Genomic DNA, 72,089 nt, shown 5'->3' on the forward strand with positions numbered 1-72,089 from the left:
TGGAGATACCGTGGTCTGACAGAATGTATCCTAAATAAGGAATGGAGGAGGCTGAAAACACACATTTGGCGAGTTTAACAGACAACTGATTTCTCTGTAGCCTTCTGAATACTTCCATGACATGTTCCACATGGTCTTCAGGAGTGCAAGAGTATATCAGAATGTCATCTAAATATACCAATGTGGTTTGGCACAGGAGATTGGAGAATAGTCTGTCCATAAACCGTTGGAATACCGACGGGGCGTTTACCAACCCGAACGGCATTACCTGGTATTCAAAAAGTCCGAAAGGAGTCCGGAATGCTGTCTTCCATTCGTCTCCTTTCTGCACCCGGAGTAGGTGATAAGCATTCCTCAGGTCGAGTTTTGTAAAGAGGGTAGCACCCTGTACAGCTTGTAGGATATCGGTTATCAATGGCATAGGATACCGGTCTTTTATGGTAACCTTGTTTAGACCGCGATAATCTATACACGGCCTCAACTCATTTGAATCCTTTTTAGAGATGAAGAACCAGGATGCCCCTGCAGGGGACTTTGAAGGCCTTATGAGCCAGTTTTCCATGTTGCTGTCCAAGTACGTTCGGAGGTATTGTTTTTCTTCTAATGACAGTGGAAACATCCTACCGAAGGGTACCAATGCACCTGCGGTGAGATCAATGCAACAGTCTTCAGGCCGGTGCGGAGGGAGCTTGACGGGTATCTTTTCAGTTGCCACCTCGTTGAACTCCTTCAGGTAGTGTGGGAGACAGTGTACAGTTCTGACCTCGCAGCTATTTGTGGTCTTGACGGTCTCGAATCTTGGGTCTGGCAAGCATTTCGATTTGCATAGTGAGGACTGAAAAGTAAGTACGTTTCTAGACCAGTCAATACTGGGGTTGTATCTGCGTAGCCAACAGATACCCAGGATAAGGGGAAAGTGAGCAGCCCTGATGATATCAAATGTGATACTTTTGGTGTGTTGTTGGATGGACAAAGTAAGTGCTTCAGTGGTGTGAGTGATCAAACCCGAGCTCAAAGGTTCGCCATCAACCCCTTCCACCTTTTGATCTTCTCGTTTGGCTATCCTTTTCACTCCGTGTCGTTCTGCCCGATGGGTATCCATGAAGTTCCCTGCTGCTCCACAGTCGAGTAGGGCTAAAGTGGTTACTTCGTTGGGGCCCACTCTGAGAGAAACTGTGAGCACCATCAACCGGGAGTCCTCATACGTTTCAGTAGAGGACACAGAAAGAGGCGCGTAGGGACTAAGAGCAGCCCCTCGGTAATGCTTCCCAATGTTTACCGAGGGCGAGCATTTCCCGACCTTCTGGGCGGTACTTCCGGACAATCTCTTTATAAATGTGAGGAAGACCCGCAGTACATACACAGGGAACCCTCCCTGCGCCGTTTCCTTTCTTCAGGTGTGAGCGGGGCTCTGGTGGTTCCGATCTGCATGGGTTCTTCCTAAGCAGTCCGTTGGAAGGGTACAGATATGGGTGAGTGAGTCTCCAAGAGAGGGGGTACACTTAACCTGGTCGTCTTCTTTTCTTGACGTCTTTCCGTCATTCTGAAGTCAATTCGGAGGGTAGCTGTCAGGAGTTCGGCAAAAGACACTGGTCTTTCTATTCGGGCTAATTCGTCCTTCAATTCTTCCCATAAACCGCGCCGAAATATGGCATACTGGCCTGTTCCTGCCAACCTGCCTCAGCTGCCACCTGTTTGAAAGCGGTGATGTATGTCAGTCGATCAGAATTCCCCTGACGGATGTCAAGGAGGTCCTCCAAGGCCAAGTAGGTACTCACTGTTCGCAGAAAGGTTTGTTGAATCAGGGCCTTAAAGGCATTGTAGTCCTGTAAAACCGGGTCTGGCTGGTTTACTAGAGGGGTAGCCCAAGCCAGGGCATTCCTGGTCATGTGGGTGATCATAAACCACACCTTGGCGTGGTCTGAGGCAAAGGTCTGAGGGCGAAAGGAAAAATGAAGATTGCATGCGTCCAGGAACTCCTTAACCTTTTTTGGGGAACCATCGAACTTCCCTGATACTAGGGGAAGTGGAGGTAAATCGGTTAAAGGTCTTTACCTGTCCGTCAGACGCTGTTGAAGGGTGGCGTTAGCTGTCTTAAGGTTCTGCATCTCCAAACTTAGACTTTGTACAGCGGCTACGAGTTCTTGTACCTGCTGTGGGGTGGCCATCTCTTTTTGGCGTCGCAAACTGTCACCGGGGTCGTTGATATCTTGGTCCGACAGTGTAGATTCTGAGATCTCCCCCTCCCCTGACTCCTCACCTTCTTCTTCCTTCCAAGAACCCTTCTTTTCCTTTCTTCGAGATTGCACCTTTTTTTTATGTAGATAGGGACGACCCCGGGAGGAAGCCACTGTGCCCCCCAAGAGGGGAGACCAGGGAGCCCCTCCCCCGGGATCGACCAAGAGGGGAAAAAGCCCTTAGGCACAAAAAACCCCTGTGTTATCGTTGAGTGCCTTGGAGGTGTGGAACCAGGAATCCTTGAAGGGTGAGAGCTGGTGGAAAGTGTCTGGAGGCAACACGTGGAGTGAATTCCCCCAGAACACAGGCAGTCCAGTAAGCGGTCCGAGGATCTGGTACACAAGGCTAGAAGTGGAAGTAACAAAACGGCAAGCAAAGGAAGTCCAGGGGAACAGGCCGGAGTCTGGTACATGGAAGGTCACAGCAAACAATCCTGAAGGTAGGCGAGAGCAAGTCCAAATGGACAAAGCAGGGATCTGGCACACGGAAGGTACGGAGCAGAGCGAGAGGAAGTAGGAAACAGAAGAGCGCAGTAAGCGGAACAGACAAGAGGCGGAAAAGCGGTAAGTGAAGATGGGAAGGAGGGAGGGTAAGCAAGTTGGAAGGAGGGCAGGGGAGGCGGGCGAGTGAAAACAAAGCCAAGGGAGCGAGAGAAAGGCAGATAGAACCAGCGGAAGGACGAAGGAAGAACAGAGGGGGCTGGACTGGGCTTGAGGACCCGACCGGCAGAAAAGCGAGTAACTCAGGAAGATAGCAACAGGTAGCAAGCAACTCAGGGCTAACGGACGAAACCGGAAGCGTTGCGACGCATCCGTGACCCGGAAGTGGCCGGTTAAAACATCGGGGTGCGGAGCGCCCAACCAATAGGAACAGGAGGAAAGTAAAACCAGGAAACAGGGGGCGTGGCCGAAAGCTACCAGCGAACGGGACTAAGTTCCGCGTCGCCAGCGGCTCCATAGACACCAGGAACTCGGCGGCATGACAGTAGTAGTCGCCGGGAGCCAGAATTCGAAGTCAAGGACATCCTAGATTCAAAGTACGTCAGATCCAAATTATACTACTTAGTAGACTGGAAGGGGTATGGTCCACAAGACAGGACATGGGAGCCTTGTGAGTACATCCATGCACCTCGCTTGCTTAGACAATTTCATCAAAACCATCCAACCAAACCAGGAACAGACAGAGGAGCCACTGGAGAGGGGCTTTGGGGGGGAGTGTTGTCATGATTCCTGCCCCTCATGTCCCCAGCCCTCCAAGATGTCAGGCTGGAGCCAGGCCACGATCACCTACATGGCCCTTAAGAGCCTCTCCATCCCTCCAAAGACCCACTTGGAGTCAGACTTGGCACTTGTGGCACCTGACTCACTCACTCCCATAAGATAACATTGGGGATTGGACTTGTAGTGCATTGATGGGGACAAGATGGATGTCCCCACATATTTCGGTTCCCAGAACTGCATGTGCGGTCTAGTCTTTTGGTTGTGGTTCAGCCCAGAGGCACCTGGGATACCCAGAGACTATTTAAGCCACACCCAGGCTGAGAAACATGCTTTGCGTTTTCTGCACCTGCAGCGTGACACTCACCGTGTTCGGATCGGTCTCCAGTAGGCCTGCATCTTTCTTCTGCGCTCAGCTCCTGCAAGAACAAGAACACCGTTAGGAACAGCCTTACCTTGCGGTGCTTCTGCCCATCAGTCATCGCTCCTTCTGTTATGCGGGCATCTTCGGCGTTGTCATTCCCATCCCGGCACGCTACTTCCTAAGGAAAAGGGAAAAGAACAGAAAAAAGGCATTAGTAAGCATTCTGCAAATCTTCGCTTATTTTTAAATACTGTACGAGCTTCAAACGCTTACCTGAACCCCAGCCACTCTGGGGGAACTCTGCCTCCAGAACTTCTCATCCATCTGCAAGAGGGAAAAGACACTCCAGGTTAGCGTGGAGACATCTAGAGGCGCCGCATACCACGCTTACCCATCGCATTTGTTCTTCATAACCGGCATCCACGCTGAAAACGTTGCGGCACCTAAAAGCCACAGAAAAATAACTCAGTTCAATGCAAATACGAAAGGGGTGCATCGCGCATCGCGCTCTCACTCACCTTCAGCGCGACTCATCTCAGAAGCACGCCGCCATCCCCAGACACTGGCCATCATCTAAGGAAGGAAATTAACGAAGTTAGAGAACTGTTCAAAAGACTCATTATACTTACCTGTCGGACTCTTGCCAGTTAAGTAACTAGGCAGCAACGAGCCCGCATCAATCAACGCGCCCCTGCGCTGAAGGCAGAACGGAGAGCACTATGCAAGAAAACAAGGTGAGCTGTGGATCAAAGGGAAGGGTTGGACCCCGGGGAAGAAGGGGGTTCAAGCACACAGAGACAATAGGGAGTTAAACTCTACCAATCCTGTGTTTCAGGCACAGTTTCCAGTCGAATAGCTTCCAGGGAAGTGTTCGAGGTTGTAAGAGTTCAGACAGGCTGAGTGACATCCCCGTGGATACCAGGTGAGTGTTACACTGGACTGAGGGAGAGTTGAGGATATGTGTGGTGATCTCTTGCACTTTCTGCACAATGCAGAGGCCCAGAGCCTAAAACTTACACAGCCCAGAGTGGCCTTAGTTTCCACAGCTCCAACCTTGACCATACATCTCCAGGGTGGATGATCTAAAAGGACACAGCTGATGAGTTCTTGATCTTAATTTGGGGCACATTTGGAGTGCCCCCCCAGTAATCTAGTTAGTAAGGTGAAACATTCTACCTGTCTGTCTCCAGGATTCCTCAGGAGCATAGAAGGTAGACAGAGACTTACAGTTCTTGGCTGTGTGGAAATGGTGATGGCAGCATGGATCAGGGTGATCTAACTGTGATTTTTTGTCTTGACAGCATTTCTTGAATCTGTGCCTCTTTTTCCACACCAATTCCATTAGGCTCTCTCTCCTCTCCTGTTGACCACCAGAAGCACATCTGGGATCTCGACGACCAGCCCCTCCTTAACCTGTTTTTTAGTCACTTTCCCTTCCCTGCATCAACACTCCTGATCGTCCAGCATGCACCTGGTCGCATATACCACCCTTGGTGTCATAGGGCAGCCCTGTTGCCACCATCTTCTTAGCCTTCTCATAATACTATTTTGATGTTATTTTGATATATGGGGGCAGCCTTGTGACTTGTTCATTTTATGTTCCGCATTTGATATGTTTTCATTTGTGCCATGCATGTTGCCATGCCCCATCCCCACAGACACCTGTCTGTTCTTCAATGTTTCACAGTGAATTTGTTTTTCATCAGCGTCGTGGTGAGGTGTCCAGCATGCAAACCTCATGGCTGTGGTTCAGTCCTTGAGGTCACCTTGAATTCAAAGAGGACCTTCAATGTTTCTCACTTTAGCTGGGGGTGACGCAGTCCACCCTCTGAAAACAGTAGGTGGGACTCAGTCCACCCGCGTGTACCTCGACTTGAGCCCTGGCAAACTGGCCAAAAAGAATGAAAGCTTAAGCAAAATAAACGCGGTAATACTGCTTTCAATTCTGTGTCATTAATGACACCGGATGGAAAGCAGTATTGTACGATTATTTTGCTCCAGTCTGCATTCTTTTTGGTCACGCCCACAAAAACCCAGAGACTCTAGGGTCTTCCTCGGAGATCCAGAGAAGAGGCTAAAAACCCAGACTCTCTGTTGGGTTCCTACAAAGGTGCGCATTAGCAGTGCTGAAGAATGGACACGGAGCCAGTGTCGGGTGCGAATATCCTTTATTTTAACAAGCCGGCAACTGGCGGAAACCCGTGCCCGCCTCTCCCTAACCCCAACGTCATATCCCCTGCCTTCCGCGTCCAGGGCCTCCCCTTAGACCCGCCCACATAACGATGTGGACTAGCGGACAGTCTCCGGGGAAAACTCAGACGTTAGGCAGGTATGACACACACGCATGCACACCTATGCAGGCCTGCATGCACACACACAGGCATATGAGCATGTGTGCTCACAACCACACACGTAACCCCCGCCACCCCCCACTCAAACACACACACAGGCTCATCCACACATAATTCCTAGCCAGAACTCGACTGGTCATAAGGCGATTAACTCCTGACCCGCCTAGCCTGGGTGACCACGCCTTCCCTGTACGTTTGCCTGCGTTCTTCCGGTTAATGTGTCATAGATGGGCAGCAGGTGCCAGAGCATGAGCATGTGTTTCTTTTTTCTTTTTGTTAAGCCTAAAGCTTGATTCACCGGCCTGATGCACTTCACAATAAAAAATGAATAGTGCATTTGCGCTCTACACCACCCCTTTGTGTCTGACTGCGTCATCCCCCTAAGCTCCTGGCACAAAGACATCTCAACAAAAAACGTAGTGATTACGAAAATGTAATCTTTTTTTAATAAAAGTTTAATGAAGGCTTCTAAAAAATGAAAGGATGAAAAGGAGACATGGAGCCACTTCAAGGCTTCGCGTGGGCGGCTGCCCGCAGAGCAACATGCATCATTCCGCAGGGCCATGGGTGGCAGCACAGAGTATTTTTAGCCCTGCTCTGAGTGGGTCAGGAAGAGGGCACTATGTGCGTCAAACAAGAGCTAAATGGGACTTTCATTGCAATTATCTTATTTTATGTTTCTAAATTGTTAACCTTTCGAGTGAATGAGGGTGTTGGGTTTCATGTGCATCATTGGAGAGGCACTTATGGTGCCTTCGGTTTTGTTTCTCTCGAGTGTCTCTATCTTTGAAAATGCATTTTCTTGCATCTCTGCACGGAATGAAAGATGTCGGTTGGCATTTTCTGAAAGCATAACACAAGCGGGCTAGGGGATGATGGCAGCTGGAGATGGCTGCCAATCAGACCCATGCCTTGTTGACACCCCTGCAGTGAGTTCTGGGTTATCAGTCAACTGAGCTTTGCCTTCTGAGATTTTTAATTCTTCATTATCTATTATAATTGTTTGCTTAAATATATGGGCTGGTCTCGGTTTGCGAGACCAGCCAATCGTCTTGGGAGACCTAGGAAAGCGATATCGAAGATAAACTCTGTCCAAGTTTCAGATACGTATAAAAGGCGCCACACTTGTGGACACATGCCGCAGGCACGGCTCTCCATCCGTGCATTCTAGAATGCAGCTACGGCTATGTCAAATTTGGTCTAGCTGCTCATATAGCCTTCCGCCCTGAACCCCTGCTGTGCCTCAACACCTCTGCCATTAGTATACAGCAACAATTTACGACAAATTCGGTCCAGCTGGACACACATCGAGTCTCCTTCACTAGCACTCTATCTTAAACACCAACAGCGCCCTTCCACGTGCCTGACCTCAGGGTTGCTTACTAGAGCTTAGCCAGGCCTCCCAAGTCCTAATCCTGGCAGAATGCACACAGGGATTTTAAGTAAACTCTTAGAATCTCCCCTACCTGGGCTTCGGTCCCAAGGGCGTTCCACCCACAAAGCGCACTGAGACCATACAAATGGGAAAATTGAGCTACAAAAATGACAACTGCAATACAATACAAATGATCATACAAAGAACGTGGCCACTAGACAGCTATGCTTTGCAGTCCCAAGGCATGTGGGGGGAGTGGAATACGTGGGTCTGTGTTTGCAACCTGAGGAATGAGCTAGTGCTGCCTGTTGTGTCAATTTGTGCGGGACAGTCCTTAGTTTTTAGGTGCAGAAATGAATATTTGTGTACCGTGTCGTTATTGTTGTTTCGTCTCATCCCACACAGTTCATTAGCATTTTAGACTTGCCCCTGAAAACGTTCATATTTATGTAACAATATATTTTGCAACAAGATGGCATTGTGACAGTGAACACATTAGAACAGATGTTGCTGGGAGACGTTAATAATGGCTATGGTCTCTTGTAGGAATTGGGTGAATTCAATAGTATATTTTCGATTCTTATAATAAGTAGAGGCACATGTCCAACATAGTAGGGATCAGCACTCCTGTGCCCACTCTTCCCCATTAGCTACAGTCTTATTCACTTATACAACACGTCAACAGTTTTTGGCCATTGCCATATGCTAGGGGAGGCTCTATTTGAGGGGAACGCAGCACTGCAGCTCTCCGATACTGCCTTTGAGGGTGCATGCATGTCACGAGGACCTTTCCTGTAATGAATGTTCATTAGAGGAAAAGGCTTCTGTAGCACCGAGTGCATGATGGGCTGTTCAGCCCGTTAGACAGCTTGTCACCTCGCGCATGACCATTGCCGAATCGCTATAAATGGGCCAAATCGCTATATAAGTTGTTTAACGAAATAGCCAGGAAAGGGAAAATTCATCCTTCCTCCTCCCTGGAAAAAATCAGTTGTGGTTCCCATCCATAAGAAGGGGCCTCGCGATCACCCTGGAAAGTATAATTTGTTGGCTCTCTCGGATGTTCCAGGAAAAATGTTTTGCTCAATAATTTTTTTACTTTTTTTTATTGTTGAGTTTTAATCAAAAATTTTATTTTTTTACAACATCTTCAGTTTTTATTTCCTTTGTAGTTGTTTGATCTCTCTAATTCGGATCTTGCGCTTCTAAGGGTTTTTAATGTTGTTGTTGAGGTATAAGAGGAAGAAAAGGAAGAGGACAGTCCAGGCGAAAGGAAAAAAGTCTTAATTGCTTTTGTTTTGTTTCAAGTCAAGTTTTTCTACTAGTAGTTGAAGGATCTTGAATGTCGCTAGTTGCCATGATGTACGGTCACGGCTAATCATCCTTTTCCACCATGTCTCTTCGTCAGCTTTTACAGAATGTCGGAGAAGGTATTTCATGTAGGGAAGCCGAATCTCCGTCATACTTGGGCAAGACAGTAGTAAGTGGCGAATGGTCTGTTTCTCTTTCTTACAGAATCTACAGGTGTTAGAGAATAATTTCTAATGTGACGTATTTCGTTGGTGTCTTGAAGGTTTAGTCTTGCTCTCATTATGAGGTTGCATGCCAGTTGGCTGGGTAATTTTTTGATATAGTTCTAGAGTTCACCTAGTTTCTTCCATGCCGAAGGCAAGTGAGAAGCAAGCGTATATTTGGAGGCTGCATCAAGAGTGCGGATCCAATCCATCTCTTTTATTTTTTTGGTTGTCCTTGTAGGGTTGTTGATCAGGCCATCTTCTGTACATTCAATAGTTTTTAGTAGAGCTTGATTTTCATTTTTCTATTGGTTAAGCATAGTACAGCTTCCCGCTAGCATTTCTTTAAGCACTAGACCATGGAGGAAGGAGCAGTTTGGTAGAATACATTTCCTGTAGAGCATCAATGTATTGCAGTCAACAGTGCCCTGAAGGGAAACCAAACTGAGTTCTCGGCATATCAATACGATAGGAGATGAATCTGGTAAACAAAAAGCCGTCCTCCAGAAGTAGGCTTCTAGTTTGGGCCAGAGGATTTTAGGTAGACAAGGCATAGCTTCTGAGCCATACGTCACGATAGGAACCACTTTTTGTTCATAAAAGTTCAGTAGTGGAATGGTGGAAAATGTGCCAAATTTTCGCTCTATTGCTTTGCCTTTTTTTGCTAGGCTTCGGATTTTGTTGAACAGAGATTCTTGCATGGCCAAGTCTTTTGCTGAATTGTCCAAGATTATGCCCAAGTATTTGAAGTCCTTGACTTTTTCAATTTTGATTTTATCTAGAAACCAGTTGAATTTATCTTGTTTTTTGGCCGAGCGTTCCTTCACCATGATTTTAGTCTTGTCAGTGTTAATTTCTAGTTTGTTTTCACTGCAGAATTGGTGTAGGTTAGTGAGTAGGCGTCAGGTCTAATAGGATAAGATCGTCCGCGTACAGTAGTCTGCTGATGTTTGTTTGCGCAATTTTAGGCGGGAAAGATCTAATCAGGACCTCTGAGTATTGGTAGGCTCCCATATAGGCGATGAAGAGGGCCGGTGCTAGCGGCCAGCCCTGTTTAACACCTCTTTTGTCTCAATTTGGGTAGATAAGCTTCTTCGCTGGTTTAACCTCACTTTAATATTTGTATCTGTGTGAAGTGCTTTGATGGGCTTTAGGATGTCACTTGGGCAGACCCAAGCAGTCAGTTTCTCCCAGAGTCTAGTACGATCGACTCTATCGAAGGCCTTAGAGAAGTCTATGAAAGCCATGTATAATTTTGGGCAGCCGTCCTTCACTTTGTTTTTTAAAATGGTTAGCAGAAAGATGTTAATCGTAGTTCCCAGTGTTTTTTTAAAGCCAGCTTAAAAGTTGTCGTTACATGGGGCTCACAAGGCCCAAGATTGGAATTTTTTAAGAAGAAGTGAATCAAAGACTTTTCCTATAGGATCCAACAGGGCGATAGGTCGATAGTTTGTAGGATCTTGCTTGTCTCCTTTCTTGTAGATCGGGACCACTATTGCAGATAGCCATGAAGGGGGAACATATTGCACAGCCACACATCTCGTGAACACTGATCTTATAAATTTAGCCCACTCGGCCGGGTGAGATTTTAAGTTAAAGTTAGTGATGCCATCGGGGCCAGGTGCTCGAGATTTTTTCATTTTTTTGAGGATGTCACAGATGTCGTCTAGAACGTTCAGTTTTGTCCAGCCGTCAGTCTGATTCAGGTGTTTGAGACCGACCGTAGTTGTCTGCGGAAGAGAGTGCTCCATTGGATTAGGACTAGACAACTGGAAGAGCGATCTAAAGTGAGCTGTCCAGGTGGCTTCACAGATAGTGTTCGTAATTTCTGGTCCGCTCGGTGAAGATGCTTTGTTCAACAGTGACCAGAATTCCTTCGAGTTGTTGGAGCAGATTGATTTCAACATGGTTTCCGCGTCTTGCTGATGTAGTTTCCATCTGTACCCTTTCGCCCAGGTTTTGTATTCTCTGGTAGCTTCTTTGATTGCTAGTTTTCTTTCGGCCATAGGAAGTGTTGCTGCAGTTCTTTTGGCTTTCCTGAAGGCGCGCCGTCTCAGGACCAGAAGTTTGTCGTATGAATGGGTGGGCGTTTGAAGGTTTTTGTTGGGTTTGCCTTTCAGCGTTCTGTATGAGATCAGCAAGGGAGCGTAGTCGATAGAATCTGTATTAGGTGTATAAATTGGGTTTGTGTATCGATTTGTAAGATCTCTGATACTGTATGCTGTAAGGCACAGTCTATTTCTCTGAGGGTTTTGTTCCAGTACAACCTCCATCCTGTCATGATTAGCATATGATGATTTCCAAGTGGTTAGCAAGATGTCATGGTCGCTAGATGAAGTTTGGAGGATGTCAAAAGAGGTTGTTAGTGACAAGATGGGTTCGGAAACAAAGGTGTAATCAATAGTTGACGTTGATTTGTCGATTACCCAGGTTGGGAGTCGAGTGTTGCTTTTATATACTGTATCGAGATTGTAAAGTTTTCTTGAGTTCATCAATTTGACCCAAAATTCTCCTTGTTATTCACCCAGGGTTCTTTTCCCAGAAGATTTTGGGTTGCAGAGGGCATTTAGGTCACCACATAATTTAATGTGGTAGGTGTTATGGGTGGTTCTACTTCGTCGATAGTACTCTCAATTAGGGCCAAAAAAATGTTTTGGTCAATTGCAGCAGGATTCCAATAGACATTTAATATTGCTAGTGGAATCGTCTGTTGGGGTGCCCATATGAGGTGAAAAGAGTGACCAGGTTAGCAAGAGTGCAAGTAGCGAGTAGTTTGAGACGATAGTATCCACTATTGCCAGGCCACTATTCATTCGGCATGCAGTGAGCAAACCCGAGGACGGGTGACCAACTGGTCCTTTTGATGCCAGAGCCAGGGGAAGGTCAAAGCCGTCGAGCGATGGTGTTTTGGTCAACCAGGTCTCTTGGAAACACCACAGATCAGTGGATCCCAGATTAACATCAATAAGCGAGGTTAGATGCTTGCAGCCCTTGGTGTTCCATGATCCAAGTTTGAGGTCACAAGGGGCGCTCTTTTGTGTGTCCGCCGAGTCTCGAAGTGGAGTCCTGATCATGAGCTGCTACTTTGAACGATGTGTTGCTAATGCTTTTGGGAGCCACACCCAAAAGCTAGATGAAGTAGGAGTTTTGGTATGGGGTGTTGGAAGTGCGCCTTTTTCTGGATGGATAGTTTTGGTAAGGTTTCTGTGCTGATCTTGTCGTTCTTTGCAAAAGGCTATTTTTGCCTCAGAGTTTTCTTTGTTCGCGTCGTCTGTTTCCGCCTTGGTTGAAATTCGAGTAGGCTGAAGTAGAGGTTGATTCTTACTCGATAGAGACACTTTTGGACTGGGATGAGAAGTTGATGGAGCCTGTCGATAGGAGGGTCTTCGTTTGCGCAAATTGATGTTTAAATCGCGTATGGGTCTTGATTGATAGGCATTTTCACAGTTATTTCATGTCTTTTTCCATATGGGTTCCCTGGATTTGAAATTTGTATGTTCAGAGGGATCTTTCTGTTGGGACAGGTAGTACCCCAGACTTAGGAAGTCTCCATCTTGGTCCATCAGTGTGTTTTTGACTCTTCTTGAGATAATGTGAAGATGGCACACTGCTCTTCCATCGTAGTGGCTAGGTTCAACTATCCTCAGGTCGTCTGAGGTAATTTGATTGAGTTTTGTAATAAGATGTATCAAAATCAGGGCTCCTCTTCTGTTTAGTATAACTTCATCTCGATTTTCTTTCGATTGTTCAAGTTTGAGAATCCATTTCACCGGTGGTTTTTCAGTCTTTATAGATTCATGGTGTGTATTTGTTTCAGATTTGTGATGCCGAGAAGCATGAGGGGAGATTTGTCTTGGACTGTTTTCCCATTTACGGGTTCTCTGTGAAGATTTAGGAGGGTATCTAGGAGTGGTTGGTAGGTTTGAGTCGTTTGAGCGCTCGGGCAAATTGCTACTGTGTCTTTCTGTTCTTGGTTTTAGTTTCTTTCGTCCGTCTTTTGGGCTGAGGAGTCTGGGCCGGTTGTTGTTTTTTTAACTCCATTTTTTGCTTGATTGCTGACAACAGTTTGATCTTCTTCCGGCGTTCCTCCAAGGTCAGGAAAATCGGTGAATTTTCTATTTCTTCTGAGTTGATGTTAATCGCAGGCTCATTGATGTGTAGGCCAGGTGTGGGAGGACTGGTAGGATCCTCATGGAGTTGAGCCGAAGAGCCCGTAGGAGAAGTTGTATCAGAGTGTTCTGTGAGGTTCATCATGTCGGTGTTTGACAGGAAGTCCTCAGTTGTTATTGGTGAATTCTTGGTGATTTGATTTGTAGATAAGATTTGAGGACTCGAGGGGTCGCAATTCTGTTGAGATAAATTGCTTTGAGAGGCGTGATGTCTCAGAGATATTGTAGCAGATTTAGGTGCCAGGTTGGTAGCTTTTTCGGAGGGAGGTATTTTTCCAGTAGCCTCTGAGGTAAGAAGGTTATTTGAGTTTTTAGGTCTTGTTGAGTCAAAAATTGAATAGGGTTGCTCCATCAGTTCTTGTGCCGATTTGTTTTTGTTTTCTTCGTCATCAATTACTAGGACGATATTAGTGATCAATCCGTTTGTTGTTTGGTTTAGGAGCTGATGCGTTTTTTGGAGACCAAATTGGTTTTCTCAACAGAGATGCTTTTATGTGGCTTTCCGGCAGTCAAGTCGATGAGTGGCGCAGGGTCGCTAGATGGAGTAGCTGATCCATTTGATCGTTTTTCTAGGTGGTTCAGGGTTCATATTTGTGCAAGATGTTTTTTTTGTTTCCTTTTGGGACGTAACATGACCTTCAAAAAAAATTAGCTTCGTATGAATCATAGCCTGTAAAACCGTATGATCCTTTAATGTGTCGTGCAGTGATTCATAAAGCTTAGTGAAGGGAACCAAGGCAATTGTTAGTGCTGACACATATGAAAATAGGTCAGGCTTTTTTGAAGGTGTTTCATTAGTAACTGTTGAAGATTTTCGGTTGGGACCATGTATAGGAGTGAAGGGAATATAGAAGCTCGATCTGTCATAGCATGGGACATGGTCAAGGTTCAATTTCCTCTTATCTCTATAGTCCTGGGTCGCTAAGTTTTGATGACCATTTTGGTGAGGTTCTATATGTTCCTCTAATTCAGTTTGTTGTGGTCTCCTCTGTTCGGTGGTTGGAGATGAGGTTGGTACTGTTGTTTCATGCGATACAGGAAAGAGCAGTGATGAAAGTGGAGGAGAGGTTGAACAGCTGCTTGCTTCCTATGTTGAGCAGCGATCGGAGCGACCTCGGCCTCCATAGCATGTTGCGGCTCGTTTGTTGCTGGAAGTGAGGGAGTGTTTGGTGAAGAGGGTAGAGGGATTGAAGTTTGAGGTAGGTGTGGGGTTTGGCCAAAGACAAAGTCGTTGGGGATCGAGATTATGTTTGTTTGGTCCGATGCGGGGCTGCTTTCTAGGTTGTTCGAAGGTGGAATTTTCTTTTTTAGGGGAAGTGAACTGGCTTTTGAAAGGATTGGTTTATTCTTTGCTTTCTCATCGATTTTTCTGTGTTTGTTTAGTGGTTGCAGATCATGCACTGCATCAAGCAGTTCATCATCCGTGAGTTCTCGCAGAGCACCGGTACATCTTACCCCGTTTTGCTTTTTTATAAAAAAAAGTTTGTCAGCATCGATATGGGAGAAAGTGCTACTCCTGAATTATTTCCATTTAGCATTCTGCCTTTGGTTGTAGACTGTTTTAGACTTATAGCATTTCTTTGTGCTTTACAAGTACTTGACATGTTTTGTGAATCTGTTTTGTTTTTAAAATGTCTTTTTCTCTTCACTTGAGTCGTGGTTAATAGTTGTCGTGGACGTTTCCTTGGGTTTGGTGTGTTTTTATTTTTGATTAGGTAATGCTGCTGAGCCTCGGGGAGGTGTGGCACAGGATCCACAAAAGGGTCGGCAAGCTCCTGCTCCGATGATGTAGCATGGGGCGTGGCCAGCAAGAATTCGGGAATCGATGCAGGCAGGAGCCAGCCCGCGTCCGTCGACTCCACGTACGGCTCCAGTTCCCCTGAGACCCCACCCTCTGCGTGGATGAGGGCAAGGACCATGTGAGGGTCTGCAGGCGCAGCTCGGCCCACTGGCTCCGAAGCGGTCCGGCACGTCTCTGGGTCCCTGTCCGCCTGCCCCTCCACTGGTCCTCGGCACATCTCTGCGCGAGGGCAGGCGGGGGGGCCTGGAGAAATCTCTGCACGACAGTGTTCCTCAGCTCTCCTCGTCGCATAATCGCTCACGGGGGATCCAGACACAGACCCACACTCGTTGGAGGTTGGCTCCCCGACTGCAGACACAGTGTCCCCTCTGGGGCAGGCCGGTAAGCGAGCGGGAAGGGACACAGCAGATGAGGTCGTGTTCGTCAATCTGGTAGTGATGTCAATGTTTGCTTGTTGCAGAGATAGATCGACGTCTCTGATAGATTTATCAGTGGATCAGTTAAGAGCTGAGTGTCATTTGGTACAGGCCACAGGCTTTTACTTGAAGTCTGTGTGGGTAATTTTAAAACTTTCTTCCCCACTTTGTTTCCGGCAATTTTACTGGCAATTTCACTGGGTTTGGCAGTGACTGCCGACGCGTTCAGTGGGTTTAGGGTTTTATCTTGGAGAAGTTTTTCAAGGTGCGGGCGAGAGCGCAAACTTCGTAAGCGCCCGTTTTCTTCTTCTAGTGGAGTCAGGGGGGAGGCAGTCAGTCCAGGCACGACAGCCATGACTGCAGGACTGCCACTCTCCGCCACTCCGCGTCTGCTCCTTCGGCAGGGAGAAAACAGGGTAGACAGACTCAGCAGAGTAAGGTTCTCTGCAGGACTGCCACTCGCCGCCACTCGGCGTCCGCTACGCGTCCGCTCCGCGGTCTGATGAGGAGATGTAGGATCTTCAGTAGCTCCTCCTTCAGCAGGCAGAAAACAGGGTAGACAGACTCAGCAGGGTAAGGTTCTCTGCAGGACTGCCACTCTTTGAGGGGAATGCAGCACTGCTGCTCTCCGATACTGCCTTTGAGGGTGCATGCATGTCACGAGGACCTTTCCTGTAATGAATGCTCATTAGAGGAAAAGTCTTCTGTAGCACCGCGTGCATGATGGGACATTCAGCCCGTTAGACAGCTTGTCACCTCGTGCATGACCATTGCCGAATCGCTATAAATGGGCCAAATCGCTATATAAGTTGTTTAACGAAATAGCCAGGAAAGGGAAAATTCATCCTTCCTCCTCCCTGGAAAAAATCAGTTGTGGTTCCCATCCATAAGGAGGGGCCTCGCGATCACCCTGGAAAGTATAATTTGTTGGCTCTCTCGGATGTTCAAGGAAAAATGTTTTGCTCAATAATTTTTTTACTTTTTTTATTGTTGAGTTTTAATCAAAAATTTTATTTTTTTACAACATCTTCAGTTTTTATTTCCTTTGTAGTTGTTTGATCTCTCTAATTCGGATCTTGCGCTTCTAAGGGTTTTTAATGTTGTTGTTGTTGAGGTATAAGAGGAAGAAAAGGAAGAGGACAGTCCAGGCGAAAGGAAAAAAGTCTTAATTGCTTTCGTTTTGTTTCAAGTCAAGTTTTTCTACTAGTAGTTGAAGGATCTTGAATGTCGCTAGTTGCCATGATGTACGGTCACGGCTAATCATCCTTTTCCACCATGTCTCTTCGTCAGCTTTTACAGAATGTCGGAGAAGGTATTTCATGTAGGGAAGCCGAATCTCCGTCATACTTGGGCAAGACAGTAGTAAGTGGCGAATGGTCTCTTTCTCTTTCTTACAGAATCTACAGGTGTTAGTCAGAGAATAATTTCTAATGTGACGTATTTCGTTGGTGTCTTGAAGGTTTAGTCTTGTTCTCATTATGAGGTTGCATGCCAGTCGGCTGGGTAATTTTTTGATATAGTTCTAGAGTTCACCTAGTTTCTTCCATGCCGAAGGCAAGTGAGAAGCAAGCTTATATTTGGATGCTGCATCAAGAGTGCGGATCCAATCCATCTCTTTTATTTTTTTGGTTGTCCTTGTAGGGTTGTTGATCAGGTCATCTTCTGTACATTCAATAGTTTTTAGTAGAGCTTGATTTCTTTTTCCTATTGGTTAAGCATAGTACAGCTTCCCGCTAGCATTTCTTTAAGCACTAGACCATGGAGGAAGGAGCAGTTTGGTAGAATACATTTCCTGTAGAGCATCAATGTATTGCAGTCAACAGTGCCCTGAAGGGAAACCAAACTGAGTTCTCGGCATATCAATACGATAGGAGATGAATCTGGTAAACAAAAAGCCGTCCTCCAGAAGTAGGCTTCTAGTTTGGACCAGAGGATTTTAGGTAGACAAGGCATAGCTTCTGAGCCATACGTCACGATAGGAACCACTTTTTGTTTATAAAAGTTCAGTAGTGGAATGGTGGAAAATGTGCCAAATTTTCGCTCTATTGCTTTGCCTTTTTTTGCTAGGCTTCGGATTTTGTTGAACAGAGATTCTTGCATGGCCAAGTCTTTTGCTGAATTGTCCAGGATTATGCCCAAGTATTTGAAGTCCTTGACTTTTTCAATTTTGATTTTATCTAGAAACCAGTTGAATTTATCTTGTTTTTTGGCCGAGCGTTCCTTCACCATGATTTTAGTCTTGTCAGTGTTAATTTCTAGTTTGTTTTCACTACAGAATTGGTGTAGGTTAGTGAGTTGGCGCTGAAGGCCTATAGGCGTCAGGTCTAATAGGATAAGATCGTCCGCGTACAGTAGTCTGCTGATGTTTGTTTGCGCAATTTTAGGCAGGAAAGATCTAATCAGGACCTCTGAGTATTGGTAGGCTCCCATATAGGCGATGAAGAGGGCCGGTGCTAGCGGCCAGCCCTGTTTAACACCTCTTTTGTCTCAATTTGGGTAGATAAGCTTCTTCGCTGGTTTAACCTCACTTTAATATTTGTATCTGTGTGAAGTGCTTTGATGGGCTTTAGGATGTCACTTGGGCAGCCCCAAGCAGTCAGTTTCTCCCAGAGTCTAGTACGATCGACTCTATCGAAGGCCTTAGAGAAGTCTATGAAAGCCATGTATAATTTTGGGCAGCCGTCCTTCACTTTGTTTTTTAAAATGGTTAGCAGAAAGATGTTAATCGTAGTTCCCAGTGTTTTTTTAAAGCCAGCTTAAAAGTTGTCGTTACATGGGGCCCACAAGGCCCAAGATTGGAATTTTTTAAGAAGAAGTGAATCAAAGACTTTTCCTATAGGATCCAACAGGGCGATAGGTCGATAGTTTGTAGGATCTTGCTTGTCTCCTTTCTTGTAGATCGGGACCACTATTGCAGATAGCCATGAAGGGGGAACATATTGCACAGCCACACATCTCGTGAACACTGATCTTATAAATTTAGCCCACTCGGCCGGGTGAGATTTTAAGTTAAAGTTAGTGATGCCATCGAGGCCAGGTGCTCGAGATTTTTTCATTTTTTTGAGGATGTCACATATATCGTCTAGAACGTTCAGTTTTGTCCAGCCGTCAGTCTGATTCAGGTGTTTGAGACCGACCGTAGTTGTCTGCGGAAGAGAGTGCTCCATTGGATTAGGACTAGACAACTGGAAGAGCGATCTAAAGTGAGCTGTCCAGGTGGCTTCACAGATAGTGTTCGTAATTTCTGGTCCGCTCGGTGAAGATGCTTTGTTCAACAGTGACCAGAATTCCTTCGAGTTGTTGGAGCAGATTGATTTCAACATGGTTTCCGCGTCTTGCTGATGTAGTTTCCATCTGTACCCTATCGCCCAGGTTTTGTATTCTCTGGTAGCTTCTTTGATTGCTAGTTTTCTTTCGGCCATAGGAAGTGTTGCTGCAGTTCTTTTGGCTTTCCTGAAGGCGCGCCGTCTCAGGACCAGAAGTTTGTCGTATGAATGGGTGGGCGTTTGAAGGTTTTTGTTGGGTTTGCCTTTCAGCGTTCTGTATGAGATCAGCAAGGGAGCATAGTCGATAGAATCTGTCTTAGGAGTATAAATTGGGTTTGTGTATCGATTTGTAAGATCTATGATACTGTATGCTGTAAGGCACAGTCTATTTCTCTGGGGGTTTTGTTCCAGTCCAACCTCCATCCTGTCATGATTAGCATATGATGATTTCCAAGTGGTTAGCAAGATGTCATGGTCGATAGATGAAGTTTGGAGGACGTCAAAAGAGGTTGTTAGAGACAGGATGGGTTCGGAAACAAAGGTGTAATCAATAGTTGACGTTGATTTGTCGATTACCCAGGTTGGGAGTCGAGTGTTGCTTTTATATACTGTATCGAGATTGTAAAGTTTTCTTGAGTTCATCAATTTGACCCAAAATTCTCCTCGTTATTCACCCAGTGTTCTTTTCCCAGAAGAATTTGGGTTGCAGAGGGCATTTAGGTCGCCACATAATTTAATGTGGTAGGTGTTATGGGTGGTTCATACTTCGTCGATAGTACTCTCAATTAGGGCCAAAAAAATGTTTTGGTCAATTGCAGCAGGATTCCAATAGACATTTAATATTGCTAGTGGAATTGTCTGTTGGGGTGCCCATATGAGGTGAAAAGAGTGACCAGGTTAGCAAGAGTGCAAGTAGCGAGTAGTTTGAGACGATAGTATCCACTATTGCCAGGCCACTATTCATTCGGCATGCAGTGAGCAAACCCGAGGACGGGTGACCAACTGGTCCTTTTGATGCCAGAGCCAGGCGAAGGTCAAAGCCGTCGAGCGATGGTGTTTTGGTCAACCAGGTCTCTTGGAAACACCACAGATCAGTGGATCCCAGATTAACATCACTAAGCAAGGTTAGATGCTTGCAGCCCTTGGTGTTCCATGATCCAAGTTTGAGGTCACAAGGGGCGCTCTTTTGTGTGTCCGCCGAGTCTCGAAGTGAAGTCCTGATCATGAGCTGCTACTTTGAACGATGTGTTGCTAATGCTTTTGGGAGCCACACCCAAAAGCTAGATGAAGTAGGATTTTTGGTATGGGGTGTTGGAAGTGCGCCTTTTTCTGGATGGATAGTTTTGGTAAGGTTTCTGTGCTGATCTTGTCGTTCTTTGCGAAAGGCTATTTTTGCCTCAGAGTTTTCTTTGTTCGCGTCGTCTGTTTCCGCCTTGGTTGAAATTCGAGTAGGCTGAAGTAGAGGTTGATTCTTACTCGATAGAGACACTTTTGGACTGGGATGAGAAGTTGATGGAGCCTGTCGATAGGAGGGTCTTCGTTTGCGCGAATTGATGTTTAAATCGCGTATGGGTCTTGATTGATAGGCATTTTCGCAGTTATTTCATGCCTTTTTCCATATGGGTTCACTGGATTTGAAATTTGTATGTTCAGAGGGATCTTTCTGTTGGGACAGGTAGTACCCCAGACTTAGGAAGTCTCCATCTTGGTCCATCAGTGTGTTTTTGACTCTTCTTGAGATAATGTGAAGATGGCACACTGCTCTTCCATCGTAGTGGATAGGTTCAACTATCCTCAGGTCGTCTGAGGTAATTTGATTGAGTTTTGTAATAAGATGTATCAAAATCAGGGCTCCTCTTCTGTTTAGTATAACTTCATCTCGATTTTCTTTCGATTGTTCAAGTTTGAGAATCCATTTCACCGGTGGTTTTTCAGTCTTTATAGATTCATGGTGTGTATTTGTTTCAGATTTGTGATGCCGAGAAGCATGAGGGGAGATTTGTCTTGGACTGTTTTCCCATTTACGGGTTCTCTGTGAAGATTTAGGAGGGTATCTAGGAGTGGTTGGTAGGTTTGAGTCGTTTGAGCGCTCGGGCAAATTGCTACTGTGTCTTTCTGTTCTTGGTTTTAGTTTCTTTCATCCGTCTTTTGGGCTGAGGAGTCTGGGCCGGTTGTTGTTTTTTTAACTCTGTTTTTTGCTTTATTGCTGACAACAGTTTGATCTTCTTCCGGCGTTCCTCCAAGGTCAGGAAAATCGGTGAATTTTCTATTTCTTCTGAGTTGATGTTAATCGCAGGCTCATTGATGTGTAGGCCAGGTGTGGGAGGACTGGTAGGATCCTCATGGAGTTGAGCCGAAGAGCCCGTAGGAGAAGTTGTATCAGAGTGTTCTGTGAGGTTCATCAAGTCGGTGTTTGACAGGAAGTCCTCAGTTGCTATTGGTGAATTCTTGGTGATTTGATTTGTAGATAAGATTTGAGGACTCGAGGGGTCGCAATTCTGTTGAGATAAATTGCTTTGAGAAGCGTGATGTCTCAGAGATATTGTAGCAGATTTAGGTGCCAGGTTGGTAGCTTTTTTGGAGGGAGGTATTTTTCCAGTAGCCTCTGAGGTAAGAAGGTTATTTGAGTTTTTAGTTCTTGTTGAGTCAAAAAATGAATAGGTTTGCTCCATCAGTTCTTGTGACGATTTGTTTTTGTTTTCTTCGTCATCAATTACTAGGACGATATTAGTGATCAATCCGTTTGTTGTTTGGTTTAGGAGCTGATGCATTTTTTGGAGACCAAATTGGTTTTCTCAACAGAGACGCTTTTATGTGGCTTTCCGGCAGTCAAGTCAATGCAGGGTCGCTAGATGGAGTAGCTGATCCATTTGATCGTTTTTCTAGGTGGTTCAGGGTTCATATTTGTGCAAGATGTTTTTTTTGTTTCCTTTTGGGCCGTAACATGACCTTCAAGAAAAATTAGCTTTGTATGAATCATAGCCTGTAAAACCGTATGATCCTTTAATGTGTCGTGCAGTGATTCATAAAGCCTAGTGAAGGGAACCAAGGCAATTGTTCGTGCTGACACGTATGAAAATAGGTCAGGCTTTTTTGAAGGTGTTTCATTAGTAGCTGTTGAAGATTTTCGGTTGGGACCATGTATAGGAGTGAAGGGAATATAGAAGCTCGATCTGTCATAGCATCGGACATGGTCAAGGTTCCATTTCCTCTTATCTCTATGGTCCTGGGTCGCTAAGTTTTGATGACCATTTTGGTGAGGTTCTATATGTTCCTCTAATTCAGTTTGTTGTGGTCTCCTCTGTTCGGTGGTTGGAGAGGAGGTTGGTACTGTTGTTTCATGCGATACAGGAAAGAGCAGTGATGAAAGTGGAGGAGAGGTTGAACAGCTGCTTGCTTCCTATTTTGAGCAGCGATCGGAGCGACCTCGGCCTCCATAGCATGTTGCGGCTCGTTTGTTGCTGGAAGTGAGGGAGTGTTTGGTGAAGAGGGTAGAGGGATTGAAGTTTGAGGTAGGTGTGGGGTTTGGCCAAAGACAAAGTTGTTGGGGATCGAGATTATGTTTGTTTGGTCCGATGCGGGCCGCTTTCTAGGTTGTTCGAAGGTGGAATTTTCTTTTTTAGGGGAAGTGAACTGGCTTTGGAAAGGATTGGTTTATTCTTTGCTTTCTCATCGATTTTTCTGTGTTTGTTTAGTGGTTGCAGATCATGCACTGCATCAAGCAGTTCATCATCCGTGAGTTCTCGCAGAGCACCGGTACATCTTACCCCGTTTTGCTTTTTTATAAAAAAAGTTTGTCAGCATCGATATGGGAGAAAGTGCTACTCCTGAATTATTTCCATTTAGCATTCTGCCTTTGGTTGTAGACTGTTTTAGACTTATAGCATTTCTTTGTGCTTTACAAGTACTTGACATGTTTTGTGAATCTGTTTTGTTTTTAAAATGTCTTTTTCTCTTCACTTGAGTCGTGGTTAATAGTTGTCGTGGACGTTTCCTTGGGTTTGGTGTGTTTTTATTTTTGATTAGGTAAATCTGCTGAGCCTCGGGGAGGTGTGGCACAGGATCCACAAAAGGGTCGGCAAGCTCCTGCTCCGATGATGTTGCATGGGGCGTGGCCAGCAAGAATTCGGGAATCGATGCAGGCAGGAGCCGGCCCGCGTCCGTCGACTCCACGTACGGCTCCAGTGCCCCTGAGACCCCACCCTCTGCGTGGATGAGGGCAAGGACCATGTGAGGGTCTGCAGGCGCAGCACGGCCCACTGGCTCCGAAGCGGTCCGGCACATCTCTGGGTCCCTGTCCGCCTGCCCCTCCACTGGTCCTCGGCACATCTCTGCGCGAGGGCAGGCGGGGGGGCCTGGAGAAATCTCTGCACGACAGTGTTCCTCAGCTCTCCTCTTCGCATAATCGCTCAGGGGGGATCCAGACACGGACCCACACTCGTTGGAGGTTGGCTCCCCGACTGCAGACACAGTGTCCCCTCTGGGGCAGGCCGGTAAGCGAGCGGGAAGGGACACAGCAGATGAGGTTGTATTCGTCAATCTGGTAGTGATGTCAATGTTTGCTTGTTGCAGAGATAGATCGACGTCTCTGATAGATTTATCAGTGGATCAGTTAAGAGCTGAGTGTCATTTCGTACAGGCCACAGGCTTTTACTTGAAGTCTGTGTGGGTAATTTTAAAACTTTCTTCCCCACTTTGTTTCCGGCAATTTTACTGGCAATTTCACTGGGTTTGGCAGTGACTGCCGACGCGTTCAGTGGGTTTAGGGTTTCCTCTTGGAGAAGTTTTTCAAGGTGTGGGCGAGAGTGCAAACTTTGTAAGCGCCCGTTTTCTTCTTCTAGTGGAGTCAGGGGGGAGGCAGTCAGTACAGGCACGACAGCCATGACTGCAGGACTGCCACTCTCCGCCACTCTGCGTCTGCTCCTTCGACAGGGAGAAAACAGGGTAGACAGACTCAGCAGAGTAAGGTTCTCTGCAGGACTGCCACTCGCCGCCACTCGACGTCCGCTACGCGTCCGCTCCGCGGTCTGATGAGGAGATGTAGGATCTTCAGTAGCTCCTCCTTCAGCAGGCAGAAAACAGGGTAGACAGACTCAGCAGGGTAAGGTTCTCTGCAGGACTTCCACTCTTTGAGGGGAACGCAGCACTGCTGCTCTCCGATACTGCCTTTGAGGGTGCATGCATGTCACGAGGACCTTTCCTGTAATGAATGCTCATTAGAGGAAAAGGCTTCTGTAGCACCGCATGCATGATGGGACATTCAGTCCGTTAGACAGCTTGTCACCTCGTGCATGACCATTGTCGAATCACTATAAATGGGCCGAATCGCTATATAAGTTTTTTAACGAAATAGCAAGGAAAGGGAAAATTCATCCTTCCTCCTCCCTGGAAAAAATCAATTGTGGTTCCCATCCATAAGAAGGGGCCTCGCGATCACCCTGGAAAGTATCATTTGTTGGGTCTCTCGGATGTTCCAGGAAAAATGTTTTGCTCAATACTTTTAGGTAAAACAAATAGATGGGTTAACAAAAAATCTCTTTCATTGCCAACACATGGGGTTCTGGAAGTGCATGGGGACGTCACAACATCCCATTGCTAGAGCCCTGTGCCCCCTGTGGCTCCCCTCTTCAGTTGGCATTTATTGATTCTTCACATGCATTTGATATGGTTAACAGAAACAAACTCTTGTGCAAAGTAAAACCTGGAACCCAGACCCAACCATTATACACCTGGTGCAACAATTGTATACAGAAACAATGGTTGCGGTAAGACTGGGAAATAGCGGAGACCTCACAGAATCTTTTTGAACTAATACAGGGCTTAAACATGAGTCTGTATTGGCCCCCATCTTATATATGTGGCTAACATGCCTCTTGTGATGGAACAATGCAAAACTTCTTGCCTAAAATTGGTTTACACTCCATAGCCTGGATGGACTATGCAGGGGACACAGTACTTTTGGATCGTACTCCTATTGGACCTACAGATCGCTCAATGCACATTATCCAGAGCAGAATTTATTAAACATTAATTCCCCCAAAAAAATAATCATGGTGATAAGTGGTAAAAAAGACAGCCTAAATTTAATTGGCACATGCAATGAGCAAAACTTGATGTAGTCAACCAATACGTTAATCTTGGGACCTTACTATCAGGCAGACGTATAGGTAGGCCTATGCATAATTATATAACTCCTAAAATATGCAGAAAATGTAGATTCATTAAAAATATCATAACTACTCACAGCATGATAAAGATATACAAAATGAGTATCGTCCCAGCTATCCTGTATGGCTTAGAAGCATTACCTTTCCACCACACACGTTGACTCCAAACACTGGAAGCTTAACTATGGAAGACTATCCCATGAAAAATACAATATCCTTGAGTTTTCCTGCCTCTTTATCCATTGAAGCATTACGCCTGGAGCTGGGCCTCATCTCGCTTGAGACCCTTTCACTAATTAGGCAAAGTCTCCAGTTATATGAATCCTGTCTGCAGACACACCCTCACATCCATCATTATATAGTCCATTATTTAAATCTGCACAATTGCAGGATAAGGCTTTATCTAGATATGCAATAGAATGTATGTCTTTTCATAAACGTATAGACTGGACCCTGGATATAACTTCAAACCGCTCTATTATCAAGAAGGAACTGACCTCAAAAGCGGTGCAGTGGGATCGCGCGAGCAACATTACATATGTTGCTCAAAAGAAAGCATCATTGGAATATAGCCAACAAGAGTTTTCATTTGTTCCGCTGTTCAGCTTTGTTATACATACTGTTGAAGCGCGGTGTCGTACATTTATAATGTTATTGAGACTAAATCTGCTGCCATCTCTTATGGTTTTGGGCTTTACACTTCATATTCCGATAGAACAAGGTACATGAAGGTTGTGTTGGAGTAAAGTAGAAACAGCAACACATCTTTTGACACATTAGCCCTCATTACAAGTGTTGCTGTATTTTGCCGGTGATTCCGTGGTGCCGCTGGCACCGTTCACAGCAACCATAACCACGAGATCAGTGGCACTTCACAACATCGCGGGAGTGTGCATTTCGGCGTTGCTGGTCCGGGTGCAACCGGCATCACAGAAACACTGTATTTGTTGGTTGAAATCGGTGGCACCGCCAGCAACAATACCGGTTGCTCTGTTTATTGCATAAGTCTCTGCTGGAAACAACGGCAACGGAAACACTGGCACTGGAAACAACGTCACCAAAATTCGACACCGGCCATTTTTGGAAAACACACTCCACTTAAAACCACCCAGTTCCTGTTGCCATCCGGATACGCAGACACTGGTATTGCACTAGCAGGCATGGCATTTCGCATCCCTGAAAGACAGCAGTGTAAGCCACGCTTCACTGAGCAGGAGCTAACCATCCTGACTGACTGTATAGTACAACATTCTGGAGATCTGTTTGCAAAGGACCACTGCCGCAGCACACAAATCAGGAAGAATGCCATTGGGAGGAGCTTGCGCAGAAGGTGTCAGCCGTAGGACCCGTACTCCGCACAGAACGCAACTGCCACAAGTGGTGGAATGACCTCTGCCTGAGGGTCCACAACCTACTGTTGGCCTACCGTAAGAAATGCCTGGCCACTGGTGGTGGGACAGCCTCATCAATCAAACTAAAGCCATGGGAGGAGAAGTGCAGCAGTTTGCTGCACCTTGAAGGCAGCTAGGGAGTTGGAGCAGCAGAGGTTGGAGCAGGGACACCTGGAGAAGGCGGTGAGTACAACATGTCACACCAAGACAAACACAGCGGGCATGCAAATGCAGAGCACAACACACAAAGACATGTCCAACTGCATGACACAAGACCACATCCAACCCATACAGTGGCCAACAAACCATGGCTGTTGGCCAAGGGAACACAAACATTGACCCCCTAAATATTCAAACACACACATGCCCACATTAGTACTGTACATGTTCAGACATTGACAACATGAGAATCAACACATACATGTGGCACGCCCCCTCCAAGGTGGCATGTCTGCACCACAGGCAATGTGCACCTGTGACACACTCACATGCATGTACACATCTAATCCATCCTGACGGACCTGGCCCAGGTATGGTTGACCAACTACCTGTCAGACCAACACCCCCAAGTGCAATAGTGCCCTTCCCACACCTCTACCTCACTCCCCACCTGTGGCATCCCTGAGGGCACCATTCAATCAACATGGCTCCCCAACACCTACCTTGCCACTCTGGCCCACTCGATCACCACCATTGCACCACACTCCCAGTGTAATGCTGATGATACACCGGCCACGTTCAGACTCCCATCCTGTACCATCTCTCATCCTCTCTCACACATGAGTACCTGACTGCTAATCATGCTATGTGTTCTGCTGACGATCCCTGCCTCAATCCTAGAAAGACATAGAAGCACCTCATCGTTGCACCTGTGGCCAGTTACCCACCCATTCCTTGGCCATGCTCCTTGGGCCCCCTCTCGACCACCCCCGGTGAGTCCACAGACCGTGGCATCACCTTTGACTCATCCCACACCATGCATACGCATATCGCAGACCATGGCAAGAGGTCCGACTTACAGCACCACCACCTCAGAGGCCCAATGTCTCCAGTGCTCAGGATCCCACTGGGCTGAACAACAGCAAAAGCCCTCCCTCACTCTACCCTTACCTCCTATCGCCCCCTCATAAAAATCCAGAATAGTGCTGTGTGATTCGACCTAGGCCCCAAGCCCTGGAACCGTTTCCCACCAGCCCTGGAATCACTCCACTGGCTCCCTGTGACTGCAAGGATCCATTCCAAGACCTCCTGCCCCATACACAAGGCTGTCTTGGGCCTGGTTCCCCATGAGTCACACTGGTGCCAGCCCATCTTTGACCAGTCACCCCCAGCATCCCTCACCAGCACTTGCCCATGACCACCCTTCCCTGCACTATCTGGAATGTGTACCAACCCATCCTTTGCACTGTACACCCCTCCCCCTTACAGTTATTGCACCTGCTCCTGTGGCTCCCATCAACACATGCCTAACCCCTTGTAGCCCCCACCTCCTGCAATACGCTCCCTTCCATCCTAGTACCCTCACTCCTTCTTCCCCTGCATGACATTGTTCCCTGCATGTGCATGGTAACAATGCCTCAAGGTCCCTGTACAGGCATATCTCGGGTGTCCAGTCAAAGAGTCGAATGAAAAGGACCGAAATACAATTGATTCGAGTCAAAAGGACCTAAAACAAAAAAATCAAATGCTTTTTTAAAATGTATTTTGTTTTTGTTTTGCTTGGTATAGATTAAATTTGTTGTTTTTGGCCATAAAACAGGGGCTGGGGGGGGGCTCCACCCAAAAAAAAATAAAAATAAAATAAATGTACATTCAATTTTTTTGTTTTAGGTCCTTTTGACTCGAACCAATTGTATTTCAGTCCTTTTCATGCGACCCTTTCACCTATAACCCATATCTCCTAATTTGTCCACCCATGTCCACCACCTTCTTGCTGGTGGTGCCTGGAAACACTTGTGTATATGTGCCATACAGGTTTTCAATGCATTAAATGCCTAAACTGCATATAGTAATGCCATAGGATGGTACAGAGGTGACTAACGGCATGCCCATCTCACCCCCATCGGCACATCATCTGACAGTGATCAAGGTGGACCAAGCACCTCACAGACAGCCAAACAGAGGAGGATAGCCATGCGATGCAAATTTGGTGCCAAGGCAACACCAGCACCGGCAACGCAAGGCACAGGCCCAGTGAGCATGCTGCACGCCCCTGCAGCAACTCCTGCTGCCCAACAGAGGCACAGCCTGCAGTCCCTGCAGGAACTTCTGCTTCCCCAACAGAGGTACAGCCTGCAGCCCCTGCAGCAACTCCTGCTGCCCCAACATAGGCACCAACAGGACAGCCAGTACCCCCCCGCACCAGCCTCTCATGTACATTGGCGCATCTACAGATGATGATGCTGGGAAGGATGCCGGGGACACAACCAAGGGCACATCTGAACACGCCCGCTACCATTGTTCCTCATTCAGCCCTTCCGACATTCACAGCCCACCTCCACCACCCATCCTCAGCATCAGACACATGGATGCATGCCTGCTGCGCATCTAGAAATGGCACAAACAGATCGTTGAACTCGTGCGCCAGCACCTGGAGGAAACCAGGTTGATGCGGGAGGAGACCAGCTTGATCCAGGAGAGTGTGCAGGCCACTGGCCGATGCTGTGAACGTGCCCTGGGATGATCAACATACACAACAGTCCTGCTCACACAGAGGGTCTGGGAGGGGAACAAGGACATCTCAGCAATGGCTGAGACACTCACCCTTTCCCTGCAGGCGGCACTTGAGCACAAGGACATGGCAGGTTCAGACCCACCCTCAATCGTCACCATTCCTGCCAGCTCACAACAGAGCAGCCTGAGGCACAGATCCCTGTGCCTGTCAGGCTCACCTCAAAAGGGCAGGTCAGGTGTTAAGAAGCTACAAAAGTGACCCAGTTCCAGATATCAAGTGACACTGATGCTACCTGGGGTGTTTTGGGTATGCCTTGTCTTGGAGGCTTAGTTGAGGAGGGTCAGTTGGGGGAGTCAGTTGGTGGGGTTTGTCAGGGAGGGAGTAGTTGGGGAGGGAGGGTTGGGGAGGGGGTCGGTGGGCCACACTTTACTTGTTGTTTGTTCATGCAAAAAGTACACATGGTTCTGCATATGAATTCATGTCCGAACATTCAATTTGTGTATAGCAGTGCTTTATTTGTGTGCTGACTCACATGCAGTGTGTGCCATGGGTCGTGTGTGGGTGCTGTGTGCTCAGAAGTAGTTCTGTATAGGTTTCTGGCGGGCTGCACGCCCATCCCTATCATCCCTTTGATGGCCTAGTCGCATGTCTGCAGCTGCATCCTCTTCGCTGTCATCATCATCATCCGTCAGAGCCATGTCCATGTCTGGGGCCAGGGGAATTTCCTGCCGGATGCACATGTTGTGCATAATGGAACAGGCCATGACTATTTCCCCCTATATCACTGGCCCGTACATCAGTGTTCCACCGGAGCAGTGAAGGCAACAAAAACATGCCTTCAACAGTCAAAAGGTCTGCTCAACTGTCGCCCTTGTTCTGATGTGAGCATGATTTACACTGGTTCCTTGTAGCTCTGTGGATGTCTCACAGAGGTCATCGGCCATGGTAGGAAGGGGTAGCCAGTATCACCTGCATGGAAAGGAACACAGGAGGGTGGGCCATTTTATTATGGTGACTGGGCAGTGCATGCTTTTTGTAATGTGGGTGTGTGACATATGCATCTGAGTCTGTGCGCTTGCGGCCCATGAAGCACCTTGCTGCACCCTGTGACAGGTAATGCTAGTCGGGACATGTGGGGGATCTGACTCCCAAAGATGGGTTGGTGGTGGTAGTTGGGGCACAGTGAGGATATTCTGTGCTTCGTGACCTGGGAGTGATACATTCTCGTACCTGTGGTGCATTGCATGTGCCTGTCCATCCATGCCCTGATTGTGCCGGTGTGTCCTTCCGTGTACTTATGTAGTACATGCCAGTGGTGGGCACCCACTCTTGCATGCAGTTTGTGTCCCTGTATTTGCATGGTGCCTGTGGGCCAGTCACTGGTGACAGTGAACATCCCTTCTGCCTCAGTACACTTGCAGTGGGGTGTGTGTGTGTTGATCCTTTTACTCACTCAATAGCTACGTCCCGGGAAGCGTGTGCAGCAGTGTGTGATTGTCAGGTCTGCATCACAGAAGACCTGCACATTCATGGAGTGGTATCGCTTTCTGTTCCGATACACCTCCTCTCCGGCATGGCCAGCCATTAGCTCTATGTGTGTGCAGTCCATGGAAGCACACCTTGTTGGCCTTCACCTCAGCCTGTGTCATTGGTAGGGTGATGTGCTGGGACACATGATGCAATAGGACATCCAGGACCTGCACACGCACTTTTGGGAATGCTGGCTAGGAGATGCCATGCAGCTCCCCAACTGTGTGCTGGAATGCGCCTGTGGCAAGAAAATGGAGCACAGACACCACTTTCAACAGAGTAGTGGAGTATGGTAGTCCAGATGCCAATGACGCTCTGGATGTTATCCTGGATGAGGTCCAGTATTGCAAGGATGTTCACACAGTATGGTGTGTGGATCCTCCTCTCAGACAGGGACCAGGGTGTGGCTCTTGTGCGGGGTGTAGGTGCACGTCTCTGGGGCACAACTTGCTGCCCATTGTTCCTCTGCATTGTGGGGTACATTTACCCACCCAGCAGAATTCCCCTCCATCACCAATCTGCACTTCAGCAGTTACCAGCAAAATGGCTGCACTGGCTCTGCAGCGCGCCATTCACTTTCATCAAAACTGTGTTTTGCAGCTACAAAAATGATGGCTGCGCTGTCTTTGCCAAACAAATGTGGGGCAAGATGGAACAGGGAACACACTGGAAAAGGCTGCTAGTGTGTTCCTTATGTACACCCAAGAAAAGAATTGAAAAGCAGCGCTGCTCACCTACTAGCTCCAAATTTCCCATTGAAAAAGGAAATATTTTACATTTAAAATGACTGTGCCCGGATGCTCTTGTCCACCGTTTTCAGCAGTACACAGTTTTGTTCAGTGGGACCCAGCTATGTCCATGCATATTCAGGTTGTGCTTCAGGAAGAGGGGGCATTTCTCAATGAATGACAGGCTGTGCCAGGCAAGATCTGTGAAATAACAAATAAACTTCACTCTCAGCTGTATGGAAAAACGCTTGCCTTTTTTGCAACAAAACAGCATAGCTAAACTCTTCAAAAGAAGCCCTATATCTCTGTGCCTATGTCAGTTTCAGTGGACATTCGCTTTGAACAGATTTGAGTGTATGAGAAATTGATTAGGGCTGCAAATAATGTTTAGAATCTAGATGTAAGAGTAAACCGCATTGGAAGTGACAGCAAAAGGAAGATTCACCATGTGTAAAAATGGTTGCTTTTTACAAATAAGGAAATGTCGTTTTGAAAGTAAATTGTGGAATTAAGGCACTGTCTTTGCACTGAATGTGATGGGGTTTTGTTTTAAAACATATGTAGGATATTAAAGTCCCACAGTTTGCTTTCGGGTTCATATTTTTTTTTAATGAAATAAGTGTGCTGAAGGCACAGAACAGGTTTTCCTGGCCTGGCTTTAAAGGACATCTGCTTCCTGGGAACAAGACCTGCCTCCCCCCAAGGGGACCAGCATCTGGAAACTATTAATAGATTAAGGAGGAGAATGTAATATGCTCTTCAGTCTTTCTGGCATTCTGCAGCCAAGAGACAAAAGATTTCCTGGACACTTAGGTGCGCCTTTGTGAACAGCACTGCCCCTCAACTTTAACTGGGGAGCCTCAAAGCAAACTCCAGGGCAACCTTGGACGTTATGCCCTTATTTGGGAGACAATGCTTGCCATTTGGGGCAAAAGACTGTTTTGAATGAATAAACTTTAAGGCTTTATTTCTGAATACGGACAATGCAGTATTGCAAGAGTTTAACAGTTTAAATATGATTTTGGGGGCATTAAAACAAAATATTGTGTATTTCCCTAGCATATATGGGAAGCAAACGGTAGAATAATGTCATTCACAGGAAAAGTGTTCATGGGATAACTTCGAAATGTAATGCAAACATGCTCTGTGATAATAGGTACAGCTGTATAAAATTGCAAAATAGTAAGTGGAATATTTCCCACCGAAAAGCGTGAAAGATTATTAGAGGGACGAAACAATGTCATACAGACCTGGGAGTTGGACTGCTATGCTCTGTATGAAATATGTAATTTGTCTATGTGATTTGCAAGAGTGCCACAACTGTAAAAACTTGCAATTTAGGTCAGAACTGATTTTTGGCAAATGTAACTGTGGGATGGCTCTGTACCTCATAAAAACACACCCCATAAAACTGAGTTCTCTCCTTCAGTCCAATCGGCTTTTAGGAGGGATCTGTTGTACATAGGCTGGCCTATTCAGTTGTTAGAGGCATGTCAAGCCTAAGCCTGCCCCAACAATATATCCTGTGATGTCACCCAGCTTATAAAAGGGGGAAGCTCATAGAGACAAATGACAAACTTCTGAATTTTCCAGCTCCTGCATATCCAGACATTCCAGATTCATACAGCCAGACTCCAGATTCCTGATTCCACTGCCAGGTCAAAGCATAGCTGACCCTATCCAGGCAGGCCCAGTGATCCAGAAAAAGAAACCCCATAACAAAATCCCACTAACTCAGGGAGAAAGGGGGAAAGTTGTGGTAACCTTTTTGAGAGTATCCTGTGACCAGACCAGCTTATTGCCCCACTACCTGCATGCCGTTGTGCCGTGACCAGACAGGCCCAGCTGTTTTCTGCTAGGAGAGCCCCGCCGTGGTGCCATGACCAGATCCTTTGAGTCCAGAAACCCGGTTGGCTGTCCCAAACCCCAAACTCCAGCTCTGATTGTGAGTATCTCCCCATCCCATAGCAACACATAGTATACCCCAACTTGATACCTTGTCTTTGTTCCACATCTTAGTAATCCCATCAATACCCTTATAACTTGTTTAAAACTGTTCGAATTCTCTGTGCATCCTGTCCTTGACTTACAAGCGTTAGCTTCATTCTTCCACTCATTTCTGTCTTGCATAAGTCCTTAGTCATATTTTGAATAATTTAATTAATTCCCATATACAGCTGAAACAGGGTGAAAAGGTTAACCTTGCAAATTTACCTTAGAGCGTACTGTGTCTTTCTTTAACAATCTAGTCATTAAAATCTAGTTTAACTATATTTGTAATTTCTTTCCAAACCGATTCTCTCTGTTAACTGTTTTTATTTTTAAAACCGAATCTACTTTCCCTTTGAAAATCTCATCCATTCATCTGGAGACACTCTTTCACTTCGATATTACCCCTGTGATGTGCATCTATAACCCAGCCTAAAAACCGCATTCCGATTCTGTCTATTTCACCCATTTTTCAAACCGTTTTGACATTTAAACCTGTGAAAGTAAGAAAGTGAAATTTCTATGCGTGTGATTTTGGCTGCACTGTGTTGTCACTTCAAAGTTGATTTTTGTACTGTATGCCCTTTGTTGGTACCTTGCCTTGTAGTTGCTAGTGTTCTTACATCGCTGATACTGTTGGAACTCATATTTACCTCATTTATTCAACCGCACATGTAATTTAATTATTTACCAATTCTGAGACTTTTGAATCCGATTTTGCCTCTCATTTCTAATTCTGTTGGCTGCCTAGTATGCCTGACTCATTGCTGCGCCTTTCTATCCACTCAAAATTCAATTAATAAGGGTTTGAGGGAGCATTGCAGTGGGAAATCTTAACTTGGTTGCTATCTACCCGAACAGTAAAATTTTTCCCATTCATCTGTGCTTTGGATATATTATAGTAGAAGTTCAACTAAGTGCACTTCATCATTTTACGTTGTAATTATCAACCCATTGGTGATTGCTGGCCAATATTACATTTGTGTTATTTCTTTGAATTTAAAATAAATAAATATTGTATTTCAACCCACCGGCCTGGTTCATGGTCCATTGTGACCCAGGGTATTTGTAAAAGGGGGTGTGAAATGGGTTGGGTGTCAGCTCAATCCGAATTCTAGCAAATAAAGAAAAAGTATTTTAATTGTGCGCTACCTCCGAGGCTAAGGGCAAGAGTCCTGGTCTGGTGTGTGATGCCAATTGGAATCTTTAACAGCATCCACCTCCTCTTCCTCCACTTCCTGTCACCCTGTTGCTACTGTTGCACCTCCTGTTCATAGAGCTGTACTTCTGCATGCAGCTCCTCCATGTCATTGACTGCTGCTACGAGTGGCAGCAATGTTGTGTTGGAGGGTGTGTGTGTGGTGTGGTCCTTTTAAGCAATCCCTGTAATCATTGTGTGCAGCTGGGTCAATTGGGTGCACCTGCACCTGATCTTGCACATCTAGGCCTGGTTACCATCTGCTCGCAGTGCCAGTGTTGGGGGCATGGTTTTCGCAGCGGCACTATCATTTTTGTGCCAGTGTTTCTGGCAAATCCAAAGTTGTAATGCTGCCTTCTTTCCATGGTGCCACAGTTTCGAGCACTGCTTCACTAGGGTCCCACAGTTTCAGGTACCTTTGCTACCGGCAACGGTAGCACAGTGTATGCTGTTACCGGACCGTAGGTACTGGCATTTCCTCTCATAGTGCGGTGGACCGAAATGAGTGCCGGTAATCGAAACTACCAGCACGTTGTTTCCGGACCTCCACAGTTGTAATGAGGGCCAATGTGTTGTGCTGGTTGTGAAATATCACCTAATTTATGAGAACTTCGTATGCTCCTTTGAAAGTATTGCTAGCAATCAGTTTTGGTCGTCCATAATTGCTGCAAACTTAGCGGTGTTGCTGAATGTGGTTCATGAAATATAGAAACAGATACTGATGTTGGAAGGAATGGATATGTGAGTTCTTTCCAAGTGGAAACTTAAATGTAATTGGTGGCATGAATGAACTTCTTAAAAATTGATTTTATATATATATATAACTGTTTGGAGATATACATTTTTTATTGAACTGTATATATTTTTATCAAGGATATTGTATATTTCATGTGGTAGTCTTAACGTTTGTAATAAACTAATACACTTAATACAAACTAAAACATAAGTTGCTTTCAAGTATTTGGTGCACATTAGAAGAACCAAACCACACTTCTGCACTTCCAGTCCAGGAGTTGTCTGGCACCTATAGAGGGTTCTTCAGCTCCAGGCAGCAGGATCCTAGGACTAGAGCACAGCCAGCCAAAGGGCTTTGGGAACCAAGTACTGCCCCACACTGTTCCCAATGGCATATTTGAGGGCAGAGCTTTCTCATGTCTTGGAAGTTCCTGTCTTCATCTCTTTGGCAAAGGAGCTTGGAATAGGGGGTATCCCTCAAGGTTTCAGGTCAATTCTTCTTCTTTCAGTATTAAAATAATAATCAACTCAGGAGAGGGTTTCCCATCTTATAAAGAACACATTCACAGGGGATTGGTCCAAAGAAAGCCTCCGGTAAAGGGTCCAATGCAGGCTGTTGTAACAATTGTCCTTTGCCATCTGGTATCATATCCAGAGTGTCTTGTCTGCATGAAATGGTAAGGGCAGGAAGTTGTTGCGAGCCCCAGACGAAAGCAAGATGGTGGAACCCTTCTGTCATCTTACCCCTTTCCTCTGACAGATCTAACTTTGCCCCCTTCCCTTGTCTGCTGACTTCAAATGCACTCCAGTGGTCAGCACCATGGAGTGTGCATCTATTGTATCCTGGAGGTCAGTCCCCAGCTCATCCCTTTTGGAGAAAAAGATGACACCTCTTGAGTGAAACATTAAAAAGGGGGGAAACTTCTTGGCCTCTACCCAGGGATGCCTGGGTGGGACCCAGGCCAGACAAGCGTATTCCACATACCCTGCCATGGATAATGTTCAGGTCTAGGTTGACAACTATATGACACCAAATTGCTTTGTGGTTGTATACTTGTCTGACCTTATGTTCCATCGTGCCAAGCGAGGCAGGGTACCTTTACAGTTGATTGTGCAACCAGGCCCCTTTAAAACAAACAGTTATCCTTTTGTGGAAAGAGGAGTCTTCGACTGCAAAGGCCATTCTTCTTCCTGTTTGGAGTTTAGCTGCAGTAGGCAGGAGTCAGGAATGCACAAGTGACCTTTGAACCTGCACTGCTGTCACAGCAGGCTGGGGCTTGGGAAGCCCAAAGAGCGCGCCAGCTGAGTCACATGGGTGCACTATGCTTGTAGCAGGGAACACATTACGAAAGGGGGTTTGATTAGCAAAGGCCCCTTTCAGAGGCAGAATAACCAGCTTCATTTTATGCAATAAAAATAAAAAAAAGGTTTAGGAGATAACACCCTTACAGATGGCCATTCTGGCACAGCCAAGACAAGGTTTCCGTGATTGACTGGGGCCATCAGGTGGTACCCAGCAGTGATTTAAGAGTTAGGCTTTTTAGTACAAAACTCTTTTGGGGTTTCGAAAAGGTTCAAAACTCGTTGGGTGCGGGGTAAAAAGGTTTCTGGACATTTTGAATTTGCCTGTACTTTTGATGTTTTTTTCAATGAATCGCCTGTTTCTGCTTCACTGGTGTGTTGCCTACTTTGCAGGTAAAGGGGTTTATGCCTATACATTTTAAATCTCTCAAGCCTTCTTGCTTCCCTTTTCCCTGGGAATTTGGAAAGGGTGTTTCCTGTGCGGTTCCATGGCCAAGCCAGTGTGTTGTATACATACGCCTCACTGCAGAGATAATATGAGTGTGTTAAGGAACTATCACAGTGTTCTCATTCTGAGGGGTTTACAATGTACCTTGCCCTTTGCCTCAAAGAGGTGTGGTCTCTGCATCTATTCAAAGTGAAAGACGATGCTGGATATTGAAGATGTGTGGAGGGGACTTCTGCCACCTGATTGGTCTTTAGAAGTTCTCATTTGGGTTTGCCCTTGGCAAATGGGTGCTAAGTTATTAGGGGCTCTCACCAGGAAGTGGATTGGGTGAAGGGAAATCTCCTTGATGTTCTTTTTGGGGTTTATGTAATATTGTAAAATATTGAAGGCCATTAGCGAAAAGATGGATTTCAATAATCCAGATATATTATATCTATAAATAAATAAACAATGCAATATCACTATTTCGGGGGATGGGGATCAACCCCCACATCCCGCTTCACCCAATATCTCACCCTCTCACATTAAAACAGGGGCGTTTAGTCCCCAAAACCCCCTCTGCTCCCCTGCCGCTCCCGACCAAATACATTAACCTTAACCCCATCCCATCACAGAAACACACACTAACACACACACATACTCAATCACCCGCCCCCTCCCTTCCATAACACAAACTAACCTCTTTGACCCCCACTCACCCTTACACATAACATATCTGCCACCCGCACCACACAAACAATCTCCCTCAACAGACACACAAACACACACCACACATACACACATACACTTATCGGATTTGGGTGTGTCTGCCGTCTTCCGTCCTGGCCGTCCCTGTCAGCCCCTGCGCGCACTCATTTGTGGCAGCGGTGTGACAGATCAATTAAGAACGACCGCTCTTTATGGTCTCAGAGCGGTCTATCTAAATCTACTATTTTCCATTAAAATAAATGAGATTTTTTCAATGAATACCCTTTTTGGGAGCCCCAGTCTATTATCTTGCCCCTACTGTCCGAGCTAGTGACCAGGAGACATGATGGAAAATGGGACGAGTGGACGGTGTAGGGTTATTTCTCTGTATACTTTCTACAGACGTCCCATGACTTTGTGGGAGGATTTGCCCTTAGTGCCCATCAGCAGTAGGCTTCTCCATTTGACGTCATCAATCATAGGATCCCATGAGCAATTAGTATTAAGCAACAACATGTGATGTATCAAGCACCGCCATCCTGTTAAAGAGGGGTTTTGTGGTGATGTCCTTTAGTCGAATGTTATTAGTGCTGATGATAACTTATTTATCATGTTGAATGCTGATTGCTAAGCCATTGACTCTGCTTCATTCTTTCCAATATTTCGGCTTCTTTCCTTATTCCTTTCTCCTTGATTCCCTATTGAACAATTCACCTTCCTCTCTCCACCCTGTAAAGCTCATTGGATAGTAAGATAGGCTTGCGTTATAGAAACCTTAATAGTATACCTACATAGTTATTTGTATGTCCTTAATCTTAGTATTACCTCACGTCTGAGAGGATAACTCAGGGGCAACAGTGCTCACCTTGGAAACAAGACGACTTGGAGCAACAAAGGTTCGATCCTGGGTCCGCGCTTAGAAACCTCTGGGTATCAAGCAAATTATAAATAACCGATCATATCATATGATGTTCGCCTCACTGCAGAGGGATTGGTTGTAAAGCAAGATGTAAATGTTCATCCAGCGGCTCTTTCAAATCTGAATTTAGGGCATGGCAACTTTATGATGTTATGGCCTTATCGCAGAGGGGGAAAAGGTAGGTCTTCCCCACTTTTGGGAATTCCTGTAGGCCAGACACGAATCGCAAGTCTTTGCGTGCAGAATTAGTGAGTGAGTGATATAGTTCCATGGCTTCAAGCATTTGTTGTGCAGGGATTTCCTCTGAAGTGTTGGTAGTCTGTTGGGTTTGTGGGCAGCTTTTTGCGGGAAGATGTCAGTGAGGAGACCAGGCTGGCTCACAAGGGCTGAACAGACTGGAACGGAATCCCAGACGTTTTGGGTTCACTTCTTTGTGTATTGAACTAAAGGCTGTCCACTCAGAGTGTTGTTTGATGGAAAGTCAGTGGCGCCCCGTCAGAGGTGGAGTTGCGTATCAATGTACACGATTTTTTGCATAGTTCTCTTTCTGAGTAGCAACTGCTTCAGAACTGTGGCTCTTATGGCCCAGATTTTGGAGGTACCCGTAGTTTGGAGCCTTATGGAACCTATAATGCAAAGGCTGTATTGAGCAAAGTAGTTTTTGACACTCATTGGAATCTCATAAAGTCTTCTTGAAATTAGGCCCTAAGGTGCACTGAAAGCTTGAGTTAAAGAGGACAGAGTTCCTTAGGAAGGAGCCTTGTGTAATGCAAGGTCTTCCTCCCGTATTTTGCCAGTAGACCAGCTGTGCATTCAGATAGGCTGACCAGACGTTAGATTGAAGTTTTGAAATTTGGATGTGGTTAGTGCAGAAATGTGCACATGAAGTGTAAACAAAATGAGCACCCTAGACAGTTGCGAGAGCCAATCAGCTTGATCCAAGCGCTGGCCGAAACGACCATTAGCACCCTCGGTGGCGGCACCGGCCAATTAGGAGGCTCGAAACACGAGCAGTATTGTATGGTACAAGCCCACATTCCGAGCTGCCTGAGCACCCAGCGTCGCCTCCCCTTCACTTACCCGCCGCACCCCGCCCTCACCGATTAGCACCTTTGTAGTTTTCTACGCATGTGCTAATGGTGACTTTTTTCTAAAAAAGAAAAATAATCAACTTACATTTCTTGTGCGGCCCGACGCCACGAAGTGCTACTCTCAAGAAGTCTGTTTTCATGTTCATGACGTCACAGTCTTACCTTGCAAGACAGGTGCGTTTATTTTCCCCCATGGAGCGCCAGCTTCAATTCCATGGCAGACATCTGAAAAGGATTTTTTCTTTGTGACTAAAACAACAGATCTCACACTTTCCATGACCCTTATTTTAGGCAAAATAATTGCTTGCAGCACCCTGGTTAATAAACTGGGGCGTTAAAAGCAATAGACACCTGTTCTACAATCTATGTAGGGGTCCCAGTATACGAGTCCTGTAAAGGCGTAGCTGATGGGACCAATGCTTTGTGGAGACGACTTATTGCTGATTTAAAAAACTATGACCAGGTGGATGATTCATGAGTTAAATGCCCACCTCTGGCATGGTCTACAATTTCTCAGTGTGAAGCCTGGCACTGCCAACTTAGCTCTTCGTCCTTCTGGCATTGATACATTGAGCACCATTCAAATGGGCATTAATAGCTATTATGACAGTGCTTAGAAGTGGAAGGAACCCAGTATACAAATCAATTTAAATTGCCAGAACAGCCACATTTTTGACAGACCAATTATATTTAGGAATGGCCATTTTACAGAGTATGAAACCTTCCCAACAACTCAGGCCTGTGGAAAGATGCTTTGAACATGGGCTGCTTTTCCTTTGGGCTATTTTGATAACATTCCCAGCTGTGGGTTGGGAAGCCACCAGTTAACTCTTAGCGTGTGAGAAGCATTTACTGTATTTATGGGGGCAGGTCGGGAATGGAATGGGCCTTAGGAAACGTCAACATTTCGGGTCGAAGCTTAATGGGAGCCCCGTTGTGCTTTATGCAGTTGTTAAAATATACAGCACCCGTGGTTGCTTGGGTACTGCAACCACCCATAAAGCATCCCAGTTCTGCAAACATATCGCGCGCCACTCGCACATCTATCCCAATATTTTCTCATTGGGAGCGGGGCACAGATGGTAGGGTAGAGAAACGAAAGCACGGTGGGTTTGGAGCCGGAAGACTAGCAGGGACTAGAAAATATTCCGACACGAACACAGTGCGGCCATGAAAAAAAAGAGAGCAACTTGGTTATGCAGTAAAAACGGCGCACGCTAATTGCGCTGGTAGCGTGCTTTTGGAGCCGATGTTTTTTATTATTATTTTACTGCAGGTATTTTAATAGCGAGGGAATGTGCCAGTGGGACAAAGAAGCAGTGACGGCTGGTGAATTTTTTAACTGGAGGGGCTTAAATATTTGTCCCAGATATGCAAGAGCGACCGATCATAGAGAGGCAGACCGCACCACTCAAGGGGGGATCGAGGCAGTGTGGTTCTCTCCCCCGGATAATTTTTTAAATAATAGTTGAAAATGGTGCATTATAGAGCATACTTTTTAGAAAAATTGGGTAAAAAGCACACCAGTTTGCAATTGGGTTTTGTAGGGTAAGTCATGAAAAAAAATCCAATAAATGCAAGTCCACAGGAGCATTTCTCCATCACATTTCCATGATGCCTTTTCCCACAATATGTGCCAGTATAAAACATGTTCACACTGGCTGTGCCCATACATTTCCATGCTGACTGCACCATTATACCTTATCATTCCATATAAGAACATACTCACGTTTGCTTTGTGCGCAATGCAAGTACTGATACTATAAGAAAACATGTCCATGTTTGTTCGGCCAATATATGGCAGTATCCCCAAGTAAGAACATACTCCAGTTGGCTTTTACCATTAAAAATGCATGCCCAGGTATGAAAGCATGAACAAACTGGCTGTACTAAAATGCCAGTCGAACTACATAAAAACACTTATCATGCTTGCGATATCAAAGATGCCCAATACAAAATGTCATACCACAATAAGAAATTACTAGACTGGCTACATTGAAATGCCAGTCTAGCTACATAATAAAAAAATACCATGCCTGTCCCCTGGGCCCCACAGCGCCAAACACACAAACAATCAAAGTGATTATGTATGTATGCAAGGTGCTGGAGGGAAAGGGGGACAGGCACAGTATTTTTTAATACACATCTATCATAGATGTCCAGTAAAAAAATACCATCCATGACTCCTGGGCCCCACACCACCTCAGACGGAGAACTGATTTTGGTCAGTGGGGAGGAGGGCTGTGCAACAAAATCATTTTTAAAATGCCTTTGATGTACAAACCTCCTACCACGACTCGGCAAAATCATCTCGGGCCAGCACAAACACACACACACACACATTTACACAACATACACACATAAAGCACTCATTGTCTCATTCACAGTCAAGAGCACCCAGCATGCACTCATTTATAACACAAGCATACATGCATCCTTTCACATATTTAAATAATGAATAAACGAACATACAAACACACACATTTACACAACATACACACAGCAAGCACTCCCTGTCTCATTCACATGAGCACCCATCTTGCACTCACTCATAATACAAGCATAAATGCATCCATACACATATTTAAATAATACATAAATGAATATACAAATACACACATACACAACATACACAAAGCAAGCACTCGCTGTCTCATTCACACAGCTACCCATCATGCACTCACTCATAACACAAGCATACATGTATTCATGCACATATTTAAATACTAAATACACATACAAACACACACATTTACACAACATACACACAGAAAACACTGTTTCATTCACACGAAAATCCATCAGGCACTCACTCATAACACAAGCATACACACATTTAAATAAATACATGAACATACAAACACACACATTTACACAACATGCACACAGCGATCATGCTCTCCTGAAAATCAGCATCTATAATAATACATTCTAATTCCTGCCACCAATGCCCCTGTAACACACATAACAAATGGAAATATTGTTAATGTAACTACCAAGCTTTTTCCTGGGTACAAAGTGACCTATGACTATTAAGTTTGTACAGTTTGTAATTTTTTTACTGAAATCACCTAATTGTTATTTTGTGCTAACTGTCCTGTAACCTTAAGCCTAAGTAATCTTGTAAATACGCCGTGATACCCATGGGTCTGGGCATACAACAAATGTTATAAATAAAAAAATAAAAAAATAAAATAATCATATATTCATTCACCTAACAACACAAGGGTGCACACATCCATACACATAATTTCAATTAAAAAGCAGAACATAAATGTACCTTCTGCCTCAGGTCTTTCCTCACCAGCGCTTAGGCACCAGCTAGCATGAACAGGAATCAGGAAGCTTCCTGGTTTCTGCTCATGTGTAGAGGGGCCTGAGCATGGGTGATGAGACTCCCCACTCCAGCCTGCTCTGTCTGTATGTGTGGGGAGGTGCAGGAGTGCCCCCTTGCATGTACAGGCATGCAGTTCCACAGCCAGCATTTCCAAAGAGCCATGCGATGCTGGGGAAGCAAATGTCCCAGAAATGCATTGCTCATTCAACTTAAATGGCTAGGGAACTTTAACTGTTAAAGGGAAACAGTGTTTCCCTTTGACAGTTAAGAGCACTGCCTCAGCTGAAGAAAACAGCTGAGGGAGTGCTTGTATTTCACTGGGCTGGGTCATCCACAATAGATGAGAGGGGGCCAAGACCTGATGGGTGGACGCCCCTTTCACTCATTATGGACGAGCCGCCCCTGAATAGAAGTTATGTTATTGTAGGCTATGTTATGTTACTGGGATTTAAACCATACGCTTCTGCCGTTTGCATAGTCTCTAGGCGCTCTGATTAATCTGAAAATTAGGGGGATGGGTTAGGTTAGTGTAGGGAGACCAGAATTTCAAAATAAAAAAAACGGGATGGGTGATAGACATAGAAGTAGGACTAGTGGTTTAGCGGACATAAACATAAAGGATGTACTAAAACACAACTACGACACTGATAAAAACAGTAGTCCTACTTCTATGTTGGTGGCTTGTTATGGCACAAAGTATGGGGTGTGTTGCAGGCACAGCACTCTCATTAGAGCAGAGAGGCCAGGGAGGAAACGCGAGCAAGAGGGCAGTGCCAGGCCCGATTTCGGGATTTGTTTATCGGTTCCTGGCAAAAACTGTGACGGAAGTCACCCATCCCTCAAATTCCAGGATGGGGTTTTGAAATGTAAAAAACTCTCAGATGCCGTGACAAAGGGTAAAATACCAGTGCCGTCCCAGAAAAAACGGGACGTCTGGGCACCCCTTAGTGAGACGAGTTGCAACACGCAAGGCAGTTTTGCTGCTGTGTTGGTGTGTACAGACTGGCAGGGGTGCCATTCACAGCACAGGAAATGGCTTCAAGCGTGTCAAGGATCCCAGAAAAGCTTGCATGAGCAGCAGGGGTGTTGCTAGGTCTGGAAAAGGTCCGGGACTATGACTGTTGGTACTCTGGGTTAGCTAGCCTTTTGGTTTAGTCCCTGAGCTTCTATCCATGGGACAACTACCAAAAGACCCGGGGCTATAGCCCCCAACTTCCTCACTAGCAACACCTCTGTGAGCAAGTAAACATAACATAGATGAAATAAGTCAAGATGCGTATCTTGGTGGGAGGATATAGCTAAATATTACATCAAATTGACAGGGCAAGCAGTTTGGGACAGTTCAATGGAGCTAGAGTTGGAGAATGGAGAAAGGTATCTTGGTTAGGGTCTTGCTAAAGAGGTTAGGTGTTTTTTAACTTTTCTCTTCTATTCATGGCATGTGGATGCCAGTCTTAAACTCTAGGTGCGGTCATTGAGACTGCCTACTTTCTTTCTTCTCTATCACGCCACTTGGTGCAGAGGCAGCAAGTTACATATATTAAAAACCACCAAACCACAAGCCCTTCACCAACAAATTTAATCCCTGTTTATCCTATTCTGACAATTGGTAGGCAACTCAAACGTGTAGTTCAATGACATCAGTTCCTACACTTGTACAAACAATGTCATCAAAGTTGTCGGTCATAGCCTCAAATGTACAACATCATCACACACATATGAACTCTTTTTTCAGTCCATATTCTCATCCAAAAAGATTTATCTAGGGGTGCACTAAAAAGGTAGATGATCTCCTTTTCATCGTGACAGGTTGGATCAAGGTTTACTGCGGGTTTAATACATAAAACAGACGTAAACTTCCTAACATGTTCTATGGCCTTTATAAGTAACTAGCAAAAAGTACCCATTCTCTGAACGGGTTCTGTGGACAGACATGCCAACACTCTCATCAATTGTTGAAAATCAATGATCCTGTAGGTTGCTGTTCCGATTCGCTTATCGCTTGATGTGCTTTGCATGCTAAAGTAAATTGCACTGAGAATGGGTGTGTGTGGCTAGCTGACATACCCCGGAGCAGACATTGCGGGGAGGCGAGAGATTGTGTACTGCTGCATACTGGGACCAACTGTGCTCTCTCCCCACCTGTTGCCTCACCCTGGCGTGGTGCAGTTAGTTGCCATGCTTTGCAGTGGGAATGTGCCAGAAACCGTACATTCTAGGTTTGAGGACCGGTCCTTCTACAACCACATTGATGTTTTGCCGATTCCAGGCAACCGTCTCATGTGTGAAGGTGCTGAAATCCAGGGAAAGGGTGGGGTGTCCAAATGTTATGTACCCAGTAATGTCTGCAGGGGTCTACCAGGTAACTATGCAACATTTGCTGCAGATTGGTGAAACAGTGTGGAATTGTACAAGGAACAACGCTTTGCCAAGCCACAAACCCATAAACAAATGTTAACTTGAGCTGAAATCCGCGGGATTGGGTGGGGTGTCCACATGTCATGTAGCCAGTAATGTCCGGAGGGTTCTACCAGGTACCTATGCAACATTTGGTGCAGATTGGTGAAACAGTGTATAATTCTATAAGCAACAATGCTTCGCCAAGTCACAAACCCAGAAACATTTGACTTTTGCTGAAATCCGGGGAATGGGGTGGAGTGTCCAAATGTCATGTAGCCAGTATTGGCCGGAGTGTCCTAACAGGTAAAAGTGTGGTGCAGATTGGTGAAACAGTGTGGAATAGTATAAGGAACAATGCTGCACCAAGCCACAAACTCAGCCACAAACCCACTAATGTTCACTTTTATGAATGTAGAAAGATAGATGGTGTGATATCCCACCCACAAAGCGTACCCTATTTCCTCTCCGCCTTGACAGCAGGCAGTTCATAGATTAGAGCAGTACATTAATTTAATATGAACAAATGTAATTTGCTTACATCAATCAGCCGAATAGTTGCACACTGCAATAGGAGTCACCGGTTTTTAAATACTTGTGGATAAATCCAGCCAAACCTTTCAACAGCACTTTGATAGTGAAAGAGTACTCGTAAACATTTTACGCTTTTTAATATCTTAATCCAACAAAACTAACTTGGAATCCATTCAGAAGTTACCTACATTCAAAAGCATGGATTGTTTTCATCCACAGATATCCAGATAATTGGCCCCTTCAGCTATTTAAATCAATAAAGGTACTCAAGCCAACAAAAGGAACACATCAAAACCCTACACTGGTATAGAGATCAGTTTAAAATGCAAACATTGTGCATTCTTTTGGATTATGTTTAGTGAGCAACCGTGCAAAACTGTTCAAATATTCAAATGTAAGCAATTTGATCTTCAAAGGAAGGAGCAAGATACCAGAAGCCAAAATTTCCCCATCTCCTCGCTGGCGTTGAACAGTGTTTAAGGAGTTATAACGGTCCATCTAAAAAATATTGTTGTCAGGTGCCTTACTAGACAACCATTGAGGCTTGTAGACTCAGCAGATAACAGCTTGACATAACCAGTTTGGTTGTTGTATGAAGTGAGCTAATGAGGAGTCTTGTCACTTCCATTTTGAATTACAAGTGCTGGTTTATTGGCTTCTAATGTGCCTTGGTTTGATAGCATAAAAAGTGTCCGGTTCCATACACAGTGCTGACACGTGTTTTGTCCATGAAAGGTCTTTATCATGGCTGTGATTTGATACAACATATATAGTGTACATTGTTTCATTGAGGTGTCGTGAGTGGTGATGAACGTGATCACCAATTAATATAGATGAAGTGGTGGTCATACAAGGTGACATGAATGCATTAGTGTATCATGTGAAAATTGTGTATGAGTGATGTGAAGTGGCAGCGGTGGTGAGTACAGTCATATACATTTGGTCGTTAGCATCGAGTCATTGCATGGCACATATTGGTTAGATCCCACCATTTAGGGAACAGGCTAAGTAAAACAAGTGGGGGAGGACGGTGCACCAAGGGGCAAAAAAATGGAGAGAGAAAAGAGGACATGGTGTTTGTTAGTGATAATGAAGGATGGAATAGAATCCTGTTTGAGGTCCATGAGCTTGAAGGCCCAGGGTACATTTTACCGGGTAGTGTAAGGTGCTGAGCGGATGGTTTCAGTTTGATGAGTGGCTGGATAGCAAGCTGCAGGGAAGAAAAGTGATTTTGGGTGATGTCAAGGAGAAGGGATGCCCATCATTATGTGGGGGAGTGGACAGAAATGGTGGATGTGTAATAAGGATTTCGGTCTGGTTGGACGAAGAGGTGAGGAGGACTGAGATTAGTGGATATCAGTGGCTCTGTACTGCAAGGAACGCTAGTGCCATGCTACGGTTATCAGTTGGATATGTGACGCAGCGACGCTGGTGGGAAAGCAGTCGGGTTGGACCTGTGGCACTCATATAGTGTGCTGTGTGGCTGGGCATCGGGCCAAGTGAATGACATAGCCTGGTGCTGGCGTCAATTGGGATGCTGAGGTCGGAGTTGTGTTAGAAGGAGGCAGGGTTTTATGTGGACAGGCCCCACCAAGGTGACGTAGTGGGAGGGCGCACCATACATTAGTGGTGGTTCCGGAGGTGTGTTGGAGGGTCTAAGATGGGTTGTGGTCCACCGAGGTGGAACTGGGAGACAGGATTTCATGCTGGCAACTGTGTTGTTGCCTGGGAGATCTGGGGGAGAGGGCGTTGTGTGGTAGGAGTGCAAGTGTACTGTGCTGGCTGGATTCCCGGGTGAGTGTGATGTATCGCATGGTGGGGTGGGCTGTGCTTTGAGGGGCACAAAGGAATGATGATGCTGTGGCGAGGAGCGAAGGTGGGCTGTCACGTGAGACAGCAGACCAGCATTGAGGCAGCAGAGATAGGAGTGACCTGCTTGTCGTTATGATGCATGGAAAGAGTAGGAGGTTAGAGAGTTCATAGCCAGTGCTACATGTACCTTTGTCCTGTGAAAGTTGGCCATTCGCTTGTGTCTCAGAGGGATACAAAGTCGGGCGCCAAAACAGTGATTAACCCGCTTGTAGCCAATCTACCTGTTCATGATGGATAGGAGCCCCAAGCTAAGGACAGCACATTGCTGGGGTCACAGGAGCCGCCATTACTGAGGGTGCTTACCGATAAGGCCAGCAAGGCCTCTGCTGAGCAAGATGAGTGAATGCAGTGTTCTTTCAATCACGGCCGGCATCTTAGATTACCGTCTGTGCCAGTGTACACCCTTGTACCAGCCCGTTAAATGCTTTAACATGCTTGCTCAGTGCACTCTGTGTGTCAAGTCTCACCTGAGCTGTTGTGCTTGTGTCCAAGGCCATGATCATTTGAATCAATCCAATGTGAATGACTCATTTAGCGTGCTTGCTCCACAATGTGCTACCATTTCACGATCAAATGCTATGGAAACGTCTACTTAAACATCCTAAACTCGTTTGGTGATAGATTTACTTGACCCTTCCGCAAACAACACCAATGGTAGCACATTGGACACAGTGGAATGCCCCTTTCTGAAACCGGTTTGTCTGAGTGTATTTGGTAGACTCTATCTACTGTTTTAGTTCAGCAGTAGAACATTTTGATGGTTCCTCTAACTTGGCGAGCAACCTGTGAAAGCATGGCATAGAGCAATCTCTTTTTTTGGAAAGATTACGGTTATTGTCTGCTGCCAAGCCAGTAGCATAAGCTCACATTTGCTCATAGCAGAGAAGAGCACATCAAATAGGACAACCCAATAATGAGGAGACTTTTGGAACAGTGCATTGCACAACCCGTCTGAGCCCAGTGTTGAGGTGTTTTTGAGACTCTCAACAATTGATAGTATTACCTTTATCGGTTCTCTTTAATGCCAACTTATATTTGTAAATACAATTGTACTACCTCTTAAATTAGCTGGCTCAACATATGCATCTTTGAGATGTAATTCTGCAGTTTCAGAGTAAATGCAATCAGCTTGTACATTCTATGCCTCTTCCATTCATTTAGAGTGTACACTTCTGGGTGTCATTAGTTTTGATGATGTCTAACAGTTCTTGACATTTCAACCTTTTCACTAATCTCAAGTGAGTTTTGATACAACTCTTTACAGTTTACAATCTCTAATCTTCACATCAATTTCAGATTGAAACCTTATGATATTATGTAGCAGTCTTCTTAACACTCGCTTGAAGTATTTGTATGGGCACCTAATGCCTGTGCCACCTCCGTTCACCTCAATGGCACCAATTGTATTATTGTATGTAACCTGGTTAACAAGGAAAGACCACTTTAGTTTCAATGCAAAGTGATCACTTTCTCAGCAATGGATGAATTTCACAGAAACCCCATGAACAAAATCAGGGGCAATCAAAAAGATGTAATCAATTCAGGAACCCTTACGGGCTGCCAGGCGTGTTCACTGGCCTGGCATGCCACCGTTGAACCGGCGTTAGAAAGTGGGAGACTCAGGGATTCTAAAGAGCTTCTGCGCTTGTAACCTATTGCATTTGTATTAGGCTGTCTCTCAACTTACTAGGTTCAGAGATGTTCCATAATTAATTGGTTGAGCACCTCATATCCACATCGACTTGCAAATACTGAGAACATTTTGCATTGAAATGTACAGTCATCTTTTCCAGTGAGTTTAAATCTGTCATTAGTAGCTCATACAACATGTGTGTATCGCAGCCGTATTATGAATGCCCGCAGGATCATATACGTTAAACGTTAATATGTCTTTTTTGTATTCACATATTTATTAATAAATACACATATATTACATTACAATCAAATACATTTCACAGAAATATGTACATAACTGGTCACCTCCTCCTCTCACTGCTACATTGCACTGCCGTTGAACTATATACTCTCATAGGTTTCACAGACTAGAACATGGATTATATGTATAGAAAGCAGTCAATTTAAAACAACTCCAAAAACCTGCCCCAGATTTCTTCATACAGGTTTCTCTTCTTATTCCTGTACAGAATCACTATCGCCATTAATGACATTTGTTGCATATCGATAAGCCATGCATTAACTGAAGGTCCTAGCTCATTTTTCCATTCTCTCAATATCAATTCTTTTGCCGTTAGAGAAGCTCTGAAGAATCATCACCTCTGTGGGGATGAAAAGTCAGCTATTACATCCTCTTCCCCCATTGTAATGGTTGTATAGTCGGAATCGATATCCAATGTCAAAACCTTGTTCATATTCATTGCAATTTCCTGCCAGAATTCCCTCAAATTGTTGCACTCCCACATTATATGCTCAAATGTGCCCTCCATATGCTTGCATGTCCAACATGCCTCAGACTCTATCAAACCCCTTGAATGGAGTTCAAGCCGTGTCCAGTAAACCCTTTTTAAAATGTGTATCTGCGTTGCCGTTTCTCTGAGGTTTAACAATTTCATGCTCACATTCCTGCATATATTGTCCCATCTGCATGCATTCATTTCTGAGCCTATAGCCCTTGCCAATTTTCCAAGTAGGTCTTCGTTAACTTCCTTGTATTTATCTAGGTGTTTGTACATCTTTGAAGCAATATGACCAGACATTTTGAATTCTTTCTGCCAGTCTGCATAGTCTTTGCTTTCATCGGGAATTCTCCCACCTATTCTCTTTAATCTCTGATATTCTGCATACGTGCATCCTTCCATGCTCTTTTCTGTGATCAAACTATTAAAAGTGATCCACTTCTTATCCTTAAGTAGGTTGCCAATCCATCGTACATCACACAGGAACCAATTTACCCAGAACATTGGTTTTCCGTCCATCTTAATCTCTGGGTTAAGCCATAATAAAAAAAATGTTGGAACAGAATACATTCCCTTTGGTCAACCTTATCAGATCATGCCAACATTCCATCCACAATTTAGTTGGTGGATAAGATTTACAACCATTTCCATCCACTGATGTCAGACGCGCCCTTGGTGATAGCGGCATGCATTTACTCGTGTCCGACTGCATCCAAACATCAGTTGAATCCTCAATGAACAGAAGTAAGTGTTGTGCCATGAAAGCCAGATGAACGTTTTTAACACCCAAACCTCTTCTTTCCTGTGGCAGCTGTAGTTTCCATAACTTCAAGCACAGTTGTTTTCCTTCCCATAAGAACAATTGTGCCATACTCTGTATTTTTCCCATTCACTTTTTCTTTGTGGGTAACAGTATCATACTCAGGATGTAATTTATGCGTGGGACTGTGGTCATCTTGATGGCGTTAACTCTCCCCCATAGGCTTAGTTTTAGTTCAGACCATCTGTCTATATCTTTCTCCAGATTCTCCATCAGACATTTCAGATTCACTTCCATCATGCAGACCATGTCTCTAGTTAACCAGATGCCCAAATATTTCATTCTTTCAGAACACCAACTGAAACTGTTGCTACTTATTTGACCACTTGTACATCCCACTGAAGCTGCCATGGCTACTGATTTTGACCAGTTTATTTTGTATCCTGAGAAGTCATGAAATGTGTCAATTTGTCTCATTGCCGACAGAACCGATGTTTCCACATCATGTGTCACTAACAAGTCGTCTGCATATAACCACAGTTTTGGTGATGCTTCACAGAATTGGACTCCTCTAATTAATGTGTCCCTTCTTATTCTCTCTGCTAAAGGTTCCATTGCGAGGACGCACAGTAATGGTGATAGTGGACATCCCTGTCTCATCCCTCTCCCAGTTCAAAACCCCCGTATGATAGACCATTCGTATTCGCACTGGCTGTGGGTTTTGAGTATAGCAGCTGTATCCACTGAAATAGATTTTCTCCTAGGCCGAAACCTTTCAAAGTCGTTTGCAAGAAGTTCCATTCTATGCAATCAAATGCCTTCTCTGCATCTAGGGACATGAGCACCACATCTGTTGACAATTTCCTACTCGCATATAAGGTCAGAATGAGTCTGCACATATATTCTGATGCATGTCTCTGCTTGATAAAGCCTGCCTGCTCTGGGTCAATAACTTTGGATAATTTGTTTTGGCATTTGTGTGTCAAAGATAAAATCTTGTGTCTGACTCTCTCTCTTTAACAGGAAGCCTGTGGAGTCTCTTTCTAAGGTCCGATTCAGGATCACCCTTGGCTAGTCCAAAGATTGCCCTAATGGCGCCATTCTGTGTGGTCTGCAGGCATTTAAGATTGGCTTTAGAGGTGCCTATGAGCAGGCTGTTATAGTAGTGCAATCTTGAGTTGATTAATGCAGTAGCAAGGAGAGATTGATTTTTAGTTTTATGATAGGGCCTGATCTGGTGGATGAGTTTAGTAACATTTCCAGAAGAGGAGCGAACATTAGAGACATGACATGCTGTTTCATAGATAGTTCAGAATCTTGTGTTACACCTAAGGTTTTCACTGATTTGCCGACAGGAATCTGAATAAAGGGGAGTACTTGGCATCTATTTTCCATAGGCAAGGGCCGGAGTCAAAAAGAGTCACCCGTGTCAGGGCAGGAGCCCCAACATACTATCCCTGCTGCAGGAGCAGCGCCACCATCAGCGGAGACAAACCAGCTGCCGGAGAAGCGCAGCGTGATATCCTGTCGAAAATACATGCTACATGCGCCGTAGCTCCAATCCTCAAATGCACCTTGCCGCAGCATTTTGCCCCCAGATGCTTGCCCCCCAGTCCAGCAGCCACCATTATTACCCACATGGAGCTCGGACTCCATGTATTCGTTCAGAAAATGGCCACCGCCTGACAAGCCTAATTCTGTTTACTTCAGTTGCCTAGCAACTTCTGGAGCGGCCTCTTACCCAATCCAGTGGGACCGGAGGCGGAAGCCAGACCCACACAAGTAAGGCCACCAGAAGAAGGCCTACACCTGTCCGTGCCTGTATTCCCCACTTCCAGAGTCACCTGTGTCAGGGCAGGAGCCCCAACACACCATCCCTGCTGCAGGAGCAGCGCCATCATCAGCGGAGACAAACGAGCTGCCGGAGCAGCGCAGCATGAGATCCTGTCCCACCTACCAGCTACATGCTACATGCGCCGTAGCTCCAATCCTCAACTGCACCTTGCCGCAGCATTTTGCCCCCAGATGCTTGCCCCCAATCCTGCAGCCACCATTATTACCCACGTGGAGCTCGGACTCTGTGGATTCGTTCAGAAAATGGCCACCACCCTACGAGTCTAATTCTGTTTACTTCGGTTGCCTAGCAACCTCTGGAGCAGCCTCTTACCCAATCCAGTGGGACTGTAGGCGGAAGCCAGCCCCACACGAGAAAGGCCACCAGAATAAGTCCTACACCTGCCCCTGCCTGTATCCCCCACTTCCAAATTCACCCGCATCAGGGCAGGAGCCCCAACACACTATCCCTGCTGCAGGAGCAGCACCGCCATCAGCGGGGACAAACCAGCTGCCGGAGCAGCTCAGCATGAAATCCCGTCCCACCTATCAGCTACATGTTCCGTAGCTCCAATCCTCAACTGCACCTCGCCGCAGCATTTTGCTCCCAGATGCTTGCTCCTCCATCCTGCAGCCACCATTATTACCCACATGGAGCTCGGACTCTGTGGATTCGTTCAGAAAATGGCCACTGTCCTACGAGTCTAATTCTGTTTACTTCAGTTGCCTAGCAACCTCTGGAGTGGCCTCTTACCCAATCCAGTGGGACCGGAGGCGGAAGCCAGCCCCACACGAGTAAGGCCACCAGACGAAGGCCTACACCTGTCTGTGCCTGTCCAGGACTGTCAGGGACCAATGCACCAAACTCTGCCACACGCATCCCAACATGCCTCGCACACCGCTATTTCGCTCCAGAGTCCACCTGCATATCACCAACGAGTTTAGTGTGTTACTAATGTGAGTAGACTTTGCATGCAAACAAAATGCCTTTTTGGCTAAAATATTGTTTGCCCGCAATTGTTTAAGCCATATATGAAAACAGTACCGCGTAATTCATACGATTTTTAACAATTCTAGTTCCCCGCCTTGTACCTATTGCCCCACACACTTGATTGCCTGATCTCATCTTCTGGGATATTATTGTATGTGTTTTTACTGCACGTGTGATTTGCATCGACCATTTGCTATTACCAGTGTGCAAATATTGTGTGTGTGATTAGCATTTATTGCCCAACCCTGCTGCCCAATACTATATCTATTGCATTTGATACCCCTCTGACTACTATCCCAAACCTCACCCACCTGTACTATTGCTTCCTGCCATTCGCTTGCCATTGCCTCTGTCAACCACAGCATAACGCCCATCATCTCCTCTACCATAGACCTGCAATACATCTGAAAGGCCAGTCCCCACCTTGTAGCTCTCCTGCTTGTGCTCCTTCCTTTAACTCTCCTCAGCATTGCAGCTACACAGCTACCTTACATCACCCCTGCCATGGGTCTCCCCCCCTGGAGTCCTGCAGCCACCTGTCCCCAGGAGAATGGATCCACCGTTTCGCCACCCCACCCACACCATTTGTCCCATGTTCACTCATCGCACGAAATACCAGACAAGGGCCCAGCATTAAGCAAACCCCTCCAAACATTCTCCAGAAACTACACTGCCCCTCAGATCCCAGCACTACTCCTACTCCAGATGCAACACACAAACAACTCAACCCAAAGGTTATCAAACACAACCCTATTGTCCAACCTGACATCACAGGAGCCGTGATTAATGCCTGCTCTCTAGTAGCCCACTCCTCCGATATTGCTGACCTCATTATCGCCAACCAATTGGATTTTCTTGCTATCTCTGAAACTTGGCTCAACCAAGAATCAGGACCAGCTTTAGCATTAGCCCTCCTGACAACTATACCATTATTAGAGCAGACAGAAACTCAGACAAAGGAGGTGGTGTAGCTTTCATCGCCAAATACCACCTAGGACTCAGAAAATGTACCGGCACCCACTTCCCTTCTGCAGAATTGCTCTGTCAAATTACCCCTATCCCACTCAAGTACCATACTCATGCACCTCATATATCACGCATCTGGCCCCATCTCTTCATTCAAGGAAGACATTTCAACCCTTGTCACCCAAAATACCAAGCCAGGTTCTCAGATCATTCTCCTAGGAGATATGAATCTCGGCCTCCACGATTCCAAAGACACTAACGCCACTGCACTAGAGAATACAATTTCTCAAATCGGCTATAAATCCTGCATCCTCAAACCCACACATGATAAAGGCAGAACCCAGGACTGGTTGGTCGACTTTAATTGTACCACCAATATACTCAACAACGAACGTTGCGCATGGTCAGACCACCATTGCATCGCCTTTTCCATTCAGGGAAAAGCCCCCTTTGATTCTAATACTACTACAGTCCATTCCACCGTAGCATGGAATAAGCGCAACCGTACACCTGACTTACTCCTCCCTATGTTGCTTCCTATCACCAACACTCCACTGAACATATATACAAACCCTTCAGAACTAGTCGTTACCTTTAACACCACAATGAAGCAAGCAATCGATCAGATTGCGCCGCTCAAACTTCGAAAAGCTAAACCCACCTCCCACTTAAACAAAAGGTTTACTCTGGAACTGAAAGTACTCCGGAATGAAAATAGATCAGCGGAATCCTTCTGGAAAAAAAAACACTCCAGCGAATAAGGAAAATACATGACTATTGCGACTGCCTACAAAACAACCATCACTAGGACAAAAAAGAAAATCTATAATGAAAGAATCCAGAATGCTAAATCTAGCACTAAGGAACTCTTCACTATCCTGAGGGAACTAGAATCCCCTGCACCTATCATCGATGACTGTTCCAAAAATGAAACCTGGTGTGCGAACATCCAAAAGGCCCTTTCAGCCAAAATAGCTCTCCTACAATCCAAAATCAACACCAAAAAAAAACAATTTACCCCCTATTTCACACTCATTCAAAGACTCTAAGCACACTATTCCACTGTGTGTGCCCCCTTCCAATTCTCTCAAGTCTCCATCAAAGATGTTCAAAATATTATCTCAGGAATTAAACATCTAACTGTCAGGGTGACGTATGCCCCGCTGCAGTCATCAATGACAGTGCAAGAGAATTAGCCCCATTTATCACTACTCTGATAAATGCATCATTCAAAAACTGCACAGTACCCAACAACTTCAAGGAAGCCTTGGTCATGCCCCTTTAAAAAAAATCCTAATTTAGACCCCAATCTGCTCACAAATTATAGGCCCATCACAGCGGTCCCATTTCTCCTTAAGATTCTGGACCGTGCAGCCTATATACAAATACAAAAACATCTCGAAGAAAACAACCTATTAGGCCTTTGTCAATCTGGATTTAGACCCAGACATGGTACAGCAATGGCACTGCTAGATCTCAAGATTCAGATGGATGAGCTTAAAGACAGAAGAAAGATTCCCATTCTCCTGCTCTTGGATCTATCAGCTGCCTTCGACTTGGTAGACCATGAAATCCTCACTCAACACCTAACATCAGCAGCCGCCTTCTCAGTGAAAGCGGCCAGCTGGACCAAATCCTTTCTCTCTAACAGAACCACCAGGGTCTTTTCACCTACAGCCTCAGCATTACCAGTGCCCATTACCTGTGGTGTCCCTCAGGGCTTTTGTGTGTTGCCCACACTCTACAATATTTTCACCAAACTCCTATTCGACTGCCTCGATAATCTGGGTGTCACGTATACCAACTATGCTGACGACACCCAGATACTCGTCACACTCACTGGATGTCACTCTCAAGACACCAAACTGATTAACAACATTTATCTAGAGATCATAGCCATTGTTTAAACGATGATAAAACTGAGCTACTTATCATTGGTTCTCAAACTCGTTTAAACAAATTAGACTCCCGCTATGAGTCATTTAACATTGACGGGAGTATCATTAAAGTCTTGAGTGAAGTCAAAACACTGGGTATTTACCTCGACTCCACGTTGACGCCTAGTAGACAATTTAACTCTCTAGCCTCCACCACATTCTATACTAACAAATTGATGAACACGTGTGAGTCCTTCTTATCTACCACCAGCTGTACCACACTAGCAAGAGCTCTTATTCTCTCCAAGCTCGACTATTGCAACACAATATTCATTGGGACTTCTGCACGGAACTTAAACAACCTCCAAGTGTTGCAAAACAATGCCCTTAGATCAGCCCTCAATATCCCACAAACGAGCTACATCTTCTCCCTCAGAAGAGAAGCTCAATGGCTACCCATCCAGGACAGAATTACTCTCTGCACACTGGTCATCACTCATAGGTGACTAGCTAACACAGCGCCTGCGTACCTGAAAGCTAAATTCACAAGACACCAGACTAACAGACCCACCAGAGCAAACTACCTCATCCAGTTTACAATCCCCAAATTGAACCTAAAAACAGCAGGAGGGGCCAGTTTCTCAGTGCTAGCAGCCAAACGATGGAACGCCCTCCCTCCCGACATCAGAGCAGAGCCCGCTTTCTGAACTTTTAGAGCCAAAACCAAAGCCTGGCTCCTTAGTTCAAATGACTCCTAAGCAGGTCTAATCCTGATAACCACATACTCCCTGAGTGTGTGGTTCACTGCTGGGTTGCAAATAATTTTACTATTGCTCCAGATCTATGTAAATATTTGTATAAATGTAACTAATAATAATTGCCTTTGCCTATGTTCTGTTCTCCTGCTCACTGACACTGCCTTCAAGGTGATCTGTAACACACCTTCAGTACCCATTTCTGCAAAAAGGTGAACTGTAACTCACCTCTTCCCCGCCTGGCGGGATTTGTATTTGATGTGTGTAACCATGCTTCTTTGTCTAAGTATATGCACCCAGATACGCTATTGTGAGGTGTGCTATATAAGAAAATAAACTGAACTAAAATGATGAACTTGGTTTTGTTGTTATTCAAGGCAAGGTAGTTATAGACCATCCAATTCTGGATTTCTTCGTAGACGTTATTTACAGTTTTGCAGTCAATGGCATGGATACCAGTCAGTTCAAAGAGGAACTGGGCATCGTCGGCGTAGTTGGTGTATTAGCCACCCAATTCATCAAGAAGATCAAGAAGTGGTCTTGTGTAAATGAATCGGGGATAGGCAAGAGCCCTGTGGAACACCTCACAAGGGTGAGAAGGGGGAGGCTTCAGCTTTCTCAACAGCCACCCTAAATGTTGTAAGGTCAAAGAAGGAAGTAATCCAGTTGGCTGCCTTCTCTGATCTGAGCAATTGACGATATTCAACCATCTTTCACATAACAAATTGTGATCAATGAGATCAAATGCTGCAGAGAGGTCCAATAACATGAGTAGAGCAGAGTGAGCATTTTATACGATACCTGAGATGTTTAAGGTTCAGTAAAACAGTCCGAGTCATGCGTTGTGCTCTGAAGGGTGACTGGTGAATGCCCAAGACTTTGTTCTTCTCTACAAACATGTGTTGTTGCGAATAGGCAACGTTATCAATGATTTTCATTAAATAAGGTACATTCATAATGGGCCAATAGTTTTTGGCTACAGCAAGGTGTTCTTTTTCAGCAAGGGGGTTTTCCAGGCATTCTATAAAGAAGCTGGTACCATGCCCTTCAGAAAAGACATATTGATCATCCTAGTGATCCACGGGATAACAATGTCCACTGAGTCTTTCAGGATGTTAGTAGAGAAGGGATCCCCTGTGCATGTGGTGGGCTTTAGGCCTCTGATGATGTTGTAAACCTTGGTTTCAGTGCAGCATTGAAACTCAAATTTGAGAGTAGGTGGCATAGGGAAGTCTTTGATAGAGATGTTAAGTAAAGGTGCTTCATTGCTTGCAACTTGTTGATTACATTGATTAGCGATGTTGGACTGATGGCCCGAGGTCTTTGCCTGAAATTGATCTTGAATGCTCTGACACCAAGTTGTGTCTTTAGTAACCGGTGGTAAAAGTGAGGTGTTATTTTCAAATTCTTTAAGAATTTTAAAAAGTTCATTGAATGATGATTTGGCTTTCTCAATGCGAAGGATGTAGTTTTTTAACTTGGCTTCAATAATGGGGTTCTTATATGTGTGGTCAGCCGCTGTATATTTGCTGAGGGTGGTGGAATCAGGGTTTTTTCACCATTAACATTCCAAGGCTCTTTTTATTTTTCTAGATTTAATGATGTATCACAAAAGCAGGATTTCTTTATGGTTTCCTTTTAAACTGTCAGGGTGTCAATGGTGAACTTGATGGCTCTGGAAAGATGGTCTACCAAGTTGGTAGTGTTATCAAAACATTCTCTAGTGTCTAATTTGTTGGACACAAGTGCAGAGAAGTCGGTGGACGAGATGTTTTTCAATTCTCGACATTTCATTTTGATCAATGGGTTGCTATCCAGTCTAAGAGGAGCAGTAGGTAATGTGTATTCCAGTTTGACTAGGAAATGGTTGAAACAATGACATGGTTTAGAATAGATACTGGTGTTATGTAAATTTCGGGTCAGGATCCAATCAAGGGTCTGACCACCTTGATGCTTTGGAGTTTTGACCAATAGAGAGTCCAAGGGCTTCCAAAGCTGATCGTAAGGATACTGCTTTAGTATCACTACGGTCATTAGCCCATTGGTTGAAATAGCCCAGTTGGATAACTGGAGCATTAGTTGTTATAATGCTATTCAACAGGGCGAGAAGTTGTTCCTCAAAGAAAGGTAGAATATAAGGAGGTATGTGCAAGAGGAGCATAGTAAGAAAAACATTATCGTTAACCTTCAATTTGAGAGCTACATTTTACCATCCCTCCAGGTAAGGGGCCTGTACAAGGTGTCAATTGAGGTAGTCCTTCATAGGAAATTACACTCCACCTCCCCTTGTTTCGATGCGTTCTGCTTTATACAATTTATAGCCTTCTGGGGTGGAGTCCTGGGCTGCTTTGTGCAGCCATGTTTCAGTAATTGTAAAGAAATCTGGTTTATGCATAGAGATGTAGTCAGCAATTTCAGGGCCATGTAGACAGACAGAATGGGCGTTAAGAAGTGATATAGAGAGCAACTCTTGAGGGGGAGTTATGTCAAAGATTTCCCCAGATTTGAGAATAGGCTCAGTTAGTGGTGTCGTGTTAGATGAAGGAGCAAAGTTCTTCAGGTTAGATAGTTGCACATTCATCTCTTTGACAGAGGCACTGACAGACACGGGTTGTGTAGCCTCCTTCAGTATGCAGAGGCTGGTAGATGATGAAGCTTGTGTAATATGGGTGGTAGTAACATTACTGAATGAATTGTCAAGGGGAGGATCCCCAGGAATGTCAGTATGTGTGAGATTTGGATTAAGTCCTAATACAAGGTCATTTGCCAAGATATCAGCACGTTTCACTTGATAGCAACTTGTCATGTGCACAGGCATAGTTGCTGCCACATATGGCAATAGCCAAAAAGTCCAGCAAACTTACTGGGCAAAGGGACCTGCGACTGTCAGTAATACCGCAATAGGCTTCATGCATAACCTTTACACAAACTCACACTAACCAGCCTAACAAACACGCCGGCGCTAATTCTCTGCAGACATCGTTTAGAAGACCCAGTCAGTGCTGAAAGTGTAGTTCAGGCAGAACTACAGAGGCAAGCCAGCTGCTAGCAAATTAGAAAATCAAACGCACAATGCAGCAAAATAATACACATTTTGCTGATATTTGGAAATTGTAACAATTCAAATTTAGAAGATCTAATATTTGGAAATGATAATCTTGCACACAAGCAAAGAAAATAATGTGTTCAGCGCTACAGGACACTTCACAATGTGGTTTGAATAATTTCCAAGGTATGGGGCAATCGTTATTTTTAAAGGTCAAAGAAGTTTTAGGAAACTTTCAAGCAGAGCACATAAATGAAAACAGATTAACAGGTTGTCAAATGAAAATCGTGACCAATTCAAAGATGGACAAGAGTTCGCACAGCACACCACCTTGCATAAAAAGTACAGTCACACGACTGAAAGGAGGCCAGTGTAAGTTAAATACACCAGCATTAACTGGCCTGACAAACGCGCTTGCACTCACATACTGCGATGTCGTTTAGAAGGGGGGCCTGCGGGGAATGCAAAGCATTTCCCCCGGGGTGATTTTTTGCGCTGCACTGGCCAGCGAGCTGGCCTGCGCTGCGCATAGAGCCCCCTGCGGGGTATTTAAGGGCGCAGGGAAGATTCTGGAGCAGGCGACGGTTAGGATGTGCTGCGAGCCTTCCCTGGGTCTAGGCAAAAGTTGGAGTTGGTGTAGGTGAGGTAGGGCTGCTAGTTAGTGAGGGCAGTTGTAGGTTTAGCTTACTTTGAGCAATAATTATTTGAAAAAGAAATATAGAAGGGTTTACATACATAGCCGGGGGTACCGCATATAAAGTACCCCCTTACCTCAGCCTGTCGAGCGTTGTCATTAGCAGGTTTATTCTTGTTGTGGGAGAGAGCATTAGCCCATTCAGCAAGTTTTTGTGACGCCGGGCTAGGAGCTGCTCGCAGGTCGTCGACTATCATTTAAGGAACCTGCTATCGGGTGGGCAGCGGGGCGTCCTGGGCAGCTTTTCGCTACTTGTGTTGCCTCTGTTATAGGGATATATTTTAGGCTCCAGTATTTTCAGGTGCCCTCTTCCCCGCGTTTAAAACTGCAACGTTCTGCCCATTGCAGCGCGGTTGCTGTGTGCGGCCAAAGGTTACAGCGCATTCTCCTTAAAGGGGGACGCACTGTTATTATTCGGCTGTAAGAGGTGTATTACTTCCTTTGATTTTGTTTTCCCACTTTAATGATGTAACATGGTTTTCCGGCTGTGGGCATATATAAAATTATATACATCTTTTATCTTCGGCTAAGGAATTTAGGGCCTGTATTTTGAGCGTAAAGGGGATATTGCCTGCTTAACTGCTTCTGTGGTTACATGCAAGCAGGTGCCTCGAAATAAATAATTAAATATATATAAAGGTTAGACAGGCAAGCAATCCATTATTTTAGAGGGCCAGGTAGTTTTTTCAGTTGGCCAGCTGTCTATTATAAACTTGGTCAGTTTATTTTCCAGGGGTCATTCGTGTTTTTATCGGCACTGGGTTCTCCTAGGCTGCTCAGCGCTTTTAAGGGGGAGAAGGCTCAGGGCTAGTGAGATGGTTCAGCGCTGCATTGTGCAGGTGCACAGTAGCACTGCTCAGCAGAATGGTGGGTCAGGGATCAAAAAAGAAGGGTCTGGTGGATGCAAAGGTTCTGAGGGAAGCCTTGGAGATCAATAGCAGGGCATCCAAAGCCCAGCTTGAGGGGGCTGTGGGTGAGGTTACGGGTGGGTGGGAGGAAGGTGCAGGTAGACCGCATCGTAGAGCAGCGGCAGATGGGGCGCTCGCATCGATGGTATCGTGCAGGCCCTCGGCAGGCTGAGGGGAGGCCTGTGAGTCTAGGGGTAGGAAGATGCGCAGGGAGATTGACAGGAGAGCGTCCAGGGGAGGTGTGCAGTTGGGAGGGAGACCAGAATTGGGTTTGGGGGATAATGATCAGGTGGATGAAGGGGACGTTAGCAGTGTCCAAAAAGGTATAGGTCGGGGAGGGGAACGAAAGTGAAGGCGACGGGGTGCAGAGAGGTGTGATTGGGCAGAGGGGAAAGGGGGACAAATACATGCAGAAGAGTGCGGGTGGAAGGAGGAGAGAGCGGTCCCCATCAATTAGTGAGGTTAGGGAGGGGCGCAGAATGCCCCCCCGGATAGTAGGATTTCGGGTGGAGGGCACAGAGCAGCGTCTGCTATGGCAGAGGCGGAATATGGAGAGGGTTTAAGAACGGCCCCTCCACGAACTGCACAAGGACAGTCTAGAGGGCACAGCACAACCCTTAGCGAGGAAGACCACAGAGTGGAGGAGAGGACCCCTTGCCTGAGAGAAGAGGAACAGGAAGGGGTTTCTGCGGCCCCGCAGAGAAGACCCCGAAGGAGTGGCGGGGCGGATGCCCCAGATTCTGAAAAGGAGGATCTGCCCGGCCCGAGCATGTGCTCGCAACAGCAATGGTATTCCATGGGTGATGATGAAGGGATGGAAAAATATGTGGGGCAGTGGGAGGATGAAGGATATAGGGCGGTAAGGTGGAGGGGGAGAGCGAGAAGGGCCTTTAAATGGGATTGTGCAAGATAGGAGAAGTGGGGCTGGGAGGCTGGAGGTCGGTGGGATAACTGGCTGGGTGAGACTGCTGACATATTTTGTCCCCGCAGCAGGAGCCCAGTAAGGAAGGAGATGGGGAGCATTGGAGTGGAGGCCAGGCTGCAGACGGGCGCTGATAGGGCAGAAAGAGGTGAGCAGGAAATGGACTGGTCAACTGCATGGCAGAGAGGGGACACGAGAATGGGACCAAGAAGGGAAGGGTCAGGGTTGCAAGGGTGAGGAGAGAGATTGGTATACAGGCTACTGGAGCCTTGGTCGGAGAAAGGGAGAATTGCTTGGTGGAGGTGCAGTTTGGAAGCACGCGGACACAGGCTACCCCACCTGTCTAACACTTGCCGGTAGTATATACAGCACACATTAACAGATCACAGCATTTGATCTGTACATAAGAGAGCACCCAATTTGCATGTTACACATTAACACATTTTATTGTTCCTTGTGATTTAAAAATGGCCTCACAGGGCCCTTGTCATAACCTTTTTTATACCCATAGCTGGCGGGAATATACACAACTTAAGGCATATTCAAAAACACATACAATGACAATTTGCATTCAGTTTTTGCACAGTGTGGGTTAGTACATGTCGTGACTTAGAATGTGATTGTCATAACCGAACATCTGTCTAGTCGACACTTATGGTGTTTCTGGCACGTTGTAGGTAGTTGGTGTTCTAGTGCTGTCTTTAGGACTGTTGAAGGGAACTGAGTGGTGTCACTGGTGTACCCCAAAATGGAACATCTAAAGGTAAAAGAGTAAAATCAGAACTTGGGTGTCTCTCTGCAGGAACCGTGGTGCCTGAGGTGTGTGCTGTAAACAATCCTACCTCAGCCAATAATTTCCAGTGTCACAGGTGTTGAGAAGATATATAGGGTTCTTCTCATAAGGAGCCTTCTGTGCGCCTTGAGTGATTAGATCCTGTTTGACCAGGGTTTGGTCTTCAGCTGGTTCAGCTGTAAGAAATAGATAATGATTATCTTGCTGTTGTGCAACTAGCTCATGTGTGCATAAATTAGCTGTATTTGTTCGTGAAATGCCATTTCTGGCGGTGGTGGCGCAGATTACTTCTAATACGTAACTTCTGTGCCCAGTTGTGAGATAAGGTGAAACATCGCGCTTATGCGGCGCTAAAATGATCTTATCCTACTGTGATTAAAATACTGCTTAACTCTATGGTTTTACCTTGCGAACCACTGCGCTGTGCAATTATCATTACGGACTGGCGCTTTCAATGGAGTGAGGGAGGCTATTTATATGCATAGAGGTGCCTCGGTTCCGACAGTGATGTCTATTGCAAAGGTTAGTAGTTTCTGGCTACTAGCCTTTGCAATAGGCATCACTGTGTTAGCCTGTGTCCCCGTGTTTCCAAACTGTTATACTCCCTCATCACACAGGCCCCCCTTATTAAAAAAGAGGGCTTGCACCCCCTATATATTGAAAAAATCAGTGGAGGTTCAGACTGACAAAGTGATTGGGCCCTTTACGCTCGAGGTACAGGTTACAAGAGAAAAAGAGGTGGAGGTGAAGAGCAAGGAGAAAAAGCTGCCATACATGGGCATTACGAAACCGTTGGGAGCACATTTGATGACAACAACAAAGGATAAAATACAAGCAGGGGAATTTGTGGACGTGGTTAAGCTGCTTCATAGGGAAGTGAGAGCCACAGAGGGTTCTAAGGAGGAGGAGAGGGAGCTGGCCTCGTGCCCAAGGGTACCAGTGACGATTGAGAATTGGACGTCAGCATTTATTATCTACTTGTCTATTGTGAGAAATTTCCAGAGAGATGTGTGGCTCTCCTAAAGTACATGGATGTGATTAGAAAGGCATTTATGAGTTTTGGGGGTTTCGCTTGGGTGCGTTATGATGAAGAATTTAGGGCAAGGATGGCAGAGGACAGCCAGGCGGTCTGGGGTGAAATAGATATGGATCTCTGGCTGCAGTGGATGGCTTCGACGAGGCCTGCCCCGACATTGCACACAGCGAGTTGTTTGCCTGTGCCTTTCCAGCCCTTTCTTGGTCGTCCCGCCCATGAGGGGGCCGGGGGAGGGGGCAGAGGGCAACCCTCAGCGGCATGCTGGGCCTTTAATAAGGACAGCTGCACAAGGACGGTGTGTAGCTTCAGACATGAATGCAGTATGTGTGCAGGAAAGCACCCAATTACTTAGTGCTTCCAACAAGGAGACAGGGGGAGGGGTTGAGGATCAGGCAGAGGGGTTGTGGGGAAAGGCTTTTACTCCAATTAAATTGGAGGTGTTAGAGGAGTGGCTTTAATTTTATCCAGACAGGGAGGGGGCAGAGATCTTGGGAGAAAGTTTCGTCATGTTTTCAGGCTAGGTTAACAAGGGCCGAGGGTGCGTCGTTGGGCGGAGAATGTGAAGTCCGCCAGGGAAAATGTGGAAGTGGTAAGAGAGATATTGGGCAAGGAGATAGCGGCGGGGAGGGTGGTAGGGCCATTTGATGATCTGCCAGGGGATTTAGTGATATCCCGTCTGCGTGTTGTACCCAAGAAGGTCACAAAGGAATTTAGGTTGATACACCATTTGTCATGGCCAGAAGGCATGTCTATCAACGATTTCATTGCTCCGAAAGAGTGTGGGGTTGCATACGCAAGTGTGGATCAGGCGGTGGGTTTGATGAAGAAAGCAGGGTGTGGGGCCTTCATGGCCAAGTGCGACATTAAGGCGGCTTTCAGGTTGTTGCCGGTGCCACCGGAGGATTTTTCGCTGCTGGGAATGCAATTCGAGGACTGCATCTACATTGACAAAGCTTTGCCAATGGGGTGTGCAATTTCTTGAGCATTGTTTGAGCGATTCAGTTCCTTTTTGCAGTGGGTTTTTTCATATAGTTCTGGTTTGAAAGGGGTACTGCATTACCTAGATGATTTTCTGTTTATGAGTGGGGCGGACAAAGAGAAGGAGTGCAGGGAGATGCTAAAGATGTTTCAGCACCTGATGGGACAGTTGGGGGTGCCGTTGGCAGAATACAAAATGGAAGGTAACGGAAGTGGGGCTAACCTTTTAAGGGATTTGTTGGGTCTTCTGACCCACGTTTGGACTATTATGCTACAACATTTGGTGCTGTGGGCTTAAAAAATCCAAGATGGCCGAAAAAGCCCACATGTGCGCCAGAATCTATGAAAACCGCGCAGTTTGTGCGCACACCAAAATGGTCGCCTGACTTGCCACCCCCCGGTGCGGGTGTGCTGGGTCAGAAGAGCCATGAGTGAAATGGGGTGCCAAAGAGAAAAACAGCAGTGCCTGTTCGCTAGAAAGCACTTTAAAAATCACCCTTTGTTTCTCTGAAGGCAAGCTCAGAATGCCCATTTCAAACATTGCAGAATATCCAACAATCTCACTGAACACCAGCAGACATTTGACAGAATAAAGTCTTGTGGGCATACAAAATCTGGAAAGAGGATGAGCCTAAAAAAATGTTCATAGCAAAACTGGCTGAGCTGTGGATTTCAGCAGTTTAAGTAAATTTGGACTGAAAGACACTAAAAATCTAAATGTTGAAAAGAAATGAGTGACCTACTTTTGAGTGTCACATAGGTTTCAATTGTTTAAATGTCATAGTTTTAAACTTAGAATCAGCATTCTAGCTGCATGTGTAAAAATTGTTAGTTTATTTGAATGCAGAAAACTGGGTAACTAGAAGTGACATTAGCTGGGGCCTGGCTTAAGGAACTGAATTCTGCCTGACATCTACCCCCACAGGAGTTAAAACCTGCTCAGCCACTCTTCCCCTTGCCAAAAGGAGTTGTCACCTCTCTGATTAGATTAGGGGTGGAGCAGCTACAGGGAGTTGAACAAAGGCCTGTCCTGGGCCCAGGCAGGTGGTTTATTAGGGTAGTCGTAAATGGCTTCCTTTTGAACAATGGGCCTTCCAGGGCCCAGGCAGATGGTTTATTAGGGGGACCGTAAAATAGCTTCCTCTTGGCAGAAGCTGGGAGGGGCAGGGTCTCTGAGCTTGGCAGAAACTGGATGAACTGGTTTCTACACCATGTGACCTGGGAAACCACACCCCTTTGGGGCCAGAACATAAATCTAAAAAGATGGTGTCATTCATAGAGCGGACTTGTGAACATTTTATAAGTGATATCATTATTCTTGTGATTTTTCTGTGCACATTTGAAGACGTGTTAGGACCCGGTGGTATGTTCAGGGGGGTTTTTAGCGGAAAAGAGGATATTACTCTAAATGTATGTATGTTAAAAATCTGACACTCCACCACCTAATGCCCACATGCTTTGCGAACATTTGTGTAAATGCGGGGACAAATCCAATATTGGTAACCCGACCAAAAAGTGAAATATGTTGCCATTTTTGAACCCAAGCCCCCAGGAAGAGCAGAGTGTGAACAGGGGATACCTCATGTGATATGTGATGGGTGCATGTAATTTCAAACCACTGTGTATCTATGAAATATGTCTTTAGGTCAAATATAGATTGTGTGTAAAGTTGACAGGGGTGTGTTCTCTGTATCATAAACAGACCTCATCATGATGACACTTCATTTCATTCCCCCAATCAAGGGGAAGAGGAGGAAGTGGCCAATGACAAGTGGAGAGGGGTAGGGCCTAGAAAGCTAGCCTCTCCACCCACTTTCAAAACACATAAAAGCAGACATTCAGGACAGATAGGGATTCTATTCCACCTGCTGCGGGACGCTCTGCCGGGAAAATCCATACTTTACCTCCATCAACCTCCAGAGAGCCAACATAGAGACTTCAATCTATCCACCTTCAGAGACCAAGACTTTACTTCAGAATTTGTAGCAGAGAGGTCAACTACAAGCTAAATCCCTCTTTAACAGGCCTCAAATCATTGCCACTATTCACAGACAGGCGAGCTGTTTGAATTCTTTGCAAGAACTCTTGCCATTTGCCAGAGAGCAGTGTTGTATCCAGAGAGAGACCAGGTGAACCGGAGACCGCTGTATCCGGACCCACAGACCTGATCAGAACCAGAGACCCAGACCAGACCAGCAGAGTAGAGCTGACCCAGACGCTGTGCGCAGAAACCGTCCGTGGCGAGTGAAGAAAACCTGTTGACCAGATCCGTGGCGAGGCCCATTCCTTTTAAAATTATATTGTGAGTACCTAGCAGAACTGTGCAGAACCAATCTCTTAGTTAAAATAATATAATTCAATCTATTTTAATCTAACCAGAACTGCCTCCTAACTGTCACCTGTCATTTGCAAAGCTGTCACTTGTCATTTTCTAGCTGCAAGCTGTAACCTGTCGCTTTGAACTTTTAAAATTTCAAATCCGAAAAACTAGCTTTATTTAATCGTCCGTTATCTCTGGAACCGTTTGGGCTAGGAACTTGGTTTAACTTTCCTCTGAAAGCTTAGAATCTCAGCTTTTCAACAAGCCTAGAACCGACTCCTCATACTATTGCCGTAATCACGATTCTCGCACTCGCATATTTTACCGCGATTTGCAATTTGGTTAAAAATCCAGCCACATGTGAAAACAGCAGCTTCATTGCTTTCCTTTGCCAAAAATTTGTTTAACCTGCTAGTTACTCCTAGATCCTTGCTAAAGTGAGCCTGAACTCATCCCAAGTATATTTCACTCACCCTGAACCTCCTAAAGGGAATTAAAACCATTTTCAGCATATTTCTCACTGCATTGTCACCATATTCAAAGCATTTTGCCTGTGTTTCAAAACTCCTATCTGTTGTATAAGCTGCTGGGGGGGAATTGAACTGAATTCTATTTGATTGCATTCCTAAGAACTGTGTCATCTTCATCTCCTTACAGTGCATAAAAGGGGGGGGGGTGAATTGTCCAAGAAAGTGATTACATTGTCTTTTGCTGAAATCCTATCAAGTTATTTTCTGTACTGCATTTCATTCCACATTGCATCCATTTGAAACCATAAAAGTATTGTTGCTATCGTATCCATCCTATAACCACTCATCATTGATTATAAAGAAGTGTGCCTGTGCCGGACTATCCATTATTGATTACTGCTCAGATTAAGTGTGATATTCAATTATTAATTTATTATAAAGTGTGATATATATATATATTGTTTAAATTATCAAATAAACAGTTTAAACTTGCAAAACAGAACTACTTCGTGGCTCAGTGGGGTCAGGGGGATTCCAAGAGAGAGGTGCTATATAGGGGTAGTCATCCAGAACGCATGAACTGGACGTAAAGATATATCAATAAGGGTTTCCATTCAGTATCCCAGACTAGGCATTGACTTAGCTGTAGTGTTGAATTGAATCCTCTTACAAATTGGGGGCTCGAGCCGGACGTTTGGGTTAGATCTATCACTTGTGCAGATTAATACAGCGTGCCAGCTGACCACATACACATATCCGGTCAGATCACCACGCTGTGTTACGCTGTAAAGCACTCCTCAAAGGAACGCTCTAAGGAAAAGGTCTGTTTTGCAAAAATAAAATACAAACTTCTGTAAGTCAGGACAGAGACCAATCTCTAGAATGACGACCTTGGTAGATATGAAAATAGCCAGAGAACACTTCTTACATAAGCTATTTGTGAGAGGTGAGTGGACTCATCAGGACCAAACGGTCTGGTTGCAGGCAATCGCGCAACAGGTCACTGAAACAGGGTCAGATATATGGGGAGATCAGGGTCCCCTACATGTGGCCCTGAGTGAACTATACATGGCCCGAAGGCCAAGGATGAGCACCACAAGATTGCCAGGGTAGCGGCATATTTATCATATGGGAGCCATGCAGGACAAATGTGCTGAAGGCCAAGATCTGGCGAGTAGGCAACTGCTGGCATTACAGAAGGCCCAATCTGATCTGGACTCTTCTGAGCAGAGGCTGCTCAGGAGCCAGGAGTCAGAAAATGAAAGCAGACGGTACATCACTAAAATAAAGGAGGATATGGATATGCTGCAACAGGAAAAGGCGGACCAGGATACCAGATTTCTGGCCTTGCAGAAGGAGTACCAAGAAGGTTTGGACTCCCTACTGCAGAGCCAGAAAAAGCTGGAGCAACAGTTAGACTTCAATAGGGCATGTGCTGAGCAGGTAGTCACCCTGCAAAGCCACCTAGATAGGGAGAAGGCAGAGAGCAATACACTGATTTTGAAAGACCTGGATACCCAGGCAGAGTTTGACCAGGAGCGCCAGAAAACTGGTGCCTTCCAAAGGCAAAGGGACGACCTGGCGGCACAGATGCAGGCTCTTAGTCAGGAAAGGGATAATTTAAGCCAGGAAGTCTGCCACTTAAAAGGGAAAATGGAAGAAAATCACCTGGCCCTCCAGGGACTGGGTGACCTCCAAAAAGAACACCAGAACTTGTTAGAGCACGCCAGGAAGGTGGAGGATGCTCTGGCAAGAAAGGAGCAGGCCAATAGGGACACAGCTCAGGAGGTAACCCTCCTGCAGCAAAGACTGGCCCAGTGCTCCAGGACCAATCAGGAAACTCAGAGAGAGAATGAGGCTCTCTGCCAGCACAATGATAGGCTCCAACAACAGGTAACGATGCAGGAGAGACTGATAGAGTCTAGTAAGGCCTTAACTGAGGAACTGAAGGCGCAGGCTCTTGCATTGCAACAGGGAGCAGGGGCGGATAGAGACCAGGTTCGCTGGGAAAGGGAAACTCCTGAGCATAACCTCAGGAGCCCTAGTACCAGAGGCATTTATCTCTCTCAGTCCCTGGACTCTGCCATCCCCCTGTCCCCTGGCGCACATGAGCACCGGGCCACAGGGATGGCAGATTACTATCCAGCCAGAAGCATGGGGCTCATAGGCCAGTACCTCCCAAGAATGGATGGGCGGGCATCCGGGTATGGGCACCCAAGCACAGTGCAATTTAGTGGGGAACCCCAGGAAAATAGGCCCATTAAGGGCATCCTGAAAACTTCTGCCCAGTTAGGTCAGTGGGTGGGTACCCATCAAATCCTGGCAGCAAGGAGGAATCTGAAGACTCCTCTGAACGGCGCAGGACACAGGAGACCAGGTCCCCACATTCTGCCAGCCATTCCCAGGCTCGCAGAATCCGGGAAAACCTGGAAGATCACACAGGAACCTCTGGGAGCAGTGCCTCTGAGTCAGAGGATGAATGGACAAGGGTTACCCGAACCAAAAAGGCCAATAAGGCAAAAAGGGCCTTGCTTAAGGACCCATTGAAACAGATTAAGGCAATCAGGAGTGTCATCACGCCTTATCATAAGAACGCCAAGTACTCTGTTTGGGAACACTTGGAGCTCTATGAGCAAATGATGGAGACTTTCCATTTGAAGGACAGCAGTAGCTGCATCCAGTACGTCAAATGGACATTCTCCCCAGAATACTCCAGTTTCTTTGTGGGGCTGGAGGACCAAAATCATTTAAGATGGTCCACCTATAAGGCGGCCATCTTGAAACATTTTTCTGTTCACAGAAATCCTCAAGAGGCTCGCAAGGCAGCCTACAATTTGCAATGTGGGGAGGATCAGGCCCCACAAGAATTCGTGCAAGAACTGAAACCTGCCTTTGCGCAGACCACCAGAAGGGTGCGCACAGACAGCAGAGAATTTGTCAATACATTTTTCTAGGCCTTGCCCAAATATATAATGACCCAGCTCGTGAGAGATTTTCATGAGAAAAGATCTTTAGACTGGGTCATTGAACAGGCTGCCCGGATCTATGAGGTGCAGAAGCCCATAGAAAATAAAAGTAATACCCAGAAAAATCCCAAAACCAACAGCACCCCTGCTGCTGCCAAGGTGGCAGAGGTAAAGGTCACCCCCGTTTTGGATTTGGAGATGGGGGGGGCCTAAAAACCTACCTGCACCGAATAATGCTAGGCCCAGAAGGTCCTCGGGCCAGTCACAGACAGGGAGTGAAAGAGGTAGTCCCACAAATGAGGTCCCTTGCTCTCCTGACTATGTAAGTCCCCGTTACAAGGGAAACAGACCAATCCTGGGTTATGTGTGGACTCCTCCAGCCCAAGGGGGGGGATCCAGCCAAGCACCTGACCCGGGGAACTTCCCTCCTAACTTCCCCAAGGAGGGCAGAAATTGTCCAAATCCTGGGCAGAACTTTTTCCCCAGGTATCCACCCAATTTCCAGCCCCAAAATCATCAATCCTTCTTTCCCCAATTCCCTGAGCCCAGACCACCTAATCCGGGAGAGCGGAGGCCAAGGGTGGAGGGGTACCAAAATCTTCCCAACCAGGGGTACTACCAGAGAAGGGATAGCTACCCTTCCCGGGATC

This window comes from Ambystoma mexicanum, chromosome 14 (genome assembly GCF_040938575.1).
Source record: "Ambystoma mexicanum isolate Mex_15411 chromosome 14, UKY_AmexF1_1, whole genome shotgun sequence".
NCBI classification, from domain to species: Eukaryota; Metazoa; Chordata; class Amphibia; order Caudata; family Ambystomatidae; genus Ambystoma; species Ambystoma mexicanum.